The sequence below is a fragment of the Lolium perenne genome, chromosome 1 (genome assembly GCF_019359855.2).
Source record: "Lolium perenne isolate Kyuss_39 chromosome 1, Kyuss_2.0, whole genome shotgun sequence".
NCBI lineage: Eukaryota > Viridiplantae > Streptophyta > Magnoliopsida > Poales > Poaceae > Lolium > Lolium perenne.
Genome location: NC_067244.2, coordinates 80592624 through 80664712, shown reverse-complemented (window position 1 = coordinate 80664712; position 72089 = coordinate 80592624). Strand labels below are relative to the sequence as shown.

The following is a 72089-nucleotide window of genomic DNA, read 5'->3' as shown; positions in this document are numbered from 1 at the left end:
CGCCGTCGAAGATTCGCCGGTTCCCTCTCCCTCCGGCGGCCACTCCGGCAGCGAGAGGGTGGAAGAACCACGGATCTCGTCGTGTACATAGTGTAGGGTCGAGTAGGTCTCCAGCTGACGGCGTTGAGGAGTGGCGGCGCGGCCGGAGTGGAGTTTTGCGGCGGAGATCGGCTTCTCTGGTGGTGGGGCTCCGTGGAGCTTCGCTTCAGATCGTCTGCCCTCCCCGCGCCGGCAGGTCTGCAGAGCTGCTGTGCGTTGTGTTCCCTAGCCGGATTCCGAGGAGCAGCGGTTCCGATGATGTGTTGATCCTGAAGAAGCTGTTGATGTTGAGCAAGGCGACAGCGTCTAGTGGAGCTGGGTGGAGGCTCTTCGAGTTCGAGGTTGGACGACTTCCCGTCCGCAGAGGGACTGCTCCTGATCCAAGGCTTGTGGGGAGTAGCAGCGGCGGCGCGCCATCGGCACGTCCTCATCGTCCTCGGCGGCGTCGGGATCCAGAAGGACTTATGTGTTATTTCTCTTTGTTTCTGGATATTCTGTAAGAACCTTGCTTTAATATGCAGCTTTTTCTCGAAAAAAAAAACTGATCCTACACGGCTACACCTGCTTTGTATGTTGACGCCCTGTTTTTTTTTCTATGGCACTTCAGTTTAACCGGTCGAAGGGACTACTGTCATGCTTCACCTACATAATTACTGCCACTCTTCTGTATGGCAATGAATCATCCATTTGCTTGCTCCGTGTTAATGCATATGCAAATGCTGTCTCCTTTGTATGGTTGTGTTTCTTTCCTATCTTCTTAATTTTGTACTCTGTATTATGTTTTCTAAGTTATACTAACATGCAGTTATTCTCATCATCATTACCAAAGGGTACTTATAAATTTAATTGGTATCAGTTGCCAGTATGGTTGACAACTTATCAAACTGAACCCAAATTCGAAGAGCCCGCAGAGAAGTCAGACCACTGGATTAATCTGGGGAGGGATAGCTTACACATATTTGGATGGCAGCATTTCCAGTGATGGCCAAGGTTATTTTCTGTTTTGTTTTCTTTCTTGCTTCACACATTGGCTATTTAACACCTTAGAAGGTAACTTAATCCCTAGATACTTGAAAGTTTATTATCTAGAAAGAACACAGCCGGCAGTCAACTCAATTCTGAAAGCAATATTCCATATATGCATGTGTTCTTACCTCTTTGTGGCCATAAGAACATATGGAGATGCGATTCAAAGTTCATTTCCTACTTAATTAGCACGATGGGCTTTGCAATGGATCTCCAGTAAATCTCTCATAGATGCTGAAAGCCTTTTAATAACATGGGTTTGATATATACTACTTGTTAGAGTATGTAACCACTACGTGTACATGTACGGAGTAGTACTCCGACCATAAACTTATAAACCATGTATTGTCACGTAGGGGGCTTTTTTCTACCTATATAACACGCAGCCAATGGCCCAAAAGGGTACGCATCGTTCCACAAACATTAACACTACTGTTGCTACAACTTTGATGACCAGTTGCGTAAAATCACAAGTAGAATTTCTATAGGAGACTCAGGCAGAACCTAATATGGGATATGGTTGATTTTACAAAAAAGAAATAGGCCGTTGTTATATACTCTGAAGTAGACTGGCCGGTTGTACTGCTAATGGTTCGTATGCTCTATGGTTTCGTTGTTAACATGTGCTTTTGTATTGTAATTGCCGGTACCATTTTGTTCCTGCTGATAGAGCTACTGCCAATCGTCGGAGCATGTACACTTCGTTGAGTGTCGCGCACTGTCCCTTCTGTTTTATTTGTCTACATTGCTTGCTCAGTGTGTGTTGCATGTTTTGCTTACTGAGTTCGTGTCCGTCTGTTCTGCAGGCCAGCCAACTGTGAGTGTCCCCGGAATTCATTTTTTGATTAAATCTTAGGCCCCATTTGGTTCACCGGAATCTAAGGGTATGTACAATGGTAGGAAAGGCACGTCTTCTTTTAGAAGTCCATATCATCTAAAGAGGATGATAAATATAATCGGTATAATGCATTATCTTTTATTATCATCCCTTGTAATAAATGATAATTAATTATTTTAGTAGAAAATTATGTGACTAAGGGAAGCCAAGTCATACAATGGGGAAAATAGCCTTCTCTTATTTCATAATAGATCATCCCTTAGCTAAGAAAAGAAAACCTTCTCTATCTTCATTCTCTCTCCTCCAACTAATCAAAAATCTGACGTGGCAAACGTAAGGGAAGGCTGACATCACCCCATTGTACGTGCTCTAACAAAAACATCCGTAAAATATGGAGTCCTAATCTAACTACCGAATCAGTACTTGGTTCACCGGATTTTTAGCTGCTCCGTTTTCTTTCGGGCTGATTTTACGTAATGATTCACCCGTATATCTCACGGACCTCCCACGATCCGTAAAATCCGGCCGTTTTTGGCGTGCACAATGAAACGACGGAACCGGTATTTCAGGGCAGCGGAATTAAACGACGTTCTAAGTGCAGCCTTAGTGTATTTCTATTTGATTTCCTGAAATGTTGCATATACATGATGTGCATTCAGACAACTGATACTATTTGCTGTCATCAGATGGTTTGTCCCGTCCTTTCGGTATTTTGCTAAAATGTTAGTGTATTTCTATTTAGTTTCCTGAAGTGACGCATACACATATTGCACATTCACACAATTGATATTATTTCTCGCTTCTTTGTCTCCAGTGTGTATTTCAGCGGGACCAGCAGATGGTTTGTGCCATCCTTGCACTATTTCTTTTAGACCAAACACATCCTTTCACTATGATCTTTCCATAGGATATGTAATAGGATACAAAGCTATTGTGTAATGTGTAGCTTGCACTCAAATTTTCTGTCATCTTGATGCTTAGCCTGTAAGGTTAGATGTAGTAGATCTCGCTGGCCCTGTGAAACGTCCAAATGAGATGTACTCTGCAGTAAAGTCTTTTGTAGTAGTAGTGAATGCTCTGTGGGTTATGTAATTTGTGGTTGATTTTTCTAGAAAATGGTGGTAATTATATTCTTGATTTACGGTCACTTTTGCTGTTTCGTTTGTGGAACTATCATCTAGCCTACTGACTTTTTGTTCTTTCATAATTCTGCCAGCACAAACAGCCTCTCATTGCGCCGACATGTAAAGAAGAGCAGCACCAGGCAGAAAACTCCTTGGAGAAAACGAGCCTAAGCCCTCAGTTGCTTATGACAATGAAGCAGAGCCGGCTCCAACCATCTACCCTTTGTCCTTGACAAAGAATCTGTTAGGGCAATATGCTTGTTGTATTACCAGGAGGTCAAAGGCCACAATATATAGTACATGTACAAGTGCACATATGCAGAAAGCCCCCTAACATATGGGAAAACTACAATAGACAGATATATACATTTAACACCTCCCCTCAAACTCATGGTGGATCCACAACACTGAGTTTGGAGAGTAAGAAATCATGCTGCGCTCGAGTCTGTGCCTTCGTAAAGAAATCCGCCAACTGCAAATCTGAAAGCACATAATGAACCGCAACAACATCATCCTGTACCTGTGCACGTGTGTAAAAAGCATCAACACCGATATGCTTGGTCAGCTCATGCTTGACCGGATCACGTGCAATACTGATAGCACCTGTACTGTGAGACAAAAGTGGAGTGGGTGTCGTAACAGAGACCCCAAAATCTGCAAGCAACCACTGTAACCAAGTCACCTCAGCAATCAACAAAGCCATAGCCCGCAACTCAGCCTCAACACTCGAACGAGAAACTGCGACCTATTTCTTCGTCTTCCAAGCAACAAGCGAACCACCAAGAAAAACACAGTAAGCAGAAAGCGAACGACGATCCGTAGGATCACTCGCCCACGTAGCATCCGAATAGTACTGGAGCTGGAGAGAGCTGGAACGGGGAAAGAAAAGGCGATGAGTGATCGTGCCACGAAGATAACGAAGAACACGGAGGAGATGACTATAGTGAACAGTGGTAGGAGCTGAGACAAACTGACTCAGAATATGAACAGGATAGGAAATATCAGGACGAGTGACAGCAAGATAAACAAGACTCCCAACAAGATGACGATAACGGGTCGGATCAGGAAGAGGATCACCATCAGTAGGACGAAGCTTAACATTAAGCTCCATAGGAGTATCGACTGTGCGCTCATCCCCAAGAGCAGCACGAGCAAGAAGATCCTGAATGTACTTTTCCTGAGAGATAGAAAAGCCATCAGAAGTGGAGGAAACCTCAATGCCAAGAAAATAGCAAAGAGGACCAAGATCAGTCATAAGAAACTGATCACGAAGACGAGCCTTGACGAAGGCAATATACTCAGGATTATCACCAGTAATGATCATATCATCAACATAGAGAAGAAGAAGAGTACGTCCACGAGGAGAAGTGTGAACGAAAAGTGCTGGATCATGAAGACTAGGAGAGAAACCAGCAGCAGTCACCACAGAGGCGAAGCGCTCAAACCAGGCACGAGGGGCCTGTTTGAGACCATAGAGAGAACGTCGAAGACGACAAACCATCCCATCGGGAACAGAATACCCAGGAGGAGGCTGCATGTAAACCTCCTCACTCAACTCGCCATTAAGAAAAGCATTCTGAACATCAAGCTGGGAGACAGACCAGCGGCGAACAGAAGCAACAACAAGAAGGGTACGCACAGTAGTCATATGAGCCACAGGGGCAAAAGTCTCATCATAGTCATGGCCATGCTCCTGCTGAAAGCCACGAGCCACAAGACGCGCTTTATAGCGCTCAAGAGATCCATCAGAGCGAGTCTTAATTTTATAGACCCACTTACACGTGATAGGACGAACACCAGAAGGGGGAGAAACAAGATCCCAAGTGCCAGTGCGCTCAAGCGCAGCGATCTCCTCAGCCATGGCAAGCTGCCATTCAGGATGACGCTCGGCATCCCGATAAGAAGTCAGCTCGGAAACGACAGAAAGACCATACTGACTAGGAGAGTAACGAGCTGGAGCACAACGCTGACGGACAGGCCGGGAAGGGGGAAGGTCATCAGCGGAGGACAACTCATCAGAAGAAGAGGAAAAAGGGACAACATCAGAAGGATCCGAAGCCGGAGAACGAGGAGTACTAGGTGGACTAGACGGAGGAGAGGATGGCGTCGAAGGGGGCGCATCAGGACTAGGAGGGGGAGGAGACGGGATAACAGGGGGTGCATCCGGAAAAAGAAGGAAAGAGATATCATCCACCGGGTAAGTACCCGAGGTGGGACGAGGATAGAAGGGACGTGTCTCATCAAACGTGACATCACGAGATGCGCATCCGACGACCAACGGGGTCCCAACAGCGATAGCCCTTATGCTCATCACTGTATCCGAGAAAAACACACTCAACAGACTGAGCGGTCAGCTTGGTGCGATCGCGAGGAGGGAGCAGAACATAGCAAACGCAACCAAATAAACGAAGTGTCGAGTAATCTGGAGAGCAACCAGAAAGACGCTCGAGAGGAATGCCACCTTGAAGGGCAGCAGGAGGCTGAATGTTAATGAGGTAATTCGACGTAGCGACAGCCTCAGCCCAGAAATGCGGCGGAAGAGAGGAAGCAATCATCATAGCACGGGTAGTCTCAAGAATATGACGATGCTTACGCTCGGCGACACCATTTTGAGCATGGGCGCCGGGACACGAGAACTGGGCAAGGGTGCCCTGCTCAGCAAGAACACCACGCAGGTGCTGGGAGATATACTCTCCTGCAGAGTCAGCATGAAACACACGAATAGGCGTGGAATACTGAGTACGAACCATGGCTGCAAAACGCTGATAAATAGAAAGCACCTCACTGCGAGAGTGCATAAGAAACAACCAGGTGTATCGCGAAAAATCATCAATAAACAAAATATAGTATCGATGACCCCCTTTCGAAGGAAAGGGAGCCGGACCCCAAACATCCGAATGAACTAAATCAAAAGGTCGCTGAGATACAGACGCACTAGTAGGATAGGGAAGCTGAATCTGTTTGCCTAGCCTACAACCCTGACACGAATGCAACGACACGTCTCCTGAGACAGACCCCAGAAGACCACGACGAACTAATGACGATAAACAGGAGCCACAGAGGTGACCCAGCCGATGATGCCACTGCTGAAAAGATCCAGTGACAGAAGCAGCAACCGCAGGAGAACTGGCAGATGAAGTGGCAGCAGAAGGAATGCGAAGCCATTCTAACTCCCAGAGCCCCGGGGACTCAAGGCTGCGAGGGCCAGCTCCAACCAGGGCCTGTGTACGGCGGTCCTGAACAGCACAAGATTCAGCGTCAAGAATGACGCGACAACCAGAATCAGTAAGCTAACTAGCGGAAAACAGGTTCATCTTAAGACTAGTAACATGAGAAACATCAGGAACATAGAAAGAGGTAGTAGAAAGGGTGCCTCGACTGGAAACAGGGAGAGAGGTACCATCAGCCGTGATAACACGAACAGGCGAAACAAGAGAGCGAAGAGCAGAAAGAATAGAAGACGCAGAGGTCATATGAAAAGAAGCTCCAGAATCCAGATACCGCGGGGATGACATACCTGACTGTGTGGAAGGTGGTGGTCGCGCGGTGCCAGAAGAGCCCAGCACAGAACCAGCAGTACCCGTCGAGGAAGAGCCTGTACCAGCGAGCAGACCATGAAGACCACGGATAATGTCCTGATCCGATAGCGCAACAGCAGAAGATCCTGAAGAACCAGCCTGACGACGAGTAAGATGCGGCGGGCGTAAGCTGGGATCCCTCTGCCAGCAAGTAGAGATAGTGTGGCCAGGCCTGCCACAGTAGGTGCAAGGAGGTGACGTCGAACCACGAGGCTGCTGGGGCTGACGCTGACCCTGGAATGGAGGAGTAGGAAGTATCGGTTGTGCCGGAGGCTGCAACGAAGCCGGCGGCATAGGAGGTCCACGAGCAGATGACACGGGAGGGCCACGAGCAGCAAGAACAGAGGGAACCTCAAGAAGACCAGCACCACGAAGACGAGTCTCCTCAGCACGAAGCTCGGCAAGTACCTCAGAGAGCGGAACACGACCACGGGCAAGCAGCTGGGCCCGGCGCGGCTCAAACTCCTTACGGAGCCACGACAAGAACTCAAAAACGCGCTGAAACTCCAGATCCGTGCGCACAGTTAGACAGCAGGGACAGGTGGCACACACAGCTGTACGGAGAGAATCAAACTGACGCCAAATAGCAGCACTCTGAGTGTAGAACTCATCAATAGTAGAATCACCCTGCTGAAGGGCATGCTCCTGACGGACCACAGATAGGTAGAGAGTATCCCCAGACGGCTGATAGCGCTGACAAAGAAAAGCCTACTGAGCAGCAGCGGTGGGAAGACCCATAAACTCAGCAGCATACTGAGGCAGAACACTGGAGGTGAGAACAGCAGCACGAGCATCCTCATCTATCCACTGAGTGTACTCGGTCAGATCCAGCCGGTAAGTCGCAACGGCGGTAGAGTGGTCCTGGACCTTCCGGTCATAATCAGCCAAAGCAGTGTCATCAGCACTCTTGGCTGCATCCTTATCCGCCTGAGTAGCATCAGGGGCAAGGGCAACAGGTGGCGGTGCAACAGGCACCGTAGGAGCAACGGGGCGCGGCGGACAGGAGACCTCGCCAGAAAGCACACCCCAAAGACGAAGACCGCGCATGTGGACGCGCATGAAGGCAGCGAAATCAGGGTAATTCGCGCCATCAAAGATCACCGGGCAGCGAGGGATCGCAACATAGCCCGAGGAAGACATAGTTCTCTCTTTTTTTTGCCTTTTTTTCAGATCAAAATCAACTAGACGAGAAATAGGATCGGGAGCAGAGCGGCAGTACTGGAGGCGGCCGAGCGAGCCAAGCGGAGGCGGCCGAGCGGGATGGGCCAAGCGGAGGCAGCCGAACGGAGATCGATCGGGAGGAGGTGGGCGACGGAATCGCGAGCAGAGCGGGCCAAGCGGAGGCGGCCGAGCGGGATGGGCCAAGTGGAGGCAGCCGAACGGAGATCGATCGGGAGGAGGCAGGCGACGGAATCGGGAGCAGGGCGTCGGGCGACGGAATCGCGAGCAGAGCGGGCCAAGCGGAGATCGGTCGGGAGGAGGCGGGCGACGGAATAGGGAGCAGGGCGTCGGGCGGAAGTGGAGGGCCGGCGCGGGGCGCGTGGAGATCCGACGTGGGGCCAGCGCGGAATCGGGAGCAGAGAGGGCGGATCGATCGATGATGAGAAGCAGCGGGCGACGGAGAGAAAAGCAGACGAACGGCAAGACGGACAAGCGACGTCGGCCGGGAAATTTAGAGAACCAATTTCGGCTCTGATACCATGTTAGGGCAATATGCTTGTTGTATTACCGGGGGGGCAAATGCCACAATATATAGTACATGTACAGGTGCACATATGCAGAAAGCCCCCTAACATATGGAGAAACTACAATAGACAAATATATACATCTAATAGAATCATCCTGGTTAACTTCTCCAAAGGCAAAGATATCATCTTGCTTTCCTCCAACGAGGAGGACGGCAGCTTGTGCAAATATTTGCAATCCTGCATTACCATTAGCGAAAATAAACCGCCATACGGTTTACAAATGTAAGTAGCCAGAGAGACAACTTTTCATACCAGGTTATTTATACGGTGATTATAGCATGTTAAAAAGTAGAAGTAATAATTAATCGGTACCATTTCAGAGATAAATTAGTCTCTCTTCACAGCGGACCTGATGGTTCGAAAAGAAGGGGCTAATTCGGTACTCAATGGTAGAAAACAAACTCCATTGTTGATATGCAAGATAGAAAACAAAATCAAAACTGAGACAATAACAACAGAAGCAACTCAATGGTATGCAAAGAGAAGAAAGAGAGCAGTACCAGCAGAACACCGGACGAATCTCTCGCCTCCAAGCATCAAGATTAGCCAAAGCACAATGAATGAAAGAAACAACCAGAACAATAGTCAGAGAACTGACCAAAGAGGAGCGACCAACAGAGTCATCCGAATCATCAGCAGCCTAGAAAATGTCATTTAAGAACTTGAGACATGTACCGCAAGAAAGATTCTTATTGCTCAAGAAAAATTGGCAAGTACTAATTTGTACATGGCAAAAATGACACAATAATATTCACTTTGATGTGCATGCCGTTGTGCTACCAATGCCATCTTTGTCTTCTCGATCCAAAAGTAGAGCAGAGATAGAAAGATCTTACCCTACCCTGCTTAAATAACCAGCGGTAGGTAAAAATTAATAACAGCGCAGGAAAGAAACAAACATACTCACATGCTAATACTTGATGTACCAGGCTCACTTGATGCTGCAAGGAGAAACCACGTGGGTAAAAATTAATCAAGACTGCAGGAAAGAAATCAACATATTTACACAATTTATGTAGCAAGAGTTGTGCAATCCAGGAAGAACAATCAAATTTGAAGACACGGTAAAACATGCTCCTATGTAAGACCAAATATCTGAACTCGCAGCGATTTAATAATCCATAGGTCCCAGATTGTAAGCCCATCTGCTATCGTATCATTTTTTTATCAGATCTAATACAGAAACTAATTGCTCACGGATATCACTATTTAATGGATGTTTCTTTTTCTTAAACTATAGGAGTTGAGTATCCAAGGGAGATACTGGGATTAAAAAGAGAGGATACAATCAGGAAGTATGACCAAATATGAACATGAAGATATAGAGAATGGGATGCAAAGCGAATTACCATAACAACTCAACTACGTCAAGTGGAGAAGGGCACACCTGCATCTGCATGTACTACAACCGAACAGAACAGAAGAACTAAAGCGCATCACCGCCCCAATCTCCTCCTCCCGTGGATGAAAAGTTTGGAGGGCGGCGCTTCCATGGCGGCTGCAAGCGGAGAGTCGGCGGGTAGCCCATCGAAACACGTACAGGCCGCCATGCGGCGGAGAACGGCGCCAAGCTCCGCCAGTGCGTACTGCTGGAGAAGAGTCAAAATCGAAATAGGCTCCAAATCCCTAGAGGGTTAGGGAGTAAGAGAAGAGATAAGAAGGCGTTGCAGCCGGTCTCCGACGGTGGAATTAACAGGAGGTGGCCGCTCCATCTGTGAGCTCCCAGCTGCGCTGCCCATCAGCCCATCGCGGTCCTCTTCGTCACCCGCGGCCATTGTTGTGCAGCGGCGCAGTTTTGGGCGCTGGCACTGGCAGTTCCAGCGCACAGTACTGCGTGGGGCCGGAGTTCCCCGTGGTGTACGTTGCTGTTATCACCAGATTTTAACCGAATCAGAGGTGGGTCGTGATTGAGATGGGCTTAGAGAATATGCATGGAAATTATTCATGAATCGGCCTTGTATAGAGAGTTTGGGCTAAATTGCCTGTGTATCTGTAAATTATAGTAGGTTACGTGTCGGTTAGAATTAAGAGATATAGTTTAGCTCGTACACGGTTGGGATTATTCCCAAGTTAGAAAGTCTGCGGACATAAATATGTATCTAGGGTTATTGAGAAAGGAGGACGATCACGTTCACAACAAACCAATCTAGGCGCATCGCCACCCCTTGTTTCGAGGGTTTCTTCCGGGTAAGCGCTATACTGCCTAGATCGCATCTTGCGATCTAGGCAGTATCTTGTTTATTCATTGTTCATGTGTTGCTCGTACTGAAGCCTTTTTGATGGCGAGCAACACCGTTATCATGGATATGTTAGGGTTGGCGTTGGTACTTTCTTGATGTATTTGATTAGTCACGCTACTCTTGGATATCTAGCCGCCCTTGTACCTATCTTAGGTGCAAGGGTGGCACCTTGCTTAGTCCTTGTTTAGTAGATTCGATCCGTTACGATTGCTCCTTGTTCTTCAATGATTAGTTTGATATCTACATAGTTAGGCCTTGCAAACGGGTTGAATGATCCAGTAGCATGTAAGGTATAGTTTGCTAATCCTAGAGAGGATGTTCCGGGAATCAACTCCACGTTGGTTTTTAGGCCTTGTCTAGGGTTGGTTTATTATCATATTTCGTGTCTGCTAGGCTCAATTACGTGTAGGATGTTCCGGTTATGTGGTGAAAACCCTAAATCGTAGTAGATCGTTTTAACTTAATATTGATCAAGCAGGACCACCATGTTATCGTAGATCTCATACGAATCATGGGTGGATCGGCTCCTTGAGGCGATTCATAGGACAACCTGAGAGCCGATCGAGGCTCGTATTTAATGTTTACGTGTATGCCATGCAGGAAACTAGTCGAAGCAATCCATCACCTTCCTGACCAGGTATAGGTCAGGTGGCACGCCCTTGCACCAGCATCGGACGTGCGTGCCGGAGCATTGCGGGCCGTCGCCCGAGGGACCAGGGCCCACCAGCAGTCCTGGGAGCCTCCCGGCTCTACGTGTTGCCCGTCGCTACTCGCCGATGGGTTTTGGTGGTCAACACATTCTGGCACGCCCGGTGGGACCTTCTTCTACATCAGCTGCATCAACATCCGCATCAGAGATGGCGGAAGATCCAGTCACGTACGAAGATCTGACTGAGGAGTACAAGAAGAAGTATGACGAGATCAAAGCTCTCTTCGAAGCCGACCTCATCGGCTCTTTCCAGAGGACCCGCTCACACGTCATCAGGTGGAAAGGGTTCTCAGCTGAAGGCGCTCTCGATGGAGTGGATCTGTCTACTCCTTCAGAAAAACGCACCAGGTCTCTACGTCAGGAGGTTAATCACATGGTAGCTCATTCGCTACACCGCCATTCTGAGAGCCTGGTGAACGCTCTCGAGCGCGTCACGCTTCGCGTGGTCCAGGAAATCATGAAGCATCAGTACTCTTCGTCAGGACCTACCCTAGGGACTCACCAAGGAGAGATACCGTTCCAGACCAGACCACAGCTGCCATTCGCGCTAGCAGCACCAGAACTGCCGAGTTCACCGGCATACGTCGTCTACAAGATCGGTGGTGATCCTAGTGATTACCAGTTCTTGTATGAACCGCCTAAGGAGATCCCGCACGGATACATGTGCACATATGTGCCAGACTGCAATAACTGGGCGCGCACGAACCAGGTTGCAGCAGCAGGGGTTTCTGGAGCAGCAGCAGGGGTTTCTGGATCGGATCTCGAAAAGCAGGCGTGGCTAGCTAAATATGCCACTGCCACGAATCAGCAAAGCTCAACTCATGCAGCTAGTACCGTGGATCAGATCAGTGCAATCTTGAGAGACCAGTTCGGCATGGTGCCGAAGAGGGGGGCAATCAGCTATTCCAAGCCGTACCCCAACGAGTATGATTTGATCCCACTACCACCCAAGTATCGGCTCCCTGAATTCTCCAAGTTTAGTGGATCAGGAGGCTCTAGTTCGGTTGAGCATGTGAGCCGATATTTGGCGCAGTTGGGCATGATCTCAGCATCAGACCCATTACGTGTGAGGTTTTTCGCGCAATCTCTCACAGGATCGGCTTTCGGGTGGTACACCTCGTTGCCACCAGATTCAATCCGGACTTGGAAGCAGATGGAAGAGCAGTTCCACATGAAATATCACTCAGAAGCTTCCGAGGCTGGCATTGCCGATCTGGCACAAGTACGACAGAAGCGCGGAGAAACGGTATCGGAATACATTCAGCGCTTCAGGACCATCAGGAACCGATGCTATTCGGCTCGTATGAATGAAAAAGAAGCAGTCGATCTGGCAGTGGTGGGTCTCGCGTCGCCGATCAAGGATATGGCTTCCCAAGCAGAGTACACTTCACTGGCGCATATGGTTCAGAAGCTGTCATTATATGAACAGCGCCACCCAGAATTGTACCAGGACAAGTTCAAGCGCTCGGTAATCCTGGTTGAGACAGAAGAAGATGAAGACTCTGCAGGAGATCAGGAGGTAGCCGTGGCTGAATGGACTCGGGGGCAAACCCCGTGTCCTGCAAATGGGTTAAACCACAAGGTCCTGCAAAATGGTTTGACTTCGACGTAAGCAAAGCTGAGCAGATTTTCGACCTCTTACTCAAGGAGAAGCAGCTGAAGTTACCCGAAGGACATAAAATCCCTACGGCACAAGAGATGAACGGAAGGCCATACTGCAAGTGGCATAACTCGTTCACCCACACCACCAGCGACTGCAAAGTGTTGCGTCAGCAGATCCAAATGGCGATAGAACAAGGCCGTCTTATTTTCAGCCAGTACGCCATGAAAGTGGACACGCATCCTTTCCCTGCCGTTAACATGGTGGAGTGCGCTTACCCCGGGAGGTGCCAGCCAGGTTTCTCGTTCAGCATCAACATGGTAGGACCTGTGTACCACCCCGGTAAGGACAAAGACGAGAGCAGCCGCTCTCGTGGCAAGGAAAAAGAGGAGGTCGTCCCACGCGACCGGCCCCGACACGATGACAAGCGCTACATCACGGAGGAACAAGTGAGGAATGTGCGATACCAGTGACCTCTCTCCGAGCACCTCCTTAACAAATATGAGCGTCAGTACGACCAACGCCAGCGATACGACGACGACGAAAGAGATCGTCGGTCTAGTGTGGATAACAGGAAATATCGTCGGTATGATCGAGACGACGAAAGATATGAGCGCCGTGCCAAGGAAAAATCAAGAAAGCAGGACAACGTGGACAGACACTGGGATTGTCCTTTCTTCAAGCATTGCTGGGATTCAGGGATGAGCCGATTGCCTACAATCGGCAACTGCCCAGAGTGTAGACAGAAAAAGAGGGACACAGGAGACGTGTCAGTGTTCAAGCGTCTAGGGCCTCTCCCGTCTCGGAACAAGCAAGCTGAGTCCTCTCGGGTGGAAGATCTCGAGGAGTTAGAAGATGATGATGAAGAAGAAGAAGAAGAAGAAGAAGAAGAAGAAGAAGATAGATACCACCGCCCAAGGTGGTGCCCTGATGGACTCAGTCACTCTCAGAAGCGTAGGGTTCAGCGACTACGTAGCGTGGAGGAAGCCGAGAGACGATACCTGCACGCGTTAAGGAAAGCGCGGCCTGACCTGGCCGCGAAAATTCAGCAAACTCTGGATGAGGAGGGTCGTCCACAGAAGAAAGAGTGGCGCCCCAAACAAAAGAAAGCCGATGATAAGACATCGGCTGGCACGAACATGGTGTTCATTCTTCCATCGGAGTTTTGTGCTCCAGGAACAGAAGAGGCACCTATAGCACAGCTCGACTGCGGCCCACGGCCAGTTATCTTTGAGAAGCCACGAGAAAGGAGCTACAGGCATCTGAAGGCCCTGTACTTAAGAGGTTATATCAACGGGCAGCCTGTCAACAAGATGCTGGTCGACACGGGAGCGGCAGTCAATATAATGTCATACTCCATGCTACGTCGCTTGGGACGCTCTAGCGCAGATCTGATCAAAACCAACGTCACATTGAACGACTTCAACGGCCAAGCATCAGAGGCGCAAGGCGTTCTGAACGTGGATTTAACTGTATGCCGAAAGACCATCCCTACGTCATTCTTCATCGTCGACAGCAAAAGCACCTACGCTGTCCTGCTAGGGAGAGATTGGATCCACGCTAACTGCTGCATTCCATCCACGATGCACCAATGCTTGATACAGTGGGATGGAGATGAAGTGGAGATCGTCCATGCAGATGATTCAGCTGAAATTTCAAGGGCTGGCTTGAACATTTGGGAAGCGGAAGATCAAGAGCCGCTCTCTGGAGTCAGTTTGGACGGCTGTGAGTATATTGAAGTGACAAAAAATGGGGTGAGGCTGGTCTTATCCACCGGCCTGACAGTATAGCAAGAGCAAAGGCAATCGACATACGTGGCAAGGCCGATCCCTGCGATCGGCCCCAAAAAATAAAACGTGATGATCTCGTCTCAAGCATGCCACGTAGTCGTAATAAAGCACGAACAAGATGTAAACCTTCATTGAGCAATTCAATCAAAATGGGGGCCGATTCCGGCAATCGGCTCACACTATCCTCGCCATACGTTTTGCCTGTGTTTAACATCGATCTAGCAGGCGACGGAAAGCTAGGGTATGGGTTTACATCGGCTGATGAGCTAGAAGAGGTTGACATTGGTCCTGGGGATAAGCCACGACCAACTTTTATCAGCAAAAAGCTAGATCCACATCTCAGGAGCCAGATGATAGCTTTGTTAAAAGAATACCCAGATTGCTTTGCATGGGATTACACAGAGATGTCTGGGTTAGACAGGAGCATCATTGAGTATCGGCTCCCTCTCAAGAAAGGATTTCGGCCGTTCCAGCAACGTGCACGTCATATGAAGGCCGATATCCTAGAAGAAGTCAAGAAAGAGGTCGAGAAAATGTTGACCGCTGGGTTCATCAGGCCGTGCAGGTACGCTGAATGGATTTCCAATATAGTGCATGTGCAGAAAAAGGATGGTCGATGGCGCGTTGCCATAGATTTTCGAGATCTCAATAGAGCCACTCCAAAGGATGAATATCCCATGCCGGTAGCAGAGACATTGGTCAATGCAGCTGCTGGTCATAAGGTCTTAAGTTTCATGGATGGCAACGCCGGCTACAATCAGATTTTCATGGCTCCAGAAGATATACACAAGACTGCATTCAGAGTACCAGGTTCAGTGGGCTTGTTTGAATATGTAGTCATGACTTTTGGACTGAAGAATGCCGGTGCAACGTACCAAAGAGCCATGAATTACATCTTTCATGATCTGATCGGCAAATTGGTGGAAATTTACATCGATGACGTGGTGGTCAAGTCTGTCTCCATAGAAGGACACCTGGAGGATTTGCGACGCATCTTGAACCGAACCAGAAAATTCGGGCTAAGGATGAATCCAAATAAGTGTGCTTTTGGGGTGACGGCCGGTCAGTTTTTGGGTTTCTTGGTTCATGAACGTGGAATCGAGATCGGCCTGAAAAGCCAGGAGGCAGTGCGCACCATGCAACCACCTACCACAAAGAAGGAACTCCAATGCCTCATCGGCAAAATCAACTTCGTCCGAAGATTCATCTCCAATCTGTCAGGATGAATTGAGCCGTTTATGGGATTGGTGAAAATCAAATCTGATGACGAGTTTCACTGGGGGGCAGAGCAGCAGCAAGCGTTTGACGAGATTAAGGAGTATCTATCGACACCGCATGTGCTGGTTCCGCCTCAGCAAGACAAACCATTCTACATTTACTTATCGATAGCTGACACTTCCATCGCGTCAGTGGTGGTGCAACTTTATGATGGTCTGGAAAAGGTGGCTTTCTACCTCAGCAGAAGGATGTTGGATGCAGAGACGAGGTATCCTGAGATCGAGAAGTTGTGCCTCTGCTTGTTTTTCACCTGCACCAAGCTTCGTCACATCTTTCTGACGGCAGAAATTATCATCATATGCAAATCAGACGTCGTCAAACATATGTTGTCGGCACCTATTTTAAAAGGCCGACTTGGTAAATGGATGTTTGCATTATCGGAGTTTGATCTCCGGTATCAGCCTGCGAAAGCAGTCAAGGGACAAGCGTTGGCCGATCTCATTGCTGAACGAATCAATACTAATATAGCAGCACTATCTGTGCGTGCATGGGCTATGTTCTTCGATGGATCGGCTTGTGACGATGGTTGTGGCATCGGCATTCTACTCGTGTCGCCTCGGGGGGCAACATATTCCTTCTCCATCAGGTTATCTACCCCTTGCACCAACAATGTCGCTGAGTATGAGGCAATACGCAAGGGAATGGAGTTGCTTTTGGAAGCCGGGGTAGAAGCGGTGGAACTTTTTGGAGACTCTAAGTTGGTGATTTCCCAGCTCACGGAGGAATACAAGTGCGAGAGTGCGTCACTCTTCCCATTATGGATGGAATGCCGTGAGCTGATGGCACAATTTCGGTACATCAACTTCAATTGGGTCCCAAGATCCCAAAATACTGAGGCCAACGATCTCGCACAGATGGCGTCAGGCTACAAGGACATACCAGACGGTCGAAGTTCGTGTGCGCCTGGAACAGGATGACTGGAGAGCCGATATCTTCAATTACTTGAAGGATCCGGCTCGGGGGGCACCTAAACGGATAAGGTACAAGGCCATGAAATATGTCCTTATAGGAGATGACATGTTCTACAGGACGTTGGAAGGGTTACTGCTCAAATGCCTGGGACCAACCGAGTCTAATCGGCTCTTACACGAGGTGCATGAAGGCGCCTGTGGAACTCACCAATCGGCTCATAAGATGAAGTGGCTGATCAGGCGATCAGGGTTTTACTGGCCCACCATGCTTGAGGACTGCTTTAGGTACTATAAAGGGTGTCAAGCGTGTCAGATGTTTGGGAAAATTCAGATGGTGCCCGCATCAGCAATGAACCCCATCATCAAGCCTTGGCCATTTCGAGGTTGGGGCATGGATATGTTCGGCAAAATCCATCCTGCATCGAGCAAAGGCCACGAGTGGGATTTGGCCATTACAGATTACTTCACTAAATGGGTGGAGGTCGTCCCTATGAAGAAGGTAAAATCGGAAGATGTTATCAATTTTGTGAAAGAACATGTCATTCATAGATTCAGGATTCCTCAGACTATCACGACCGATGGAGGATCGGTCTTCGTTTCTAAAGAATTCAAAAAGTTCTGCGATGACATGGGGATTAAGCTGATCCGATCGTCTCCGTACTATGCTCAAGCAAACGGGCAAGCTGAAGCGTCCAACCAGAGCCTTATCAAGCTGATTAAGAGGAAAGTGGACGAGAACCCTAGACGTTGGCATGAGGTATTGTCGGAAGCTTTGTGGGCCTATCGCATGTCATGCCATGGAGCTATAAAAACTTCGCCATACCAGCTGGTCTATGGGCAGGAAGCCGTATTGCCTTGGGAAATTACGGCTGGATCGAGACGTGTTACGTTTCAGAATGATCTAACAGCTGAAGAATATGCAGCCCTGATGAGTGATACTATTGAGGATTCAACGGAACTCAGACTTTGGTCGTTGGAGAAGATTAAAGAGAACAAAGTCAAGGTAGCCCGCGCATACAACAAGAAGGTGAGACCAAAGGAGTTTCAGGTTGGTGATCTAGTATGGGAAGCTGTGTTGCCATTAGGGACTAAGGATAAAGAATATGGTAAATGGTCTCCTAATTGGCACGGTCCGTACAAAGTCGACCAGGTTTTGAAGGGTAATGCATACATGCTCGAGCAGCTGGACGGTGTTAAATTCCCAGTAGTTGTCAATGGTCAACATCTCAAGAAATATTTCCCAAGCATGTGGGATGACAGACAGTGAAATATGGGGGCCGATGCATAAAATCGGTCAGTAAAAAAAAATTATATACAAATCACAGCCGATGCACAGACATCGACTTTAGAAATATGGATATCTGTACAGCCGATGCATAGACATCGACTTCAGATTAAAAATCCGATGCACCGCCATCGACTCTAGAGGAGCAAGTTCAATTGAGCAGTTAACAGGTTATTTTCAAGACCAGAGACCGTGGCATTGGGATGATTCTCCCATTGGATTCGCCGAGGAGTTGAATCTGTGCGTTTGAGATCTAAGATTTGCGTGGACGCGAATTGGAACTGTTTGGACGGCAATTTGGGGGATCTGATTTTATTCTCTCAGACGAAGGTTGCAGATTACCGTGTCAATAGGCAACTGATTTAGCCTTAATCGCGTTTTATGGTAAAGGCCGATGCGCTGCCATCGGCTCTTTGCGCGTTGACTTACTTTGACCATCGGCAAAATTGATGAGAAAGCAAAATCGACATAGAAACATTTTTTTCATTAATAGAAGGGATTTCTTACAAAGAAAGAGCCGATTGCTCGAGGGAGGAAGAACAAAAGAAAGGTCTATTGACCAATCTACTACTACTACTACTACTAGTCCTATACTAGTACGTGCTACTCTATGGGCCGTCGCTGCCCTCGTCGTCGCCGTTGGAGCTGCCGTCGGCACTGCTGCCGGCGGGCTCCTCGTCGCTGCTCCCGTAGCCCTCAATGGGAGCCTCCTCCTCCTCCTCGTCGTCGTCGTCATCATCCGATCCGGCGCGGAAGCGCTTCGCCGGCGGGTAGTCCTCGAGGGAATCGTCGTCCTCTTCTTCTTCCTTCTCGTCGGAGGAAGTGAAGTCGTCCCAGGAGAATGAGTCGTCCTCGCTCTCCGCCTCCAGCTCCCCATCGGCGAGGAACTGAAGGTCGTCATCTCCGCTGGTCAAGGACTTGTCGTCCTCAGACCAGACGGAGGAGTCGTGGTCCTCCTGGTCCCACTCCTCTGGGGCGCGGCGGTTGTACTCCGCCATCCAAACCCACTCCGGGATGGGCTCGCGGGAGGAGGAAGATGAGGAAGAGGGGGACTGGAAAGAAATACCCGACGAGGCGGAGGAGGAGGAAGAGGAAGACATTGCTACAGAGGAAGGGGGTTTTTTGTGCCGATGGCTAGTACAGAGCAAGGGGATGAAGAGGCAAACTGTTCGGCGCGGTTAAATAAAGGGGATATAGTGGAGATTTAATGCCACAGCAGTTTCCGAGGAAGTGGTGCCAAAAAGAAAAAAAGAGGGGGTGGGAAGGAAAAACTGTCAAATCACGCGGAGAAGTTGAGAAGGCAAGGCATCATGATGGAGGATACTGCGACGGTTCTGCTCTGCCACGACATGACCCGACGAAGGAAAAACAGAGTGGTTTTGGAATTATCATTGCCAAAACCAGGGGGGCATGTGTTATCACCAGATTTTAACCGAATCAGAGGTGGGTTGTGATTGAGATGGGCTTAGAGAATATGCATGGAAATTATTCATGAATCGGCCTTGTATAGAGAGTTTGGGCTAAATTGCCCGTGTATCTGTAAATTATAGTAGGTTACGTGTCGGTTAGAATTAAGAGATAGAGTTTAGCTCGTACACGGTTGGGATTATTACCAAGTTAGAAAGTCTGCGGACTATAAATATGTATCTAGGGTTATTGAGAAAGGAGGACGATCACGTTCACAACAAACCAATCTAGGCGCATCGCCACCCCTTGTTTCGAGGGTTTCTTCCGGGTAAGCGCTATACTGCCTAGATCGCATCTTGCGATCTAGGCAGTATCTTGTTTATTCATTGTTCATGTGTTGCTCGTACTGAAGCCTTTTTGATGGCGAGCAACACCGTTATCATGGATATGTTAGGGTTGGCGTCGGTACTTTCTTGATGTATTTGATTAGTCACGCTACTCTTGGATATCTAGCCGCCCTTGTACCTATCTTAGGTGCAAGGGTGGCACCTTGCTTAGTCCTTGTTTAGTAGATTCGATCCATTACGATTGCTCCTTGTTCTTCAAGGATTAGTTTGATATCTACATAGTTAGGCCTTGCAAACGGGTTGAATGATCCAGTAGCATGTAAGGTATAGTTTGCTAATCCTAGAGAGGATGTTCCGGGAATCAACTCCACGTTGGTTTTTAGGCCTTGTCTAGGGTTGGTTTATTATCATCTTTCGTGTCTGCCAGGCTCAATTACGTGTAGGATGTTCCGGTTATGTGGTGAAAACCCTAAATCGTAGTAGATCGTTTTAACTTAATATTGATCAAGCAGGACCACCATGTTATCGTAGATCTCATACGAATCATGGGTGGATCGGCTCCTTGAGCCGATTCACAGGACAACCTGAGAGCCGATCGAGGCTCGTATTTAATGTTTACGTGTATGCCATGCAGGAAACTAGTCGAAGCAATCCATCACCTTCCTGACCAGGTATAGGTCAGGTGGCACGCCCTTGCACCAGCATCGGACGTGCGTGCCGGAGCATTGCGGGCCGTCGCCCGAGGGACCAGGGCCCACCAGCAGTCCTGGGAGCCTCCCGGCTCTACGTGTTGCCCATCGCTACTCGCCGGTGGGTTTTGGTGGTCAACAGTTGCGCACCAACGGCCGCTGTTGAGGCCGCCATGAGGAAGGACTTTGGTCAGCAATAAGCTTCCGATGAAGGCCGGCGGAGGTGGAGATTGAGGGTTCAATGGAGGGGCTAGTCTGCTCGTGGAGTGGTGGCCTACCTCGATGGAGTCGTGGGGAAAATGGGAGAGGAATCAGGAGAGAATACGTGTCTCAGCCTGGAAGGGACGCCTCGATCTCGCCAATCCATTCAAAACTTCACGATCGTTCGGTGGTGGGTCTTACAGCTGCTTTGACCACGCGAAGGAAACAATGCATAACTTCATACGGAAAACCGGGAAACGGGAAACTATAGGTACAGAAAAAAGAGGGGAGCCAGAGATAACCGGAAGTAGTTAAAAGAGGATACCGGAAAGAAGCCGGTCACCATGGTTTTTTCACGCAAAAAAAAGGAGAACCAAACCCCTGCGAGAAAGATATGCAGCAGCTGTTATCACCAGAATTTGACCAAGTCGGAGGTGGGCCACGATCAAGATAAGCTTGAAGGTTATATATGGAGAGAATACGAAGATCGGCCTTATATGCAAAGTTGGGCTAGATTGCCCATTTATCTGTAATTTATTAGATCGAATCTTAAGTTAGGAGTTAGAGTTTTACCCGTGCACGGTTAGGTGCACGCCTTAATTAGAAAGTCCCCTGGACTATAAATATGTATCTAGGGTTTATGGAAAACAACAACTCACGTTCAACCCAAAACAAACCAATCTCGGCGCATCGCCAACTCCTTCGTCTCGAGGGTTTCTATCAGGTAAGCGACATGCTGCCTAGATCGCATCTTGCGATCTAGGCAGCACAAGCTCCACGCTGTTCAGGCGTTGCTCGTACTGAAGCCTTTTTGATGGCGAGCAACGTAGTTATCATAGATGTGTTAGGGTTAGCATTGTTCTTCGTTTAAGCATGCTTACGTAGTGCAACCCTTGCATGTCTAGCCGCCCTCACACCTATCTCAGGTGTGGGGGCGGCACCCCGCTTGATCATTATTTAGTAGATCTGATCCGTTACGGTTGCTCCTTGTTCTACAAGGATTAGTTTAATATCTGCAATAGTTAGGCCTTACAAAGGGGGGGAGGATCCAGCGGCACGTAGGGTGGCGTTCGCAAGTCCTAAACAGGATGTTTCGAGGATCAACTTCATGTTGGTTTTTAGGCCTTGTTTAGGATCGGCTTATGATCACCGTGCGTGGCCGCGAGGCCCAACCTGGAGTAGGATGATCCGATTATGCGGTGAAAACCCTAAATCGTCGTAGATCTCATTAGCTTTATCTTGATCAAGCAGGACCACCATATATTCGTGCACCCCGTACGAATCATGGGTGGATCGGCTCTTTGAGCCGATTCACAGGATAACCTGAGAGCCGATCGAGGCTCGTACTTAATGTTTACGTGTATGCCATGCAGGAAACTAAGCGAGGCATCCCCATCACCTTCCTGACCAGGTATAGGTCAGGTGGCACGCCCTTGCACTTCGCATCGGACGTGTGACCAGAAGAGCATTGCGGGCCGTCGCTCGGAGGGGTCTTAGCCAGCCGCAGCTCTAGGCTCTTCCCGGCTCTACCTGTGTTGACCGTCGCTGCCCGCCGGTGGGTTTTGGCAGTCAACACATTCTGGCACGCCCGGTGGGACAATCGTCTACATCAACCACATCGCCATCTACATCTGAGATGGCGGACGGCACGCCAGTCACCTACGAGGAGCTGCCCGACGAGCTCAAGAAGAGGTATGACGAGGTCAAAGTCATCCTCGAAGCCGACCTCATCGGCTCATATCACAGAACCCGTTCACATGGCGTCAGGCGGAAGGGGTTCTCACCGGAAGGCGCACTTGATGGAGTGGACCTATCTGTCCCGTCGGAGGAACGCACCAGGGCCGTGCGCCAGGAGATTAGTGGCATGGTGACTCACTCGTTGCGTCTCCATTCTGAGAGCCTGGTGAATACTCTGGAGCATGTCGCCGTTCGGATGATCAAGGAGGTCATGAAGAATCAGCGCCCTCTATCAGAACCAGCTCTCGGGACCTACCGAGGAAAAGCGCCACTTCAGCCCTGTCTACCATCGTCATTCGCATCGGCGGCACTAGAAGTGACTAATCCACCGTCGCGCGCCGTTGACAGGGTTAACGATACTTACCCTGGGAGGTGCCAACCAGGATACCCGTTCAACATCAACATGATAGAACTAGGGCACCCCCCTGGTGGAGATAGAGGCAAGGGCAACTGCTCTCATAGCGAAGATAAGGAAGAGGCTGCTCCATGCGATCGGCCCCGACACCGCCAAAACATTTTGGTGATGATCAAGGTAGAAGCCGATGCTAGCAATCGGCCCATAGTATCTGTGTCACCTGCTCTCCCAGTATGTAGCGTCGACCTCACAGGTGACGGAAAGCTAGGGTACGGGTTTACATCAGCTGATGAGCTAGAAGAAGTCGACATCGGTCCTGGGGATAAGCCGCGACCGACTTTTATCAGCAAGAAGTTAGATCCACAGCTCAGGGGACAGATGATAGCCCTGTTGAAGGAATACCCGGATTGCTTTGCATGGGATTACACGGAGATGCCTGGGTTGGACAGGAGCATCATTGAGCATCGGCTCCCCCTTAAGAAAGGATTTCGGCCGTTCCAACAACGAGCACGTCAGATGAGGGCCGAAATCCTGGAAGAAGTCAAGAAAGAGATCGAGAAAATGTTGGCCACCGGATTCATCAGGCCATGCAGGTATGCTGAGTGGATCTCCAGTATCGTTCCGGTGGAGAAGAAGGATGGCCGATGGCGCGTGGCCATCGATTTCCGAGATCTTAACAGAGCCACCCCAAAGGACGAATATCCAATGCCCGTGGCAGAAACGTTGATAAACGCCGCTGCTGGCCACAAGGTGTTGAGCTTCATGGATGGCAACGCCGGTTATAACCAAATTTTCATGGCTCCGGAAGATATACACAAGACCGCATTCAGGGTACCAGGGGCAGTAGGCTTGTTCGAGTACGTGGTCATGACCTTTGGGTTGAAGAATGCTGGTGCAACGTACCAACGAGCCATGAATTATATATTTCATGATCTGATCGGCAAGTTGGTGGAGATCTATATCGACGACGTGGTGGTCAAATCGGTCTCCATGGAGGGGCACTTGGACGATCTACGGCGCGTCCTAGACCGAACTCGTAAATTCGGGCTGAGAATGAATCCGAAGAAGTGTGCCTTTGGCGTGACGGCTGGTCAATTCCTAGGTTTTCTGGTTCATGAACGGGGAATTGAGATCGGCCTGAAAAGTCAGGAGGCGGTGCGTACCATGCAGCCGCCAACCACGAAAAAGGAGCTCCAACGCCTCATCGGCAAGATCAATTTCGTCCGGCGGTTCATCTCTAATCTGTCAGGACAAATCGAGCCGTTCATCGCGCTGGTGAAGACTAAATCTGACGACGAGTTTCACCGGGGCGTAACAGAAACAGCGTTTGATGAAATTAAGCGATATCCGACGACGCCACTGTGCTAGTTCCGCCCCAAAGAAGACAGGCCATTCTACATCTACCCGTCGTATGCTGACACGTCCATTGCTTCGGTGGTGGTGCAACTCTACGATGGCGTTGAGAAAGTCGTTTTCTACCTCAGCGAAGGATGCGGGACGCGGAGACAAGATATCCCGAGGTCGAGAAACTTTGCCTCTCACTGTTCTTTACCCGCACCAAGCTTCCTCACCTCCGTCTGACAGCAGAACTCATCGTCACCGGTAAATCAGACGGTGTCAAGCCCATGTTGTCGGCCCTGTTTTGAAAGGCCGACTCGGTAAGTGGATGTTTGCACCGTCGTAATTTGATCTCCGGCACCACCGCGAAGGCAGTCAAGGGCCAAGCGTTGGCCGATCTTATCGCTGAATGGATCAATACCAATATAGCAACACTATCTATACGTGCATGGGCTATGTTCTTCGATGGATCGGTTTGTGACGATGGTTGTGGCATCGGCATTCTGCTCGTGTCGCCTCGGGGGGCAGAATACTCCTTCTCCATCAGATTATCTACCCCTTGCACCAACAACGTAGCAGAATATGAGGCAATACGTAAGGGAATGGAATTGCTATTGGAAGCTGGAGCGGAAGCTGTAGAGCTCTTTGGAGACTCAAAGTTGGTGATTAACCAGCTCACGGATGAATATAATTGCGAAAGTGAATCGCTTTTCCCATATTGGGTGGAATGCCGTGAGTTGATGACACAGTTTCGGTACATCAACTTTAATTGGGTCCCAAGATCCCAAAATACCGAGGCCAACAATCTAGCACAAATGGCGTCTGGCTACATAGATACAGCCGACGGACCAGAAGTTCAGATACAATTCCTGGAACAGGATGATTGGAGAGCCGAGATCTTCGATTATTTAAAAGATTCGGCTCGGGGGGCACCTAAACGGGTAAGATACAAAGCCATGAAGTATGTCCTTATAGGAGACGACATGTTCTACAGGACATTGGAAGGGTTGCTACTCAAGTGCCTGGGACCGACTGAGTCTAATCGGCTCTTACATGAGGTGCATGAAGGCGCCTGTGGAACGCATCAGTCGGCTCATAAGATGAAGTGGTTGATCAGGTGATCAGGGTTTTATTGGCCCACTATGCTTGAAGATTGCTTCAATTATTACAAGGGGTGCCAAGCGTGTCAGATGTTTGGAAAGATTCAGATGGTGCCAGCATCAGCGATGAACCCTATCATCAAGCCTTGGCCGTTTCGGGGTGGGGTATGGATATGATCGGCAAAATCCATCCGGCATCGAGCAAAAAACATGAATGGATTTTGGTTATCACAGATTACTTCACCAAGTGGGTGGAAGCCGTCCCTATGAAGAAGGTGAAATCAGAAGATGTGATCAAGTTTGTGAAAGAACACGTCATTCATAGATTCGGGATTCCCCAAACTATCACGACCGATGGAGGTTCGGTCTTTACTTCTAAAGAATTCAGGGAGTTCTGTGATGACATGGGGATTAAACTGATCCGATCATCCCCGTACTACGCTCAAGCTAACGGGCAGGCTGAGGCGTCCAATCAGAGTCTGATCAAGCTGATCAAGAGGAAAATTGACGAGAACCCTAGGGATTGGCATGAGAAGTTATCAGAAGCATTGTGGGCTTACCGCATGTCGTGCCATGGAGCTATAAAGACTTCGCCGTATCAGCTTGTCTATGGACAGGAAGCCGTATTGCCTTGGGAAATTACGGCTGGATCAAGACGTGTCACGTTTCAGAATGATCTGACAGCTGAGGAATATGCAGCTTTAATGAGTGACACTATTGAGGATGCAACAGAACTCAGGCTTTGGTCGTTGGAGAAGATTAAGGAGAACAAAGCCAGGGTGGCTCGTGCCTACAATAAAAAGGTTAGACCAAAGGAATTCCAAGTTGGTGATCTAGTATGGGAAGCTGTGTTGCCATTGGGAACCAGGGACAAGGCATATGGCAAATGGTCTCCTAATTGGCACGGTCCGTACAAAGTTGTCCAGGCCTTGAAGGGTAATGCATACATGTTGGAAGAGTTGAGCGGCGAAAAGTTCCCAGTGGCTGTCAATGGTCAACACCTCAAGAAATATTTCCCAAGCATGTGGGACGATGGACAGTAAGATGTGGGGGCCGATTTGAAAATCGGCCAGTAAAAAAAAAATCACAGCCGATGCGCAGACATCGACTTGAGAAAACGAATGAAGATAACAGTATGCAAATACAGCCGATGCACGGGCATCGACTTCAGAAATCAAAGCCGATACACTGATATCGACTTTAGCGGAATAAGCTCAGATTAGCAAGACCAGAAATCGTGATACGAGAGACGAATCTCCTAATGATTGCTGAGGGATTCGATCTAATGGTTTTGACGAAACTTAGGCCTGTTGAGGTGTTTATACAACAGCTTGGCCTCAGATAGCAATATGAGCCGATGTCCTGCTATCGGCTCCCTGCACGACAACTCCATTCGACAATCGGCAAGGGAGCGAAATTAATTAAGAGATTTTTCTGCATTAATAAGGGGATTTCTTACAAAGAAAGAGCCGATTTCTCAGGGAAGGAAGAACAAAAGAAGGGTCTATTGACCAATCTACTACTGCTAGGCCTACGCTAGTAGATCCTAATCTACGGGCCATCGCTTCCTTCGTCGTCATCCTCGGAACTCTCATCGGCACTGCTGCCGATGGGTTCCTCGTCACTGCTCCCATAACCCTCTACGGGAGCTTCATCTCCGTCTTCGTCGTCGCTGCTGTCGTCGTCCCACCACATGCGGAGGCGTTTCGCTGGTGGGTAGCCCTCGAGGGAGTCGTCGTCGTCGTCGTCGTCTTCCTCTTCCTCTTCTTCAGAGGTGGGGCAGCCGTCCCAGGGGAACTGGTCATCCTCGCTTTCCGACTCCAGTTCCCCGACGGCAAGGAACTGAAGATCTTCATCCCCGCTGGTCAGGGACTGGTCGTCTTCGGACCAGATGGAGGAGGCGTGGTCTTCCAGGTCCCATTCTTCTGGGGCGCGGATGTCCGGCGGCGTCTCGCGGGAGGAGGAGGACCCGTAGGAAGGCTCGGAGGAGGAGTCGTGGAAGACCGACGAGGAGGAGGAAGAAGAGGAAGACATGGCTGTGGGAGATTGGGGGTTTTTTGGTGCCGATGGCCAGAACATAGCAGGATGATGAAGTGGCGAACTGCTCAGAGCGGTTAAATAAAAGGGGGGCTATGGTGAAAAAATTCAATGCCACAGCAGTTTTCGAGGAGGCAGTGCCCAAAGACAACGGTCAAATCACGCGGAACAGTTGAGAAGACAGGGCATCATGACGAAAAATGCTGCAATGGTTCTGCTCTGCCACGACATGACCCGACGAAAGAAAAGCGTAATGATTTTGGAAATGTCATTTCCAAAACCAGGGGGGCATGTGTTATCACCAGAATTTGACCAAGTCGGAGGTGGGCCACGATCAAGATAAGCTTGAAGGTTATATATGGAGAGAATACGAAGATCGGCCTTATATGCAAAGTTGGGCTAGATTGCCCATTTATCTGTAATTTATTAGATCGAATCTTAAGTTAGGAGTTAGAGTTTTACCCGTGCACGGTTAGGTGCACGCCTTAATTAGAAAGTCCCCTGGACTATAAATATGTATCTAGGGTTTATGGAAAACAACAACTCACGTTCAACCCAAAACAAACCAATCTCGGCGCATCGCCAACTCCTTCGTCTCGAGGGTTTCTATCAGGTAAGCGACATGCTGCCTAGATCGCATCTTGCGATCTAGGCAGCACAAGCTCCACGCTGTTCAGGCGTTGCTCGTACTGAAGCCTTTTTTATGGCGAGCAACGTAGTTATCATAGATGTGTTAGGGTTAGCATTGTTCTTCGTTTAAGCATGCTTACGTAGTGCAACCCTTGCATGTCTAGCCGCCCTCACACCTATCTCAGGTGTGGGGGCGGCACCCCGCTTGATCATTATTTAGTAGATCTGATCCGTTACGGTTGCTCCTTGTTCTACAAGGATTAGTTTAATATCTGCAATAGTTAGGCCTTACAAAGGGGGGGAGGATCCAGCGGCACGTAGGGTGGCGTTCGCAAGTCCTAAACAGGATGTTCCGAGGATCAACTTCATGTTGGTTTTTAGGCCTTGTTTAGGATCGGCTTATGATCACCGTGCGTGGCCGCGAGGCCCAACCTGGAGTAGGATGATCCGATTATGCGGTGAAAACCCTAAATCGTCGTAGATCTCATTAGCTTTATCTTGATCAAGCAGGACCACCATATATTCGTGCACCCCGTACGAATCATGGGTGGATCGGCTCTTTGAGCCGATTCACAGGATAACCTGAGAGCCGATCGAGGCTCGTACTTAATGTTTACGTGTATGCCATGCAGGAAACTAAGCGAGGCATCCCCATCACCTTCCTGACCAGGTATAGGTCAGGTGGCACGCCCTTGCACTTCGCATCGGACGTGTGACCAGAAGAGCATTGCGGGCCGTCGCTCGGAGGGGTCTCAGCCAGCCGCAGCTCTAGGCTCTTCCCGGCTCTACCTGTGTTGACCGTCGCTGCCCGCCGGTGGATTTTGGCAGTCAACAGCAGCTGGTTTCCCACCTACAGTGAAAATCGGTGATGTGCCAATGTCCTATTGGATGAAAAACTACCATCTACAGTACTCAAAAGGCTGAAATTTTAGCAAGTGGGGTTGGCTTTTATATAGTTAATAATATGGCATGCACTTGGATTGGAAGAAAACATGGACTGTTGCATCATGTTTATCTCAGTCAACCTGAAGAACTATGTAAACAAATCTAAATATATATTAGCCTACTAATGTGCCTTACTAGAGTAACTACCTACCGGAAATGTTGCTCATCATTTGCAAACATCACACATCAACAAACACGCGCGGCCCACTCAAAGATGAATCCTATCATCTATGTGAATCTATTTTTCACCCTCGTGAATAGTATAAGAAAAACTCTATTCTACGACCGGCTAATGGATCTGCCGGTTCCGCTTAATTTTGTTGGCGGAAAAAATATTGTATGACATGATCATGTCCTGCTCCGCATACACGCACATGCCTCCACCTATCCCACCACTTGCCGATGCTTCCTAGTATATCACTTAAAGATGAATTGTATCCTCTATGTGAATCTATTTTCACCCTCATGAATAGTATAAGGAAAACTCTATTCTATAACCGGCTAATGGATCATCAGGTGGTCCCGCTTGATTCTGTTGGCGGAAAAATATTGTATGACGTGATCATGTCCTGCTCCGCATGCACACACATGCCTCCACCTATCCCACTACTTGCCTATTCAGCATCGCCACATGTACCTGAGGCGGCCGGTGTTGAATATATAAGCAAATTACCATATGATTTAATTTGAATAAACAACTGCTAAGTCATGACTACAGAAACTGCAAGTAAACTAAACATGAAGATCAAAAAAGTAGATAAACATATAGCATCTAGACAAGAAAAACCTATCGCGTCTTCCAAACAGCAGTACTAGAAATTATAGCAAGATCTGAAACAAGAAGGACAGAAGCACATACGGTCCAGCGTTAGCCGCAACAACAACAACAACAACAACAATGTCGGCGGCGGCAGCAACATCATCGTCGTTGTTGTCACCCAAGTTGAGGTTGCCTAAGAGGTCGTCGGACGACGTCGTGTTTCCAGCAGTCACGCGTAAGCCCTCCCAAAAAAACTTATTGCCCCTCACCCGTACAGGTCTACGAGAGGCAGGGCTTTGGAAGCCTATTGTCCCGTCGGTCGGTGCACGCCGAAGGACGGGATGGAGAAGACGAAGGTGGCGACACAATGATCTAGAAAGAGGCGGTCGCATATGGTGTCTCGTACAAGCTAGGGTTCGCGTCCGTGCTTATATAGTGCAATTCGAGAAGGGTGTGGGGTTATATAGCACAATGATCTAGAAAGAGGTGGTCTGATACGTCTCAAACGTATCTATAATTTCTTATGTTTCATGCTACTTTTATGATGATACTCACATGTTTTATACACACTTTATGTCATTATTATGCATTTTCCGGCACTAACCTATTGACGAGATGCCGAAGAGCCAGTTGTTGGTTTCTGCTGTTTTTGGTTTCAGAAATCCTACAAAGAAAATATTCTCGGAATTGGACGAAATCAACGCCCAGGGTCTTATTTTTTCACGGAGCTTCCAGAAGACCGAAGAGCATACGAAGTGGGGCCACGAGGCGCCGCCACCATAGGGCCGCGCGGCCAGGGAGGGGCCCGCGCCGCCCTATGGTGTGGGCCCCTCGTCAGCCCCCCCGACGCTGCCCTTCCGCCTATTTATTCCCTCCATCGCGAAAACCCTATTACCGAGAGCCACAATATGGAAAACCTTCCAGAGACGCAGCCGCCGCCAATCCCATCTCGGGGGATTCAGGAGATCGCCTCCGGCACCCTGCCGGAGAGGGGAATCATCTCCCGGAGGACTCTTCATCACCATGATCGCCTCCGGATTGATGTGTGAGTAGTTCATCCTTGGACTATGGGTCCATAGCAGTAGCTAGATGGTTGTCTTCTCCTCGTTGTGCTATCATGTTAGATCTTGTGAGCTGCCTATCATGATCAATATCATCTATTTGTAATGCTACATGTTGTGTTTGTTGGGATCCGATGAATATGGAATACTATGTCAAGTTGATTATCAATCTATCATATATATGTTGTTTATGATATTGCATGCTCTCCGTTGCTAGTAGAGGCTCTAGCCAAGTTGATACTTGTGACTCCAAGAGGGAGTATTTATGCTCGATAGTGGGTTCATGCCTCCATTGAATCTGGGACAGTGACAGAAAGTTCTAAGGTTGTGGATGTGCTGTTGCCACTAGGGATAAAACATCAATGCTTTGTCTAAAGATATTTGTGTTGATTACATTACGCACCATACTTAATGCAATTGTCTGTTGTTTGCAACTTAATACTAGAAGGGGTGCGGATGCTAACCCGAAGGTGGACTTTTTAGGCATAGATGCATGATGGATAGCGGTCTATGTAATTTGTCGTAATGCCCTAAGTAAATCTCATATTAGTCATCATGATATGTATGTGCATTGTTATGCCCTCTTTATTTGTCAATTTCCCAACTGTAATTTGTTCACCCAACATGCTATTTCTTATTGGAGAGACACCACTAGTGAACTGTGGACCCCGGTCCATTCTTTTACATCTGAATACAATCTACTGCAATCATTGTTCTCTACTATTCTTCGCAAACAAACATCATTTTCCACATCATACATTTAATCCTTTGTTTACAGCAAGCCGGTGAGATTCACAACCTCACTGTTAAGTTGAGGCAAAGTATTTTGATTGTGTTGTGCAGGTTCCACGTTGGCGCCGGAATCCCTGGTGTTGCGCCGCACTACACTCCTCCACCAACAATCTTCACGTGGCCTTCATCTCCTACTGGTTCGATAACCTTGATTTCTTACTGAGGGAAAACTTGCTGCTGTACGCATCACACCTTCCTCTTGGGGTTCCCAACGGACGTGTGCTTCACGCGTTATCATGGTCACATATGGTGTCTCATACAGCCACGATCCAGAAAAACCAGAATGAAATGGTTGCGTTAACGCGTCCGTTAATGACTCGTAATTAAGCACACGATTAATTTCCTGAACAACAAAAAGATAAGCTCGGCTAGGCGAGATTCCCGCGGCGCGTCGTGAAGTGCGTGCATGACGAGGCGAGCCGATGCATGGTCAGGCGGGCGACGGAGGAGGAGGAGTGCGCGAGGACTCTCTCTCTCTCTCTTCTCACTCACTTACAAGGACTAGAACAACACACCTTATATACCACTCCAACTCCTCTATCAACTAGCAATGTGGGACTTCAGTCCCACCCCTTGCCATACCCACATGGGCCAAGAGAATTTTAGAGTTTGTATTGGCATATGAGCTAAGGCCCAAAGCCAAATTCCAACAATCCCCCATAAAATATCATTGACACATTTAAATACCTTTATTCTAGAATATCGTTTTATATACCGGTTTTTGGTGGAGACTGTTAAGTTGAACTTCCACCAAGAACTTCATAATATACTACTTTGCAACTTCAATAGTGGAGTATGCCTTGAACTACAAGATTTCTGCGCACTAACTTCACACAAAGCCTAGACCAATACAGGGTTGCCGCGAGGCTTCCTCGCGGTGTGGAGCTTATACGTCATACTCCAGGAAAGGACTTTGCAGTTCTCTGTCTCTTGCTCCTTTTGGGAGCTTCATTGTCGTCCTCCACATGATTATCATAGTGTTCTATTGCAATGGTAGGCTCAGGAATTGTAACTAACTCCTGACTTGATGAATTAGACATTTCCTGATTTGATGAGCTAGACGTGCCTTTCATGGGAAAGATGTTCTCAAAGAAATTCGCATCATTCGACTCCATAATTTTACCAATATGCATGTAGGATACCTCAGATTTTATTATCAAAAATCTATAGCTAATACTATGAAATGCATATCCCAGAAAAACACAATCCAAGCTTTTTGGTCCAAGCTTTCACTTCTTGGGTATTGGCACATTCACTTTCGTCAAACAACCCTAGGACGTAAGTAGAAGAGTTTCAGCCTTTTTCTTTCTCATTCCTTAAATGGAGTAATTGTTTTGTTCTTTGTGGTAACACGGTTTAGGACATGACACGCGAGCATTATCGTCACCCCCACCATACCTTCGATAGACTCGATGTATCTAACATGGCGTTAACTAAATCAGTTAGAGTACGGTTCTTTTTTTCTGCCACCCTATTTGACTAAGGTGGGTAGGGAGACGTTCTCTCATGGATAATACCATGCTCCACACAAAATACATAAACTCGTTGGAAAAATACTCTCCGCCACGATCATATATAAGCCGTTTAATCTTTCGATCAAGTTGGTTTTCTGCTTCAGCTTTATAGATTTTGAAGAGATTAAAAGCTTCATCTTTAGATTTCAGAAGGTATACATAACAATATTGAGTGGAGTCATCAATTAAAGTCATGAAATATTTTTTTTCACCTTTTGTCAACTCGCCAATCATTTCACAAAGATCTGAATGTATGAGTTCGAGCGGTGACAAATCTCTTACCTCAGCAGTCTTGTGAGACTTGCGAATTGCGAGGTTGCTTAGCTTGCGCACACACTTGACACTTGAAACTCTTGACAGTACTAAATTTAGAAATTAAAATCATATTGGCTAGCCGCATCATGCACCCAAAATTAATATGACAAAGTCGTGATTGCCAAATATTAAACTCACTGTCATTGCAAATATTATTAATAATTTGAGTACATAAGTCTAACGAAGATAAGAACAAGCCTCTGCACTCATAATCCTTTCCAAAAAAATTGTCCATACTTAGAAATTATAACTTTATTGAACTCAAAAACAAACTTAAAACCATGTCGACATAAAAGCGATCTACTGACGAGATTCTTATTGATGGAGGGAACGTGCTGCACATTCTTCAGCTAGATTTCTTTCCCGAAGTTAACTTCAAATTTACCGTACCAACACCATGAACAGAAGCACGTAAGCCATTTTCCATCAGCACAAAGCAAGTCCTTGCGGCCTGATAAGAAAAAAACATGGAAACATCAGAACATACATGTGTATTGGCACCCGTATCAATCCACAAGTTAGGAGAGTTACATACTGAAAGGACAGTAGAAAAAATACCGCACCCAACGTCCTTCATCTCAGTATCACCACCAATAATAACATTTGCGGTCTTGCTGCCATTCCCACGCTTGTCATAGCGATTCAGGCAATTAGGAGCCCAATGATCGAGCTCACCAGAGATGTGGCAAGCCCCTTTCTTTCTATCAGTGTTCTTCTTAAAGTTGGTTGAGTGTGAAGCCTTGTTCTTTCCATCAAACTTGTCATTGTCTTCAGATTTGTTCTTGTTCTTGAATTTGTGGGATGGTAAGTTTTTCTTTTGTACCATATTGGCACTATAATCTCCCTCAAATCCTCAAGCAAGTGATGTCCTATGCTCTTGCATCTTCCACATGAAGAGACCCAATGAGATCCGAAACGTAAAACTCTTGTCTCTTTTGTTTCAGAGAAGTAGCAAAGTTCCTCCATGAAGAAGAAATCTTGGCAATAATGCCATCAACCACAAACTTGTCTGGTAAGGGACACTTAAACTGCTCAATTTTTTTGGCAAGTGACTGTATCTCACGAGCTTGCTCAACAACGGAGAGTTCACTAGTCATCTTATAATCATAGTATTGTTCCATGATATACACACCCAAAACCCCAAATTTAGCCTCGAGTGCATCCCACGAATCCGTACCATGAAGAGACCCAATTTGACTTTTTTTTTGCTTTTTATAATTTTCTTATAGTTCTTCTAATTTTATATTCCCGTAATTAAAAATCTTTAACTTTGGCGGTACTTTTCTGACACTACTAACTATTTAACACTATTTTTTCAAGATTGTTAAGTATACTTAGCTACCCAACAGTTCTGAGGGACATTACTCATCTAATAGTAATTATTCTCGGCGTTTACATTAGTCTTCCGCACCTCTACTTTAAAAATAACTGTTTTGTCGTTTGTCGACTCTTTTATCCATAAAAATACTAATGCATACTCTAAAATAAATTCTAATTTTTTTGGAACCCATATTACTCCTTTCTTCTACATTGACTTAGGAAAATAAATACTCCGATCTTTGCTGCCTCTTTTATCCAATGCAATTTCTACCGAAACTTCACACAAATATTCAGGACATGTGTATGTATTCATGGAATAATTGTGACAATTTTTAAAAATGCAGACGCACACCTTTTAAATATTTTAAAAACTGGAAACACTGATGGTCATGTGCACCAAATTTGCTTCCTTCTCGTAATCACAGTTAACCAAAGTTGCTAATTCTAAATAACCGAGAAATAACCATGGTACCCAACTTCTGAATTATGGCAGGTATTATTATTTTATTAATATTATGCCTTAGTAAGGTAAAATAATATCGTACATATTTACGTGCAAAACACATGCAGTTTTACTAGTAAGTAAAATCCGCACTAGGTTCTACACACTTCTACTATATTCTAGATAATATGGTCATTTAGTTATATGTGTTGTACTATTCTAGTATTAGTTGTGACTAGATTATTTGTAGTTCTTTTCCTAGCTTATGTAGTGCTCTACACTCTAGTTGTAAGTAGAGCTAAGTATTGAAGGTTCATGCAGCCGTTCAATTTCTACCTATGTAATGGGACTATGTACACATACCTATCAAATAAATGGACTAGATCTTGTGTGTTGAGAATTTTGAATTAAACTATTGACAGTCCTATCCCTAGAGTGATATCTAGCTTACGTCTCTAGAGCGATATCTAGCGCAACATGTTAAAGTGATTCGTTCAACAATTGTGTTGTCCACGTTGTAGCAACACAGTGAAGTTATTCCTCCACAACATTGTGCTGCTTCACAACACGACCTGCAGACGGAAATTAGGGTTTTTCTTAGCTTCGCCTCTCCTTCCCCCACGCACCACTCTTTGTACCGGCGATCTGGGGCGCAAGCTATTTAAATTGAAGTGGTGAACCACTTGATTACAATGATAATGATACTTAATAGCAGAAAAGTATTCAAACGAAATTCCATATGAAACTTTAGACTGAAGTGATGTTAGTAGCAACTACAAAATTTGGTCGAGACAGAAACTTCTTTACCAGACCTTACTGGCTCGAATCCATCCAGTGCATCATACATGCCTAAGATAAGGGAGCTATCCCGGGAGTATAAGGTTCCGCCAGCGCACCCGGGTTCTGAGTCTACCCAGCCTCAGAACAAAACTAAGGGGTATCTTCGCATTTAACCAAGTTTTGGCATTTGTGGTCTCCAGGCTACAACCAAAGACCCCAATGCATCAATGTCAAAAGTGTGCTACCATAATTCGTAGTTCAACCAAATACAAGCTTGCGTCTTTGCTTCTAAATGAAATACATCTGATCAACGATTGATTGTTCTTGTTCTCTCCAAATCACTAGCCCTAATTGAAGTAGTGCTTATCAGTTTCTTCTTCAAAGATAAGCACTATCACACACAAGCTGTAAAGAGGACAGACATACTAATGCACGGCATCTGAACTTCTATGGAAAACAAAAACAGACACCGAGACAGCAGTCACAAAGATCAATGAGGGAATTACCTTTATACTTGACTACAAATTACACTTGCTCCTTTTTTTCTTCCCGCAGAAAGTATTGTGTGACTTTACATGGTTTAGTGTGGGCCTATCTACTACGAAGATCCAGGGACAGGTGTAGGTGGAATCCTCAGCAGCTGTTGCAACAAACGAGCCGCAAGGCGCTGCGTGACGCCACCAGCAACACGAGAACCAAACACACGGGCCTCTGGCTCTTGTAGCACCTGAGATATCAATATCACTGTGAGTTGCAGAATTCTCAATAGCTGCTGAAGTACCTATAAAAGGAATGAAGATGTAGTGTACCTGTACAATTGGCTGCAAAAGACTAGGATCAAAGCTATCATTGGATCTCAAAAGACCCCATATTCTGAGAACCCTGCCTCGGAGCTCCATCATTTGTTCCCGCTCAACATCACTTAACTTAAAGGGCCCGGCTGGATTGCCACTGGAAATTAGAGGCTTCAAAAATTCTGGAGCTGCGTTGTACGAATCAATTAGTGTTCCGAAGGTGATGGCTTCTGTGACACGGACTGCTTCTTTCACAACTAACACTCTTAAACTCTCCCCATCTGGACCGAGTAGAAGTTTCAGAACCGGTTGTAGAGCATCCTTGGCTACGAACTCTCTATCTTGGCGCCCTTGAACAAGAAGATTTTCAAGTCTATTCCATCTGTAATAAAGCAAACAGTCAAGCAATACTATCGTGAAATGGTGGCTGCTGGTACTGAACATTCAAAAACAGCATAAGCTACTTCTAGCAGGACAAGTACTTGCCTGAATCTCCCGTCCTTGAATAGCAGCTCAATCAGAGCATCTCTGAGATATGGATTGGGATCAGTGAGTAGCCTTTTAGCAAAGTAAGGATATGACGCAGCGAGCACCTTAAAATTGGGATCAGCATAGAGTGCCAAACCTTCCAGTACAGTGAGTGACCGCAGTATCAATGCATAGTAGGCCGGTACTAGATTTGAATAGACAAGAACTGTATCAGTGTCTCAGCAAAATTAAGTGGTAACAAATTAATACCTACAAAAATTAATACTTACCATTGAATGGGTACTGATAAAGAACAGCCCCTAAGCCATCAACTATGGTTTTGAAGTTTAGCTCACTCACTGTCGAGTCCAAAGCATCATCAAAGAAATTCTTGAGGGCAGGCACGATTGGGGAAACATCCACTTCAGGTTTCAAAAAATCAAGTGCATAATAATCACGAGCCATCGCATCATAGTCCCGATTGACCATGTGAACAACATGTCCTATGATGGCTACTCTTGCATCCTCTGGGGTTTCACTCATCATGCCAAAATCAAGAAAAGCAAGTTTCCCTTCAGGTGTTGCCAGAATATTACCAGGATGCGGGTCAGCATGAAAGTATCCATACTCTAGGAGCTGCCTTAAGCTACACTGGATACCAATGTTTACCAAGTCCAGCACCTTCAAACCTTGGCCTTCTATGGCAGCTTGTTGATTTAGTTTTACGCCTTCAATCCATTCCATTGTCAGAACCTTTGCGCTTGTATAGTCCCAAAATATATCAGGCACCAATATGTCTTGCTTGTCAGCATATAACTTTTTAAACCTTCGTGCGTTTTGGCCTTCCTGCATCCCATTATTTTACTACGGTTAATAATCAGAACTCATACAATAACGAGAAAAGGTAGCATTCGATTCTGGTGATTCAGTAATCTAAATTGTCATTTTGCCTCTTCTATCCAAGTTACTCATTCTTTTCAGTATTTACAGGTATATTGGATATGTAGGCACACATAAATGTAACAAAAATAGGCAATACCTGGACATAATTAAGCTCTTGGAAAACTCTACAAGCAAATTCATCTATGAGAGCAACAGCGTCAGTGGTTATAATGTCAACATACTTATTAATTAGAAAACCAATTCCCCTCAGTAGGTAAAAATCACGCCCTATGGCATCCTCGATACTAGGTCTTTGCACCTTGACAGCCACCAGCTGCCCAGAGCTTTTCAAGCGCGCCTTGTAAACTTGACCTAAACTTGCTGCAGCAATCGGCGAAGGTGACATTGCTGAGTACATTGAATCAAGAGGAAGGCCAAGCTCCTTCTCGATACAGGCAAATGCATCTTCATCTGGGAATGTGGGAAGAGAATCCTGCAAGACAGTTACGTGTCAACCATTTGAAGAGACCTTATAAGTTATAACAGTGATAGAACTAATGCTGCCAGGTTATCAGGAAATATCCTTGAATGGTAACTCTAGGTGGTACCGGTGACTTCTTTTGAGTCAACAAACAATTTGGAAGTCGTTTAGGTGCTTCCAGACAATAAGGACCACGTTATGGAAGAAAGCTCGTATGAATGGCTACTGGATTGGAAAAATAGTTAACTATTTACAAAATAAGCAACTACAGCATGTATAGTGATGCTCCATTCCTGTTCCTGAAAAAGAATATGTCTATAATCCTACTCTTACAATCTTATAAATAACTTAAAAAGCGCAGGCAAGCAAGAATTGTTCAGTCCGTTCAGAACAATAAGCATTGTCATTGTGCATCACGAACACTTATAGGAGCAGCAAGAAAGAAGGTCCACCTGCAGCTCGGAGAGCTCCTCCAGATATTCGGTGGGGCAGAGGTCTGGACGCGTGGACAGTCCCTGCCCAATCTTGACGAACGTCGGGCCGAGCTTTGTCAATATGGTCCGCAGCTCCACCGCCCTGGCTCGCCTTTTGGCCGACGACTCCGACTCCCCCCTCTGCTGGTCCAGAAGCAGCGTCAGGCCGAATGCCCCCAGCTTGGACAGCACCTCGGCCGCTCTCAGGGCCACCTAATTACACACACAGCAGGCGATCCACAGCACACATGTCAGATTTGGAGAGCCTCAGATGCTAGCTTGGGGATAAAGATTGCATGGGGATTTATTAGTTCCGGGTGTGCCTGAAAAGGTTGGGAGCCGTAGCGGGAGGCGAGGAGCTCGGGGCTGTAGACGGTGGCGGCAACGGCTCGGGTCATGGCGCGGGACTCGGCCTGAAGGTCCTCCGCGCGGTCGCGGGCGGGAGAGAGTACGAGGGGAGGCGGGGAGAGCTGGATGGAGAGGTCGGGGGACGGGGGCGCGGCGGTGGAGGCGGCGCGGAGGAGGGACGGGCGGTGGCGGTGGCGATGGCGGCGCAGCGCGCGGTGCGGGCGGTAGGGAAGAGGAAAGGAGACGGCGGCGGCCGCCGAGGTTGAGGCCGCCATGGCCGGCGGGTGGGAGCGGGGGGAGGTGTGGGGAGGTGCGAGGTCGGGCTTTGGGCGCGTCAGGCACACCGGGCGTTTACTACATTTTGCTGGTGAGTGTGTAGTTTCGGGGAAGATTTGATCTGCGCCACACACTGCGCCGAGAGACGGTGGCGTCCACGACACCCCTAGCGTAGGAGACGTGAACGGCGCCGTGGAATGTTACTGGCTGCTTCCCCCTTTTTCTTTCTCCGGCAGCACATGAGAAAAGACCACGCAGTATATATTCTAAAACATTAAGATCACTCTTAGGCCTCGTTTGGAACTGGGGCATTCGCGGGGATTCGCGGGTATTATCCCGGCCCATCATCAAATCCCCACCTTTCCCCAGATGGCTGTTTGGTGCTAGTGTTTTGGGCCAAAAAATCCCCGCCTATCCCGGCTCCAACTCACTTTTTGCCTAAGAAAAAATCAACGACCCTACCCTCGCGTATTATCCCCGTCCCCGTCTCGTCCCCGTCCAAACCCTATCGAGATAGCTTACGCGACCGGCGGCGAGCGAAGTGGCGGCGAGCGGAGCAGCGACGAGCGGAGTGGGTGGCGGGAGGGGATGAATCCCGCCTAGCCGCTCCATATCAGCTGCCGTACTTGGAGTCCGACCGGCGCCGCCGTACGTGGAGTCCGACCGGCGCCGCCGTTCTTGGTGTCCGACCGGCGCCGCCGTTCTTGGAGTCCGACCGGCGCCGCCGTTCTTGGTGTCCGACCGGCGCCGCCGTTCTTGGAGTCTGACCGGCGCCTCCAAATCTCTCCCATGTCTCTAGTCCACCACCGTGCCCTGCCGCTGCCGCTGCCGCCGTGCCGCGCCTGAGCGTCGGCGCCGCCCGACGCCTCAATCCCTCCCCCGCCGACATCCCAGCCTCCCTCCTCGCGCCAAGTCGTCGCTGCCGACGCCGTTTCTGTCGGGACGCCAAGGCGTTCTTGCTCTCTCCGCCCCGTCCGCAGCCTCTGGCATCGGCTCTCCAGGTACAAGCCTGCTCTCATCCACCCATTCCTGAAACCCCACTCGCATTCACAATTTGCGCGCCTGCCTGCCGGCGCGCGCCCGGCACACACCACCTAGATCCGCCCCCGTGATACATCCCATTTTACCTGCATACTCCGTCAAACGATGGAAACCGTGGTAGCAGTACAGCGTCACGGACCAATCTCTGCAGAATTCGACCGAAAATTTGTTTCCCAGCCCTCTTCCCTTTGCTCTCCATTTCGGCTGTGATGTCTGATGAGTTGATCTCACAGCCGTTCCGGTTATGTTTTGTGATGTCTGATGAGTTGATCTCACAGCAGAAATTATGTTCTAGAATCCACAATGCAAGTTGCTACAGAAGCTAGTCAGATAAATTCTTAATTTGCAGACATTGTGCATTTTTATGGGATTTTGGTTTGCTATTTTTTGGTGAGTTCGTTTCCTATCCTTAAAGTTGGTACATTCCACAAAATATGGAATCAAGTTAGGATACCAGCCGTTGCAGCCATATTCCACAATATCATCAAACAACATAATGGTGATGAAGACTGGCTTGAAGACCAAAAGGATAACATAAACCCAGGAAATTTTGTGGATCTCCCTGACGGTGATGATGAGGTACAACAGGAAGATGTTGTACAGCTCCCGGGCAACCACGTGTTAGGCAACAATTTGAGGGATCAGATCGCTATGCAAATGTGGAATGACTACCAAGCAGGAAACAATGCAAATGTGGAATAGCTAGTTGTGTGTTTCTTAATCTTCTAGTCTTGTGTTGTAATGATACACTATTCATGTTCTAGTCTTATGTTGTAATGGTGCACTATTTGTGTTTAATTTCTTCTAATAATGAACTTGGTGATACGCTCTTTTGTTATAATATATTTTGTATTCAGTTTTGTGTATTCAATTTTTTATGCTTTACCTAAACTAGATATGGAAACAAAAGGGTCCAACACGGTTCAGTACAGCTCCAGCACAGTGGGTAAGAAAAGGAAATCTCCTAAGCAAGGGAAAAAGAAGTCTCCTAAGCAAAGAAAAAAGAAATCTCCACAAGGTAGTAAAAATATATTTCTACTGACCATTCATGGCTTCATTCATGGCTTACTGATAGATCATTTTGTGTATGTTTGTGCAGGTGCAAAGCCAAGAGCACAATGGAATATTTTGCTTGAGAAGTCACTTGTTGAGATACTCCATGAGCATGACACTCCGTATCATAGAGGCCAGAATGGTTGGAGCGGTGAATCCTGGTCAGCAATGGTGGATATGTTCCACCAAAGAAATCCACATGTGAGGTTTGACAAGTCCCAGGTTCATGACAAGGAGAAGGAACTCAAAAGGGATTATAGAATGCTGAAAGATGCCCTTGGGCAAAGTGGAGTTGGGTGGATCGAGAGCAAGTTCATGTTGGATGCTGAGCCTCATCTATGGGATAATCTGGCAATTGTAAGTTATTGTGCAATTGTTGTTCTAGTAGAATTCTACTTGCAATATTTTGGTCCAAGTTTAATGCTTCATTTATATATTGCAGTCATTTGGTCCAAGAATCTTGAGGTTTAAGAAAAAGCCCTTTCCTCTTTATGAGACACTTGCAAATCTCTACCATAGTAAGTTGCTTTTCTTCTCTCTTGCTTTTCCTTTGTCCTCTTGATATTTTGCGAACTAACATCATTCTCTTTTTGATGGATTTACAGAACACACTTCTGAGGGAAACTTCAACTTTACCTCTACCGCTGACCAAAAACCACACATGGATATCGAAACTGATTCTGATGATGATGAAGAAGATAAGGATGCTGATTTCGAGATCTTAGAGCAACCACATGTGGAGCATGTACAGGTCAATCAAAGGCAGGTTGGGTTGGAGCATGTAGTGGCTACTCAAACACAAGCTAGTGTGACAAATGTAGAGGCCAATCAAAGAAATGGTGCTGGTCCCTCAACAAACAAGCCAAGAAGACGCAAGAGCAGCCCCAAGATGAAACCTAAGAGTACCGGAGATGCATTAGTTGGAGTCATTGACAGGTTTGTCAACATCAAAGAGAAAGAAGTCAACAACGAAGCTGCTCAACAATTCACCATAAGCAAATGCATCGCTACCTTGAGAACCTTGCAAGGTTTTGATCCCGCTGAAAAACCAAAAGCCTTTGTGGTCTTCAAAAGTGTTGACAACCGCGAGATATTCCTCAGCTCCGTCGAGGATAATGATGGCAGTGCACTAGCTTGGCTTCGCGGTGAGATGGCCAAGTTACCATGAGGAGCCGCTGAACAAGACTTTTCAGGTATGGTGGATCTGCTTTGCTATGAATGTGATGTGGATATATGGTGTGATATTTGTCATCTAGGATTGTTTTATTTGTGCCATGATCTGTTACTATATGCTATTCACAGTATGGTTGAACCCTTCTATGCTTGTCAGCAATGTTGGCAGCAGGTGCTGCTAGATTAGGTAGCAAATGATCACCTTCTTGCTAGATTAGGTAGCAAATGGTTGAATCTGGATAAGTTTTTAAATTTACTGCCAAGATGTGAGGGGCGGAGTAGGTGAGCCTGATGGATTTTAAGGTTCCGATATGGTCATATGGGAGCACCTTTCGGTTTCAAACTTAAACGAGGTTGTCTTCTAAGCAACGAAATTTAGGACAAGAATTTCCGTTGGTACCACCATTCCTTGCAAATGAAGTACCGGTACCAATGTACCATATGGTTACATCTACTTGCAACGATTGTACCGAGTACATAGCAGATGGATGTACACTAGTATGTTCTGCAATGCTGCAACCAGTAGCTTGTTCATTATTTTAGCAACACATCTATCCACTATTTTAATTTTGCATGAACAAATTTTCATCTTCACGTAGTAGAAGTAGCTACCAGAATTCAGTTATTAGCCGCTCCCTGTAGCTTTGTGAATCCCTGTAGTCACTTTGTTATTAGTAGTCACTTTGTCCCAAACATGCAAGTCACTACCACTTCTACAATAGAATGATTATTTATTTCCTTTTTGTATGATCCCCTTCATACCTTTTCTTGTATTCTGCTAAGCCAATACCTAATCCAACTCCTGGGTGATATTGCAGGACCTAGGGACGTGGAGGCTCTCAAATTCTTTGTGTTGAATGAAGCTGAGAAAGCAGGAGATGCAACGATTCAAGATGAGCTGTAGTTGTAGTGTGTTGGTAGCAGGCACATGCTGATAGACAATGATATTGTGTTCAAGCAACTTTCGAGTACTGCTTGACCTATTTAATTTTTGTTTGATCAAGTTGGCTTGTACTGTCTTCTGGCGTTTGTTGCTAACTTAAGCCATTTCATCTGAGTTAGTGCATCGAGTGAACTTTAGTATTTGGATTTATAGTTTCATGTATTAAAAATTGAATCTTTGCTAGTGTATGTTGGTTTGCAATGTTTTATTCAGTTTTCCCTTGCGCACCAATCCCTTCCAGCCAAATGGCAGTTTTTAGAAGTAGGGATTAAGAATTAGTGAGGCTGGGGATTAGTGGGGATCGGGTGATGGGTGGGGATTCACCCCATCCCCAGCCAAATTATCCCCACTAATCCCCACTAATACCCCACTACCAAACAAGGCCTTAGTAGTTCAGTACCATCACCTCTTATGTTCTCGAGGTATATTTATGAGTCTCTAATTCTCAATTCTTTTTTTACAGGATAATTCTCAATTCTTTGCTCTTTCACAAACTACAAACTCTACTTTATATAGCTTTTTAAGCAGAAGTATAAGAATTACCAACGGGGACACAAGCATACCTAGAGGGGGTGTGATTGGTAATTGAGTAGGATAAAAAAAAATCGACTCTTTGCTCACTAGAGAACCAGAGGAGCGTAGGAGTGTGTTTTATCTTCTGAGCCTTGTTGTGTGTTAGACAAGCTACTTATGCACACAAGAAGTATTACCGACGGGCTTTGTTCACTAGAAAACACGTATCATGCATATTGACATGATGTGAATAATGCCCATTGGCCTTCAGTTATGTTTCTTCACTTTCTTGAGCAAATCTTGCTGAGAAAGGTTTTCGATGTCATCTTAAGAATGTTGTTTTTCAAGTTTGCCATCACTTTTCTTCTTTCTAGGAGCTTTGTATGGGCTCAGGTATGTTTAGTTTGCAGCTTTGGTAGATTCTTCCTTGTTCTTCAAGCTCCCACAAATTAAGCTTTGACAGATCAAGGCGTTCACACAAAAGAACAATATATTTCATACATCAAGGTATTAGATGCAGTGAATAATTCAAAATTTAAGTTTGACGGAAAACTCGAGTTTCTCGGTGGTACGTATCTTGATCTCTATGATATGGCTTGACCATATAACCTTTAGAAATGGACATCAACTGTAGGAATTGGAAAAGAGCGCTAAGAGGTTTTGGTATGTAACGACATGTTTTCATCCATGAAAAGCTATGACTCTATGAGCTCGCTAGTTCTAACGAAGATTGAGCTTGTTCGGTACCCCCTAATAGAGAAACCTCTTTAAAAAAGTTAGACTAAAAAACTAATCCCATTATTTTAAGGTTTTTACCTAATTTCAGTCGGAACTACAGGGCTTATGTAGTACACGCGGGAAAAACTTAATTCCTCCTTCTATAAATAACTTGTTATAGGTTTAGCCAAAGTTAAACTTTATATACTTCACCACAAATTAAAAATGTATTTCAACGTTTGTAATACCTCTGTCTATAAAAGGGTGTTGCAAGTTTGCCTAAATTTAGATGTTGACCCAGTACACCACTACATGTAGTGTATAAGTTGTTTGCATAACACTTACGAAACACCGTTTCGTAAATATTACACCGCTCAGAGTGGTAAAATAGAAACATCGCGGGTCCAAACCAATCTCTCTCTATAAACTTAAAGTTGCAAATCAAAAATCTACAAAGAATGTGAGATACTCCTCGGTCCAGTGAGGAGTCAAAGCAAATAAAAATTTCGAATCTAAGGTCTTCAAGCAACATGAAACACCTAAACCTGATGTCATATGACCTCAACAATGTATTTAGTAGGGTGATACTCTGCTTGACTTATCTACCATAGTCTAAGAGTTCTACGGTTTTGTTCCTAGTTCCTCCTCATCTATTCCATAAACTATATCATAGACTACCCCTTTATGCCTCCTGATATATCTGGTTCCGCATAGTAGACATTCTCCCACTCGGGCTCGTTGGTAGCCCCTTCGTCATTCCTATCGGATTCTAAAGAAAGGATATGAAGTAATAAATTGAGTGCACTAGAGTACTCAACAAGTTATATTGTGGTTGTATGATGTGATGTCGTGGATCAGAAGATCCTAGACTTGTGCATGTTTTTTAAAACGGTTTCGAAAAGGTAAGTTTTAGATTATGAAAAACTATGTCCGTCAATCCTCACGGGTTGTTAGAACTTCATGGAGTTCCTTTTCGTCGCTATCGTAGTTATTTACCCAACAATGGGGAGTATCATGACACGTTCTATATACTCTCAAGAGGTTCGCTGCTTTACCCACAAACGTCTTAAGTCTTGCTGCACAAGCAAAACTGTGTCCCCATTCACACAATCCAAAATGGTGTGAGACCCGACTAAAAGACAAGCCAGCCACTGCCATTCTTTACGACCTCGCATGCCACCCACTGTAACGAGTTTCGGTTGAGAAACCTACGCTCAATTACCCTCCCTTCTATGATACTATATTTGTCAGTTCACAACACAAAAGGGGATGTTACAGGCTTCCACCATGCTAAGTTCCCCCAGGAAACCAGCCCAACTAGATCTGAGAAATGAGAAAGGAAAAAGGTATAGCTGACTTTCCCGCCTCACTCTAGGATCTGTGGTCAACATTATCTATACGAAGCTATGGTGACCGACTATATTTGTTGTTTTAATGCTAATAGTTTTGCCAGTACAATGGAACCGCCACCATAGGGTTTCACTCTCAACCATGGTTCCATTGCCCACCCAATAGAGTACGGGACTTTTGGTCGATGACCCTCAATTTATAATTTAGAAAATAGTTTTTATTTTGAATGCAGATGATGGTTTTGGAAAAAGTTTTATAAACTTTATCAATGAGCTGCAAGATGAACTTGCCTGGTGATTGTGAATTACCACAATTCACATGATCTAAGTAGCCTTGGGCCTTGGGCTTTGAAATATCATTACTGTCCTATAAGAATAATATTTAAGATCCAAATGATGCTCTAATGCATTATGATATCTTTTACTAATTTGGTGTGTTGTTTCCCTCCATTTCAGTGAGGTTTTTAAGATTCTAAGTTAATATATTTTTCACTGCTTGCCTATTGCAAAGTGTTGAATTCTATCTGATACAAGCTTTTACTTTTATCATTGACGGTGATAAAATAGTGAATATTCTTTCTTACTATGTTTACACTCAATGTTAAAAGATTTATTAAATAATATTATACGTTTATTGAATTTTATATTTCAAATTTAATTTGAATTTCACTTTAGAATTTTCATATATCTGCTTAATATTTTTTATGAATTTCACTTTGGACTTTTCATATTTGTTTTACAAAGTTCTTAATGTCTTTCAAAGATCACTCAAAGTTGGTTTTCAAATTCTTAATTGATTTAAATTTGAATTTTAAAACCATTTAAATTGGTAATTAAATACCCCAAACAATTCTACAGACAAAAGTATTTCTAATAATCAAACACAATTCATATTTATGTTATACTCATCTTTTATATTTATGTAGATATTTTTATTTTTTTCGCTTTGTATTGGGATCTTATTGATTTTTAGGGTTTTCTGGTATTTATGAAATTACTAAAATGCCCCTGACATGTGGGTCTTGCCCTGTTAGAGAATTTTAGACAAAACAGGTCGAACTGGTCCAGTCAGACGACCGAACAAGCCGGTCACCACTCTCTCTCCTCCTCACTCTCTCCCTCTCACGACCCGATAGCAACCGTGTTGCCTAGGCCGGCTCTGGCCTACCTCAGCCGTTTTTGATCACCTTCGCCGCCACGCTTGCACTCGAACCGACGCCTCCATCCGCTCTACCTTCTAACCCTAACATTTCCACCCCTCTCGCTCGGAATCGTCCGCGCACATGCCTACCCTAATATATGGTTTTGCCGTCGTGGTTGTCGTGGATGCACCGTCGAGATCTAAGAGCTTGGTGGCCTTCCTGGATACCTCTATGGCTTCTACGCGATGGTGATGAGGTACGGGTGTAGGTTGATCTGCCTTAGTGGCGCTCCCTGTATCACCCCTACTAGTGATGTTCATGGTGCCACCATGGATCGAGCTACAACTACCCGATGGTGCTCTAAAACTATGGAAAGGCCTCTCTCATGTCTTCTCTCTACTACTCTCTCACTCTCTTTGAAACTCGTTCTAAGCTAGATTCTAGGGTTTGTGACTATCGACCATGGCTAAGCCAGATTTTTGGGTTCTAAAGTGTTTTGCTACTCGTTATAGTGTCCTAACATATTATAAGGAACTACGATATCGTCTGATCTAGTCCTAGGCTTGGTTTGCTTCCAAATGTTCATTGTTAATTGTATTTCTTCAGTTATGTCAGTCCACACTTAGGAGTAGTTGTGTTTATGTGGTTCTAGGGTTCTTATACGGTGATCCAATGTCTTAGGTGGTTTGTAGTTAGTTCTAGAATGATTAGCAACTCCAGTTAGCTAGTACTTCTTCCAACTTGGTCACAAACACTAGTTGTTTATTCAGCTTTGATAGTTAATTATCCTCTACGTGCTATTGAAGCTTAAGATTCCATTATATGGCTTTATTTAGGTTCTTAATCACTCAAGTTTTATTCTCTAGCACTCAATACTATTCTTATCAAAAAGGTTCTTCTAACACTCAATTTAATTAGTGTGTAGCTTAGTAGTGATTGTAAGATGTTTTCTTTTGTGTGGATTGAGTGTTCTTGAACTCAATCTTAATTTATTGCTTAGCAGTATAATTATTGTGATCTTGAAAGGACACGGATGCCGCCTAGAGGGGGGTGAATAGGCGATTTAATTTTTTTACGAATATGGCTTAACAAATGCGGAATAAAACTAGCGTTCAATTTGTCAAGTACAAAACCTATATAAGTATGGTTCACCTATGTGCACCAACAACTTATGCTAGGCAAGAAAATAAACTATGTCATAGCAAGATATATAACTTCAAGCACGAAGGCTATCGCAAAGTAAAGTGCATAAGTAAATAGCTCGGATATAGGAATAACCGAGGTGGCGCCGGAGACGACGATGTATCCCGAAGTTCACACTCTTTCTAGTGCTACTCTCCGTTGGAGCAGTATGGAGGACAAAGCACTCCAAACGCCACGAAAGCCTCACCGTATTATCCTCGAGAATTCCCACCAAGAGGGATGTCCTCGATCCACTATGGAACCTTAAGGGTGGTCACCGAACCCGCACAAAGCTTGGAGCTATCTCCACAACTTAAGTGGAGGCTCCCAAAAAATCGCCACAAAGGCCTTGCCCTTGAAGAATCTCCAAAACTTAATTGGAGTCCTCAAGAACACCACAAAGACCACTAAGCCGTCTAGGGTCCAAAGACTCCAGAGGAGCAAGCTCCGGGAACAAGCTCCTGAAGGTAATATCTCGCGAACTTTCACCTCCACGTATCACCACAGAGAAGTCAAACCGATGCAACAAATGCAATGACAAGAATACCACAAAGATACTCAAATGCTTCTCTCTCAAATTCCAACAAAGCTACAAAAGCTATTAGAGGAATAGGAGAGGATAAACAAATAGAAGAACACAAAATTCTCCTAGATATAGATTTGCTCACAAAGAGATTTGATTTGGTCAAAATATGGATCTAGATCTCAAATAGATGCAAGAATAATTGGATGGGGATAAAGATCTCAAGCTCAAATATCAACAACAATGGTGTCGGAGCTTGAGAGAGAGGAAGAAGAAGCACCAGAGAGAGAATGCTTTAAAAAAGGGGCAGAAAATCTGCCCGTTGGGCTCGGCCAGGATGGATCGAGCGACCTCCGTGAGGCGTGGGGCGGCACCGGTACCACCGGCAAGGGCCGGCAGGTACCACCGGTACTGGTACCGGTCATTGAGTGCGGGTTACTGTGAGAAAGTGAGGGCATCGGTAGTGGCAGCGGTAGCGACATCGGTGGCACCGGTCTAGGCCTAGCGGTGGCACTAATTCAGCTAGAGCGGTACCAATAGTGCGCACATGGGAGCCCAACTCGATTTTCTTTTCTTTTTAAAAACTACATAAGGTGCAAATTAGAAAATCCATATCTAGAGTTTGGAACTCCGAATAGAGTGAAACCAATTTTGTTGGAAAGAGAGCGACAAAATCTACCCCCAACAATACGAGAAAATATGGAAACAAGTGGGGGATGATTTTCTATGAATTTTAGACGTTCAACCCCTCAATACGAGAAACCGAGAAAATCACCAAACTTGGAAACCCACAAGTGATACATGCCAAATCCGTTTTCGATGAACTAGAGTTTGTCATGGAAATATCCACAAGCACTAAAACACCACATGGATAAGATCCAAATAACAACCAAGAAAGATGATGCAATGATGCAACAGTTTGAGCTCACTCCGAACGTTACGATCGAGTTACTCACTCGAGAGCGCTCTTGATATTACATCCACTATCCTATAGACCGGACTCCCAACTAAACCATGAGACCGGTAAGAAAGAAACTCTATCAAGAGCAAACCTTACCCTTGCACATTCCACTTGATCTCGATGACACCGATCTTGACCGCAACAAGATGAAATGTCTTTCTTGACTGTGCTTGCCTGATGAAAGTCTTGCGGATTGCTCCCCCATAATCCACTATGGGAGAGCTTCTTCTTCGGTGCATCTTCACATATCCATGATCATCATATGAATGGCAAGCTTCAAGCATATGATCTCTTCGAGTTGGTTCATCTTGAACTTTCACCTCATTTCTTCTTGTTTAAAATATGGAAAAAAGTGGGGGATGATTTTCTATGAATTTTAGACGTTCAACCCCTCAATACGAGAAACCGAGAAAATCACCAAACTTGGAAACCCACAAGTGATACATGCCAAATCCGTTTTCGATGAACTAGAGCTTGTCATGGAAATATCCACAAGCACTAAAATACCACATGAATAAGATCCAAATAACAACCAAGAAAGATGATGCAAGGATGCAACGGTTTAAGCTCACTTCGAATGATACGATCGAGTTACTCACTCGAGAGCGCTCTTGATAGTACATCCACTATCCTATAGACCGGTGTCCCAACTAAACCATGAGACCGGTAAGAAAGAAACTCTATCAAGAGCAAACCTTACCCTTGCACATTGATGGGTTCGTTGCATAGAAAACAAAAACAAATTCTACCGCAAAGACGAATAAATCCAAGATCTAATCTATGGAAAAGCCAAGATCTAATCTACCAAGATCGAAACAACGAGATGTATATGAGACTAACCCTCGAAGATTCCAAAGCCTACGAGATTAGATCTCGTTGTTGATGTAGTCGATCATCCAGTGCTGCAATCTGGCAGCACTTCCGTACTCGGTCGTGCGTACGGTGTCGATGAAGCCCGTCCTCTCCCCGTTCCAGCGGGCAGCGGAGGTGTGGTAGATCCCCTCGGAATCCCAGCAGCACGACGGCGTGGTGGTGGTGGAGGAGAAAAGCTGCAGGGCTTCGCCAAGCCGGAACAGCTCTATGGACGAGAGAAGGGGGCGGCCATAACTTGGTCTGGAAGGGGTGGTGCGCCCCTGCCCCTTCCCCTCTTTATATAGGGGGAGGTCGGTTGGGGTGGCCCCCCAAGCCCATCTAGGGCTTGGCCGGCGGCCAAAAGGGGGAGGGGGAGTTTTCTTCCCCCCCAAGTTGATCCCCCTAGGGTTTGGGGAAACCCTAAGGGGTTGGCCGGCTGGGCCTTGGGGGCATGTGCCCCTGGCCCATTAGGCTAGGGAGCATCCCCTCGGCCCATGCTAGGCCTCCTAGGGTTGTGGGACCACTGGTGGGACCCCCAGAACCTTTTAGAACCTTCCCGGTCTTTCACCGGAAAAATCCCGAACTTTTTCGAAACCTAGAAACCAACTTCCCTTATATGAATCTTATTCTCCGAACTATTTCGGACCTCCTCGTGATGTCTTGGATCCCATCCGAGACTCCGAACAAACTTCGGTCTCCATATCATATTCCGAATCTACTTATGCGACATCGAACCTTAAGCGCGTCACCCTACGGTTCTGTTATCACCAGATTTTAACCAAATCAAGTGGGCCGTGATTGAGGTGGGCTTAGCAAATATACATAGAAATTATTGGAGAAGGCCGATGCGCTGCCATGGTGATTGAGGTGGGTTTTGGTGGTCAACACATTCGTGAACTATGCAGACATGGTCGAGACTCCTCTCCGACCAATAACCAATAGCGGGATCTGGAGATCCATAATGGCTCCCACACATTCAACGATAACTTAGTGATCGATTGAACCATTTACATACGATACCGATTCCCTTTGTCACGCGATACTTTACTTGTCCGAGGTTCGATCATCGGCATCTCCATACCTTGTTAAACCTTGTTACCGACAAGTATTCTTTACTCGTACCGTGGTATGTCATCTCTTGTGATCCAGTCACATGCTTGCAAGCTAATCAGACGACATTCCACCGAGAGGGCCCAGAGTATATCTATCCGTCATCGGGATGGACAAATCCAACTGTTGATCCATATGCCTCAACTCATACTTTCCGAATACTTAATTCCATCTTTATAACCACTCATTTACGCAATGACGTTTAATGTAATCAAAGTACCCTTCCGGTGTAAGTGATTTACATGATCTCATGGTCGAAGGACTAGGTAACTATGTATCGAAAGTTTATAGCAAGTTGAACTTAATGACTTGATCTCATGCTACGTTTATTTGGGTGTATGTCCATTATATCATTCACCCAATGACATAACCTTGTTATTAACAACATCCAATGTTCATGATCATGAAACCATGATCATCTATTAATCAATAAGCTAGTTATACAAGAGGCTTACTAGGGACTCTTTATTGTTTACATAACACACATGTATCAATGTTTCGGTTAATACAATTATAGCATGGGATGTAAACATTTATCATGAACACTAAGATATAACAATAACTAATTTATTATTGCCTCTTGGGCATATCTCCAACAGTCTCCCACTTGCACTAGAGTCAATAATCTAGTTTACATTTGTAAAGATATAACACCTTGGCCTTCTGGTGCTTATCATGTTTTGCTCACGGGAGAGGTTTTAGTCAACGGATCTGACACGCTCAGAAACGTATGTATTTTGCAATTCATTTTCGTCTCAACGCATCACTCATTTTCCAAATGTGTCGGCATTAATTATATATGCTTAGTCCTCTGGTGGAACCTTAACTCCGCGGTCTAAAATAAGTCACTAATATTGTCACGCATAATATAGCTTCAAAGTTCTGACACTATCGGAACTACACCAAGTTCTCAAAGAACTCCTCGACTTAGCATCCTTTGTCATTGTCAAAACAATGACATACTCTGCCTTTGTTTGTAGAATCCGTCACAATATGTAGAACTCATCTAAGTCTAGCATAGACTTCTTCTAGCTCATTGTGCTACCTTTTAAACAACACTTAGCCTAATTGAGATTGAAATTTTATTTTTATATGAGACCAAACTAATATCGGTGCAACACCTTACAGTGATTTGTTTGTCATTAAATCATACAAAACTATATATATATCCTTGATTCTTCCAAAGTACTCAAGAATATTCTTACTGTTGTCGAATGATCATTACATGAATCATTCTGGTAAATGCTCGTAACACTTTAGAGCACATGACATCTAATTTTGTACATATTATTCGTGATCTAAAATCACTCATGTGTTTTTACTCATTGAGTATCAAATACACTCAAGTCTTGTTAAACCTTCACATGGAAAAGAACACAATCTTAACATTTGAGTATTGAACTATTTCAATATTCATTCTATGTACTTTGATTTAAACTTACTATGTGATTCAATCTATCTTCATAGATCTTGACGCTAAATATGTTTTAGTCAATATCCTTTCATTAAAGTTAATTCTCAATGAAACCTTTTATTCACATCAAGTACATAATTACATCATTTATAATCAATGATATGTTATCCACATATAATATTATAACTATGTCTCAGCGCTCCCACTTAATTTCTTGCAAATGCAAGCATCTTCATCGTTTCTGATGAAATCAAAAACTCTTTGACTATTTGATCCGGTGAAGATTCCAACTCCGCGATACTTACTTCATCCAATTCAAGTTTGTATACCTGTCTAGTATTCCACGGACCAGCAAAACTCTAGGTTGTATCTAGTATACATCCTTAATACACACTTCTAGAAGGTATGTATTTCTGCCATCCTACTAACATATTTCATAAAAGAAATATGTAGTGGCTACTACAATAATCTACATAGACTATAAGCATTGCTACGGAAGATCTAATCTTATCGTAGTCAACTATTTGAACTTTGTCGTAAACAACTTTTCGACAAGTCGAGCTTCTTCAAGGATATTGCATCCAAGTCCATCAATTTTATAGATCTTTTTACTTTCAAAAAAATATTCACCTATCTTGGATTTCATGGCACTTTGCCATTTTAACGGAGTCAGGGCCCATCATAACTTCTTTGTATGTAGTTAGTTTATTATTGTTCAAAATCAATCCTTTGTCCACAAATCATTTATTTGATCACAAATTAAACCATACCTACAAGGTTCAATGGGTACTTCGATCTCCATGACTATAACTCTTTTGTAGACATGGGAGCTATGATCGTTGTGGCCGCTTCCAAAACCATTTTCGATGCTGCGCTACTCTGATCATCATTCTCATAAACCTTATCAAGTTCCATTGTCCTCCCACTCAAATACTTCGCTAGAAACAATTTCTTGGAAACAAGTAAGAAACATAGACAAACACTTTTGTCTTTGTCTCCATAGTGGAAAGAATTCTCAATTAATTCTCTGGGATAACCAACAAAGACATTCATCCGATTTTGGTTGTAAACTTATTTACTTATGCTATGCATACCAAAATTTAAGAAAAGACTATTAGGGTTTATACCCATGCCATAACTCGTATGGTGCCATTTCAATGGATTATGATGACGCTATATTTAGTGTAAAAACGGTAGTATCTAAAACATAATCCACAAAAATATAGTGGCATCAATTTATTTTATCTCATCATTAATCCAACAGATTTGGATACGTCTCTCGGACACTCCATCATCTCTATGATACTCCAAGAAACGTGAGTTGTAGAACAATTTCATAACTCTCTTAGATGTTCGCTAAAACTCGTAATTCAAATATTTCCACCATGATCCAATCATAGATATTTGACTTTTCTATGACGATGATTTCCACATTATTTGAATCCATTCAAATGTTTCAAACTTCTTCCTTATCGAATAAATATATCCACATATATATACAATTCATTGTTGGAAATTTTCATGAAGTAGAAGAATCTCCCGCACACAACTATGCCCAGTGAACCACATACATCATCATGTATGTTTCCACTAAGTTAGTTGCCCGTTCAACTCTTGGCCTATAAACGGTATTTCAGTCATTCTCTTTGGAAGAGAGTTGCAACCGCCAGACGATTCAAAAATCAAATGACTCCAAAATTCCATTTGCATGGAGTTCCTTCATGCGTTCCTTTCTAATATGACCTAAATGGAGGTTCCACAAATAAGTGGAATTCACATCATTTGCCATATGGCATTTTAGCGTCAGTGTTATGCATGTGTGTTTCACCATAAAGACTTATAATAACTTATCCATCTTACATGGAATACTGTCAAAATTTGAACAACTCATTATTTTCATTTGACCAGAACAAAACAACAATTATAAAGTTCTTTATTATAAATCTGAAGGGCTAGGTAGAATGCCAACGATGAACACAATAACACTTTATTTTATTTCAGACGTGCATTCCTACCATATTCCTTGTCATCACTTAGGCCATTGTATTCTTGTATTGCGTTGTTTTGTATGACACCTCATACCAACCAATATGGTATAAATACCCAAGAATTTCATTGTGTGACAAAACAAGGAATACATTCATAACATGTATATCATCTATATACACCTGAGCTAGACTTTCTAGTCTTTTCTTTCTTTCTGCCAAAAAATCTTTTGTAGTTTCTCTTTTAGCTTTCCTCATTCTCAAAAAACACTTCACCTTCAATAACTTCTAGGTCCATTGGTCAATTACCAATAACCTTGAGTTTCTTACTTTGAAGTTGATCATCACATGACAAGTGTTCTAGATTTCACTATTAGTAACTTTTAATGTGATGAACAATTTCACTCATAATTTTATCCATCAAATAATGACAACTTTCCGAGACCATGTATGTACATGCTAGGCACGTAAAGTTTAACCTTAGTATTCGCATGTGCAGATCTGGCTTGCACCCGTTGTATGCACAGGTAGAATCTATAACACCCGATCATCACGTGATGCTTCGAAATGACGAGTCTTAGCAACGGTGCATACTAAGGACGATCACTTCATGGATATGTGAATATCGTTAGGGCATCTCCAGCGGCGCGACGCATTTTAATGTCCGCGAGCGTCCGTTTGCGTCGCGCTGCGGACGCAAAAATGACCATTTTTGTACGCGCGTCCGTTTGCATCTGGGGTCTGCTCCAGCGGGGCGACGCATTTAATTTTTTTCCTTTTTTCCCTCTTCTCCATTTAAACATAGTTTCAAATATAACATTTTGAAACATGATTTTACACAAACTAACACATAGTTTGGAACATGGTTTACACAAACTAACACATAGTTTGTGTAACACCCCAACTTTTGCAACCTTGATTAATTGTCCTTATTGCAAAAATTAGGGGGAAATTTTTTTTTTCTAAAAGACTAATTAGATGAATTGCCTTGATCTGTTTGTTGTGATGAATTGCCTTGATCTGTTGGTAGATGTATTGTCTTGATTGCTTGTTGAGTTTTGTCTTGAGCCACCTCAAAGAACAACACCTCTAGTGGTTAAACCAGCAACTCACCAAATAAAACACATGTGTGGCTTAGGAAGAATTGTTTTCCTTCTTACTAAATCAAGCTCTTCTTCTGATGATAACATGAGTGTGCCATCATGATCTTCCTCTTTGTGGTACAAGATAGCTCAATCATACTTAATTCAAAACTTGGGATCATCTACCCCTAGCTACATCCCTCTCTTATACCCACTGATACGTCTCCAACGTATCTATAATTTCCGATGTTCCATGCTTGTTTTATGACAATACCAACATGTTTTGTTCACACTTTATATCATTTTCATGCATTTTCCGGAACTAACCTATTAACAAGACGCCACAGTGCCAGTTCCTGTTTTCTGCTGTTTTTGGTTCCAGAAAGGCTGTTCGGGCAATATTCTCGGAATTGGACGAAATCAACGCCAAACCTCCTATTTTTCCTAAGCGTCCGTAACACCGAAGAAGAGTCGGAGAGGGGCCGGGGGCCACCACACCACATGGCGGCGCGGGCCAGGCCTAGGCCACGCCGGCCTAGGGTGTGGCGCCCTGTGTGCCCCCTGCGCCGCCTCTTCGCCTATAAAAGCCCTTTTCGACCTAAAAACGCAGCACCAATTGACGAAACTCCGTAAAGACTCCAGGGCGCCGCCGCCATCGCGAAACTCCACCCGGGGACAGAACTCTCTGTTCCGGCACCCTGCCGGACGGGGAATTGCCCCCGGAGCCATCTCCACCGCCGTCTTCACCGCCATCTTCACCGCCATCGCTGCTTCCATGATGAGGAGGGAGTAATTCACCCCCGAGGCTGAGGGCTCCGCTGTAGCTATGTGGTTCATCTCTCTCCCATGTACCTCAATACAATAATCTCATGAGCTGCTTTACATGATTGAGATTCATATGAGTTTGTATCACTACTATCTATGTGCTACTCTAGCAATGTTATTAAAGTAGTTTTATTCCTCCTGCACGTGTGTAAAGGTGACAGTGTGTGCACCGTGTTAGTACTTGGTTTATGCTATGATCATGATCTCTTGTAGATTGCGAAGTTAACTATTGCTATGATGATATTGATGTGATCTATTCCTCCTACATATGCATGAAGGTGACAGTGTGCATGCTATGCTAGTACTTGGTTTAGTCTGTTGATCTATCTTACACTAAAGGTTACTAAAATATGAGCATTATTGTGGAGCTTGTTAACTCCGGCATTGAGGGTTCGTGTAATCCTACGCAATGTGTTCATCATCCAACAAAAGTGTAGAGTATGCATTTATCTATTCTGTTATGTGATCAATGTTGAGAGTGTCCACTAGTGAAAGTGTAATCCCTAGGCCTTGTTCCTAAATACTGCTATCGCTGCTTGTTTTCGTTTTTTCATCACAAGCATTACTCGTCGCAATACTACCACCATCAACTATACACCCGCAAGCTATTTTCTGGAACCGTTGCTACTGCTCATATATATTCATACCACATGTGTTTCACTATCTCTTCGCCGAACTAGTGCACCTATTAGGTGTGTTGGGGACACAAGAGACTTCTTGCTTTGTGGTTGCAGGGTTGCTTGAGAGGGATATCTTTGACCTCTTCCTCCCTGAGTTCGATAAACCTTGGGTGATCCACTTAAGGGAAAACTTGCTGCTGTTCTACAAACCTCTGCTCTTGGAGGCCCAACACTGTCTACAGGAAAGGAGGGGGAAAGTAGACATCAAGCACTTTTCTGGCGCCGTTGCCGGGGAGGAAAGGTAAAAGGTACTCACACTCCGGATCTCGGCTACTAAGCTATTTTCCGCCATTGTAAGTACTCGAAGCTATTTCCTTTAGATCCTGCAATTGCAACTTTTTGTTTCTTGTTTACACTAGTTAGGCATAATGGAAAACAACAAAAAAATTGGTGAGCTTTTTAATCTTTTTCCTGATTTAGAATTGTTTGATGCGAAAATTAAAAAACCTATGGAACCTTATTTGCATGTTAGTAGCGATGTTATTAGTATGAATGCAATTACTGCTAATGCTATGGAGAAGTCTAAGCTTGGGGAAGCTAGTTTTTGTGATCTTTTTAGCTTCCCATCTTTAGGGGAGAAAATTTGTTCTGATAATGCTTTATCTCCCATATGCGATAACTCTAATAATGCTTCTGATATTTTAAATCCACCTGCTGAAAGTATTCCGTATAAAATACCCATGAAAATTATTGAACGTGTTATGGACAACCACTACAAAGGGGATGGAACTGTCCATCCTAGAGATCATTTACTGTTTTTGCACGAATTATGTGGGTTATTCAAGTGTGCAGGTATCTCTATGGATGAAGTGAGGAAGAAGCTATTCTCTGTTTACTGTCCTGCAAAGCAGCGCATTGGTATAAATTGTTGGAGAATAGGCATTCTCTTGGTTGGGAGGAAATTGCATCTCTCTTTTATTCTAAATTTTATCCTCCGCATGAAGTGCATATAGATAGGAATTATATTTATAACTTTTATCCTCGTGATGGAGAGAGTATTTCTCAAGCGTGGGGGAGATTGAAATCACTAATGCTCAAATGTCCCATTCATGAGCTCCCCCGTAATGTTATTGTTAACAATTTTTATGCGAGGCTTTCAGGACAACACAAGGACTATCTGGACGCGTGTTCGGAGGGATCTTTCACAAGCAAGGAGGTTGAAGCTAGGTGGGACCTCCTTGATCGGATTGAGGACAATGCTGAAGGATGGGAGAACAATGAAGGTAAAGAGTCAGGTATAAATTATGATTATGAATGCATTGAAGCTTTTATGGATACCGATAAATTTCGAAATATGAGTGCTACTTATGGTCTTGACTCTCAAGTTGCTGCAAATCTTTATAAAGCCTTTGCTTCTCATTTTGAATTGCCTAAAAATAATTTTGATAAGTATCATGAACCTTTTAAAGAGGCTTGCATGAAGAATGAAATTGTTGTTAATTATTGCAATAAGCATGCTCAAACTCCTAAGAATGCTATTTCCTATAAGCATGTTAAATTTTGTGGAATACATAGACCTTGTGGAATTAATCAAATCAAAGATGAATATTGTATCCATCATGCTAATGAAAAAACTAGAAAGTGGTTTAGGGCTCTAGATGATCTTGGTAAAAAAGTTTGTGCCCTCTATCCTTTTATTTGTGAAGCTTGCCATGAAGTGGGTCATTTTAATTTTCAATGCTCCTCCAATGATAATTTGAACCCAATGAGTGCTGCAAATTTGTATTGTGATGATGAAATTACTCCTAATCAGCATGATGAACTTACTTTATTTTTGGGGTGTGAAGAACTGTCGAGAAAAATCTATTTGTTACATATGAGTGATCTTGATATTGATGATGTCCTGCATGGGTGTTTTTCTTATTGCATTGATAATAGCCATACAAATACTTACATACAAAATATTTTAGAAGATGACACCTTGCCAAAATATGATAGGACCGCTGTGTGTTTTCAACTAATTAACGAAAAGGAGGGATCCTCCCAAGTTTCTTCTATTGTTTCTGAAAGTAAATCAGGTTATGCGGACAAGCCACCCACCAAGCCTCTTCTTCCTGAAGAAGGGAACGAGGAGAAGGAAGAGAAAAAGAAGAAGAAGGGAATGAAGAAGAAGAAGAAGAAGAAGGGGAATAAAAAGAAAGAGGTAACATCATATCCCCGCGTATATGAGATAACAATAGGTAACCGTAAGTATGTTGCTCCTAATGATTATTGTGATAATGAATCTGAATATGATGATCTTCCTATGCCCTTTACATACATTAGCAATCATGATTTGAATGAGCACACTACTTTTGATATTGCAAACCTCTGGGAAACTAATTCTGAAAATGATGATGATAATAATTGCCATAGTGTCAGTACTATCCATGTTTCCTCCCATAATGATATAGAAAGCTCTAAGCTTGGGGAAGAGGTGTTTGCAAATCCTTTAGCTACTGGTCATTATGTTCTTGATACATCTCCTTCTAATAACAATAATGGTGTGGACACAGATAAACCGATTGTGAAGGATAACTATTCTATTTCTTATGATGACACTATGCCTCCGATCTCTAATGATTATTATAAAGAATGCTATGATATAGGTTCTAACTATCCTTATGAAACTTGTCATAGTCATGATTGGATTACCAAAAACAATCCCCTTAATAGGCAACTTGTTTACCATGTTCAAATTCTTGATAATAATCTTGCTCCAATTACTATTAATGAGAATAACTCTTCTTATGCCAAATTTAATGATACTTCTATGCATATGAACCATGATAAGAATGTTTTAAGTGATGGGTATATTGTGGATTTCATCAATGATGCTACTGAAAGTTATTATGAGAGAGGGAAATATGGTTATATGCATCTTAATAATATTAAGTTTCCCCTCTTTATGTTGAGAATCTTGAAGTTACTCGTGTTTTATCCTCTTATGCTTGTCACTTTGTTCTTCATGAATTCATTTGTGTACAAGATTCCTCTTCATAGGAAGCATGTTAGACTTAAATTTGTTTTGAATTTGCCTCTTGAAGCTCTCTTTTGCTTCAAATACTATTTCCCGCGAATGGATTATTAAAACTGCTGAGCCCATCTTAATGGCTATAAAGAAAGAACTTCTTGGGAGATAACCCATGTGTTATTTTGCTACAGTACTTTGTTTTATATTTGTGTCTTGGAAGTTGTTTACTACTGTAGCAACCTCTCCTTATCTTAGTTTTGTGTTTTGTTGTGCCAAGTTAAGCCGTTGATAGAAAAGTAAGTGCTAGATTTGGATTACTGCGCAGTTCCAGATTTCTTTGCTGTCACGAATCTGGGTCCACCTCCCTGTAGGTAGCTCAGAAAATTAAGCCAATTTACGTGCATGATCCTCAGATATGTACGCAACTTTCATTCAATTTGAGCATTTTCATTTGAGCAAGTCTGGTGCCATTTTAAAATTCGTCAATACGAACTGTTCTGTTTTGACAGATTCTGCCTTTTATTTCGCATTGCCTCTTTTGCTATGTTGGATGAATTTCTTTGATCCACTAATGTCCAGTAGCATTATGCAATGTCCAGAAGTGTTAAGAATGATTGTGTCACCTCTGAATATGTTAATTTTTATTGTGCACTAACCCTCTAATGAGTTGTTTCGAGTTTGGTGTGGAGGAAGTTTTCAAGGGTCAAGAAAGGAGGATGATATACTATGATCAAGAAGAGTGAAAGCTCTAAGCTTGGGGATGCCCCGGTGGTTCATCCCTGCATATTTCAAGAAGACTCAAGCGTCTAAGCTTGGGGATGCCCAAGGCATCCCCTTCTTCATCGACGAATTATCAGGTTCCTTCTCTTGAAACTATATTTTTATTCGGTCACATCTTATGCACTTTACTTGGAGCGTCTGTATGTTTCTTGTTTTTGTTTTTGTTTGAATAAATGCTTGTGTGGGGGAGAGACACGCTCCGCTGGTTCGTATGAACACATGTGTTCTTAGCTCATAATATTCATGGCGAAGGTTGAAACTTCTTCGTTAATTATTATATGGTTGGAATTGGAAAATGCTACATGTAGTAATTGGTATGATGTCTTGAATAACTTGATACTTGGCAATTGTTGTGCTCTTGTTTAAGCTCTTGCATCATATACTTTGCACCCATTAGTGAAGAAATACATAGAGCTTGTTAAAATTTGGTTTGCATGAGTGGTTTCTCTAGAGTCTAGATATTTTCTAGTAAGATGTTTGAACAACAAGGAAGACGATGTATAGTTTTATAATGCTTGTAATATGTCTTCTATGTGAGTTTTGCTGTACTAGTTCATGCTTGTGTTTGCTTCAAACAACCTTGCTAGCCTAAACCTTGTATCGAGAGGGAATACTTCTCATGCATCCAAATCCTTGAGCCAAACAACACTATGCCATTTGTGTCCACCATACCTACCTACTACATGGTATTTTCCGCCATTCCAAAGTAAATTGCTTGAGTGCTACCTTTAAAATTCCATCATTCACCTTTGCAATATATAGCTCATGGGACAAATAGCTTAAAAACTATTGTGGTATTGAATATGTAATTATGCACTTTATCTCTTATTAAGTTGCTTGTTGTGCGATAACCATGTTCACCGGGGACGCCATCAACTATTCATTGTTGAATTTCATGTGAGTTGCTATGCATGTCCGTCTTGTCTCAAGTAAGAGAGATCTACCACCCTATGGTTAAGCATGCATATTGTTAGAGAAGAACATTGGGCCGCTAACTAAAGCCATGATCCATGGTGGAAGTTTCAGCTTTGGACATATATCCTCAATCTCATATGAGAAAATTATTAATTGTTGTTACATGCTTATGCATAAAAGAGGAGTCCATTATCTGTTGTCTATGTTGTCCCGGTATGGATGTCTAAGTTGAGAATAATCAATAGCGAGAAATCCAATGCGAGCTTTCTCCTTAGACCTTTGTACAAAGTGCATAGAGGTACCCCTTTGTGACACTTGGTTAAAACATGTGCATTGTGATGATCCGGTAGTCCAAGCTAATTAGGACAAGGTGCGGGCACTATTAGTATACTATGCATGAGGCTTGCAACTTGTAAGATATAATTTACATGATACATATGCTTTATTACTACCGTTGACAAAATTGTTTCATGTTTTCAAAATAAAAGCTCTAGCACAAATATAGCAATCGATGCTTTCCTCTTTGAAGGACCATTCTTTTACTTTTATTGTTGAGTCAGTTCACCTATCTTTCTCCACCTTAAGAAGCAAACATTTGTGTGAAGCGTGCATTGATTCTTATATACTTGCTTATTGCATTTGTTATATTGCTTTGCATTGACAACTATCCATGAGATATACATGTTACAAGTTGAAAGCAACCGCTGAAACTTAATCTTCCATTGTGTTGCTTCAATGTCTCTACTATGAATTTATTGCTTTATGAGTAACTCTTATGCAAGACTTATTGATGCTTGTCTCGAAAGTACTATTCATGAAAAGTCTTTGCTATATGATTCACTTGTTTACTCATTGCATTTACATTGTTTCGAATCGCTGCATTCATCTCATATGCTTTACAATGGTATGATTAAGATTATGTTGGTAGCATGTCACCTCAGAAATTATCTTTTATCATTTACCTACTCGAGGACGAGTAGGAACTAAGCTTGGGGATGCTGATACGTCTCCAACGTATCTATAATTTCCGATGTTCCATGCTTGTTTTATGACAATACCAACATGTTTTGTTCACACTTTATATCATTTTCATGCATTTTCCTAACTAACCTATTAACAAGACGCCACAAAGCAGTTCTGTTTTCTGCTGTTTTTGGTTCCGTAAAGGCTGTTCGGGCAATATTCTCGGAATTGGACGAAATCAACGCCAAACCTCCTATTTTTCCTAAGCGTCCGTAACACCGAAGAAGAGTCGGAGAGGGGCCAGGGGGCCACCACACCACATGGCGGCGCGGGCCGGGCCTAGGCCGCGCCGGCCTAGGGTGTGGCGCCCTGTGTGCCCCCTGCGCCGCCTCTTCGCCTATAAAAGGCCTTTCGACCTAAAAACGCAGTACCAATTGACGAAACTCCAGAAAGACTCCAGGGGCGCCGCCGCCATCGCGAAACTCCAATTCGGGGGACAGAACTCTCTGTTCCGGCACCCTGCCGGACGGGGAATTGCCCCCGGAGCCATCTCCACCGCCGTCTTCACCGCCATCTTCACCGCCATCGCTGCTTCCATGATGAGGAGGGAGTAATTCACCCCCGAGGCTGAGGGCTCCGCTGTAGCTATGTGGTTCATCTCTCTCCCATGTACCTCAATACAATAATCTCATGAGCTGCTTTACATGATTGAGATTCATATGAGTTTGTATCACTACTATCTATGTGCTACTCTAGCAATGTTATTAAAGTAGTTTTATTCCTCCTGCACGTGTGTAAAGGTGACAGTGTGTGCACCGTGTTAGTACTTGGTTTATGCTATGATCATGATCTCTTGTAGATTGCGAAGTTAACTATTGCTATGATGATATTGATGTGATCTATTCCTCCTACATATGCATGAAGGTGACAGTGTGCATGCTATGCTAGTACTTGGTTTAGTCTGTTGATCTATCTTACACTAAAGGTTACTAAAATATGAGCATTATTGTGGAGCTTGTTAACTCCGGCATTGAGGGTTCGTGTAATCCTACGCAATGTGTTCATCATCCAACAAAAGTGTAGAGTATGCATTTATCTATTCTGTTATGTGATCAATGTTGAGAGTGTCCACTAGTGAAAGTGTAATCCCTAGGCCTTGTTCCTAAATACTGCTATCGCTGCTTGTTTACTGTTTTACTGTGTTACTACTGCTGCAATACTACCACCATCAACTATACACCCGCAAGCTATTTTCTGGAACCGTTGCTACTGCTCATATATATTCATACCACCTGTGTTTCACTATCTCTTCGCCGAACTAGTGCACCTATTAGGTGTGTTGGGGACACAAGAGACTTCTTGCTTTGTGGTTGCAGGGTTGCTTGAGAGGGATATCTTTGACCTCTTCCTCCCTGAGTTCGATAAACCTTGGGTGATCCACTTAAGGGAAAACTTGCTGCTGTTCTACAAACCTCTGCTCTTGGAGGCCCAACACTGTCTACAGGAAAGGAGGGGGAAAGTAGACATCACCCACTCATTCTTGTTGGTTTTGAGGCCATGTCGACCATCTGTGTGACAGGCTTAAAATGTCCAGACTTTGGCAATTGATCTCTAAGCACCCACAACTGTTATTGTTGACTTCAATTCATGGATCTCATCTATGCAACACCCTCTTCAACCTCCACATCTTGCATGTCTCAGTCTATCCTTGCAGCTCATATATTCAACTTGATCTTGTACCCTATTCAATGATTCAACACTAGATCACTTCCTTCAATTTTACCTCTTGTTTTTATTCAAGTTTAATCTTCACAAAACCAAGAGTGGGAATGGTGGGTACATTTTGTAGCCATCATCTACCCTTGAGAACACTTCTCCCTAAATTAGTTTTCTCTCTCAAAAATCCTATTGTTTTTCCTTCTGTAGTTTTGATCACAAAACTACTTCTAATTCTACAAAATATTTTCAAGATATTTCTTCAAGGAAAACAAAGAACTGAAATGGGTTTTGTTTTTCATCCTAGTTCTACCAAGCACTGATTTCTAAAACATTACTCTCTATTTTGCTTTGTTTTTAACAAAAGGCTTGTTTATGGTACCTATACCATTTCTTGTTTACTTTAAATTTGAGAAAAACTCTACTTTACTTGAGAAAGTAAGTAGAATATTGTGAACTCCTATGTTCCAACTAGTTTTCTCTCAACATCTTCAAAATTCCATTTCACTTGAGTTCATTCCCAATTGTCCTTAGACAATTGAGGTGTTTCAAATACTTTTCAATTGAGTTCTATTTCAAATGACAACTCTTGCACATCTTGTGTATCTCTCTGATCTACCACATTGAATCCCCTCCATTCTCCAATTCTTGATCAAATGGATGACCATTTGATACTTTCCAATCAATCCCAATTGACCTCTTATTTGAAGAGCAACTTATATTTCATCATACATACCTCACTCCTCCATTTCTTTCCATCATCACCTTGACCTCATGAATTGATGATTTATGTCAATATATTCATCCTTGTGAGTATATGGTTACATCACTCCCCATCTCTCTTAGCCTTGCTCTACCATTATCTAAACCATCATCACCACCATCATCTCTTGGCCAAATTGACAATTTGATTAAAGTACTTTATTTCTCAACATGGGCACCAATGTTTATTGTCACCTCTTTCCCAAATTTGAATACATCCCCAAGCCACTTTTGGCTAATCATCCCCTACACTCAACTTTGGCCGACATGCATGAAATGGTATTGCACTTTGCTTGTCCTCTTGTAATATCAAGAAGTAGCCGGCCATGCCAAGCTCTTGGCATGCATGAGCTGAAATTTCTTCATCTCCACTTTCTTCTCTTACAAGCCTTGCCTCCCACCTAACCCAATCACTAAATGAGCAGCCTCCCAACCAGCCCAATCAATGAGGAGGCAGCCAACCATCCTCCCTCTATAAAAGGAGCTTGGCTGGCCACCCCCTCCTCCTTTGCTTCTCATTTTTGACTCTCCACTCCTTCCACCACTTACTCACACTCCTCTCCTACCTCTCCCCCACGAAATCCTGCTCCACCTAGCTACCATGGCCGGCCATGGCCATGGGAAGCCTCCAAGATGAAGCTCTCCCCCTCCCTCAAGCTCCTCCTCCCCATGAGAGCATTCCTCTCACTCTCTTCTCCCCCCCAACCCTAGCTGGTTTCCTCTCCTCCTTTTCTTCCTCCATTGCTAAGATTGGATCTTGATGCAGGTGCATGTTGGTCCAAGCATGGAGAAGGTTGAGCAATCCTCAGATCTGAAGTTCTTGAGCAAAGTTCGTCCAAATCCCTGCAGTAATTTATGTATCTTGCTGTTTCAGATTCTGGTACGAATTTGTAAAATCCGCCAAATCTTGTGTGCAGATCCAAATCAAGTGATTCAAAGTTCCTCAGATAGGTATTGAAAAGATATACAACTTGGCGTTGGTCTCATCCTCAAATTCGTTACGGATTTTGCATGGTAAATAAAGTTCTGCAAACATGCAGAATCACTGTTTGTTAGATTTCTTCCGTTTTACAAAACATTTTTGAGTAAACTCAACTGTGGGTGAAAGCCCTCTCCAGTACCTTCATTTTGGCGTTGGTTTCACTTCAAATGACCTCCTGAAATTGAAATGGTTCACAGATCAAGATCTGGTCAGATCTGACTTTGTCGAATTAAACCATGAGCTTGGGAACGAATTTTTGAATGAAACCAATTGGGTAAGAACCACCTATTCAATACCTTTCAGATGCAGCTGACCTCATATTTTTATGATTTGCGTATGATTTTTGATGAATTAAACTTGTTCTGTGTGTTCTGCAGATATGGCTGTTAGCTTTTAAATCATCAAAAATCCATTTTTGAACCTAATTGTGTGATTCCAATTCTGTAGGATTACTGAATGTTTTCTTAATCATCTCAAACAAGATTCAAACCTTTATCTGTCATGCAACTCCATAGTTAAAGCAAATGGTGAAAATATGCAGTAAACTTGTAAATCCAATTGTGAGAGTTTCAGAAACAATTTGAACCCAAATCCAATTGTGTGTGAATCTTTGTTTAAATATATTTCGAATGCCAGTGGCCTCATATTTTTAGGATTTTTCTACGATTTATGGCTTACAGATCTTGTTTTCTGTATAGTCAGATTCAAAGAAATTCCTAAAATTGTAGGTTTAATATTTTTGGGTGATTCCAATTGGGTTAGTCTTGCATTAGTACTGGCTATATATGAAAAATATTATTAGTCTCTGTTAATACATATTTATTGCTGTTAGTAATGTTTATGTGTGACATGCATTGTTGAAGTAAAACTTTTCGGTTTATTTAAAACCCTTGACCAACTCTTTTTAGTAGAGATGGGCAACCTTTGTTTTATGCTTGCAAAACAAAAACCTCTGCAATTTAACTTTAGCTCTTTTGTTTTGCTTAAGTCTTCAAATGGTGGGGCATATTATTTGCTCCTATTCTTGTGTAGTGTTATGTAAGCTTCTTAAAATAGGGAGAATGATTGCCTGCTTTTCCAAAAATGTTTCAAATTATAATGTGAATGTTTTTGTTGCCAAACTAATGCACTTGTCATCTTTATGATGTTATCTACCAGGGGATATTTGGTTTATACCATGGTGATAACCGAGAGAGGCAATTGCTAAGTTGTGATGCACTCATACCTTTACTAGGTAATTAAATAGGGTTTTCTAAATTAAAACGCTTAAAAATTGTTTTGTGGTGTCTATAGGTCTTTAGTATGTTATACCTTGGCTGCATGGTTAGTTGTTGATTGTTGAATGTTGTCTTGTTGATGCAATGTGATTGATCGTGTTCCTTTTATATTTTCCGGCGATAGATGCGAACAATTCAGGAGAAGAAGAAGAAGTGGAATCGGATGAGAAGATTATTTATATTGTTGGAATTCTTATATTGATGGAGTTGAAGAAGTACAGGGACAAATAAGCCAAGGCAAGCCATCTTTTGACCTCTGATTCGGTGTCTAGTTGGATGTCATTTGTTGATGTCCAAAGCACCTTGGTTCTATGTGTGTTGTTCTCCTTATTATTGTCATATATGTATGGTTGCTAGTGGAGTACTCCCTAGTGGTGATACTCCACTATTGTCTTTGTGATTATGGGATGCATGGTATCATGGCCGTGCTATTCCTCTTGGTTATCTTGTATGCTCGACTTGAGCATGTTCCATCTCAAGATAATGACTTACACTACACCCACCACTTTTGTAGTATAGAGGTATCAATGTCATGATCTTGGTGTATTCTCAACTTGAGAGGAGTATGCCGTGTACCCATTGGAGAGTATGTTGGATAGTGATAATCCACTATCTAAGTTGTATATTTAGCACCACAAATCTGAAAGTATAATCCTCCTTGTGTGGTCATAGTACATGCTTACCTTAAGCAAGTATGATCCACTCCATTACTCCTTTTCACACCATCTATGGCGTGATGACTCTCATCTCGGCCGTAGTGCAATAGTAGTTCAACTCATGAAACCTTAGGTTGGGAACCCCTCAAGGCTTACCTTGTTGTAAATGTTTTATGAAAACCTTGGGTGAGTTGGACTTACCCAAGTGTGTGTTTATGAAAGGAAAGGATCTTGGCAAAGATGGTTGGAAAGAAAATCTTGTTTTCGAAAACTTTGGCGTCTAAGTATTCACCCGTGACAATTAACCCGCGCAACCACATTACCCTGGAGTGGGACGGGGCTTAGCTCGTAGTTTGTTCTTCTTAACATGGGACACCGCACAACTATATAAGGGTAAGGTTACCCCTGAATCCGGATTGTCGTTGGTGGAGACAATAGTATAACGGGAGGCCTTCGGGGCTGACCCGTCCAGAAGACACTATGGGTCTCCTGGCTTGGCGGTGGAGCCATGCTCAAAGTGAGGTGAGCTGCCACGGTGCCGGGGAGGTACATACTCCATAGGGTAGGATCCCGTGCTAAGACGAATAGGCGAAAGGCTATGTCCGAGTTTTTGTCATGGCATAGTTGATATGCGGGGATGATGCCCACATGATGAACTCGCGGATCTTGTGAGGAAAGTGTGCAAACTCTGCAGAGTCAAATCTATTCGAATAGCCGTGTCCGCGGTCATGGACGGTTGGAATGGCTGTTGCTTAGCCTGATGAGTTTTGTTTTACAAAATTGTTTGACAAAGGAAAGGAAAGAACTTGTTTTGAAGTACCGGAAGGGTACGGGAAAGGATGTGTCGACCATATGGAGATGGTCGGGAAGGATAAATAAAATTGGGTTACCCCATCCTAGTGTTTTATGTTGTGGAACTCGTTTGAAGTATCTTCTTCAACAAAGATATAGAGATGTCATATGATCTTCTTAGTGTCCCCTTCAACTGTGATGTTGGGATGCTACATCCACAAGAGAAACTATTAATCTTTCATATGCTATATCCACAAGAGAAACTACTTCTCTTCTTCATGCTATTTTCACTGGAGAAATTAGCTCTTCCCTCTTGTCATCTTAGATTAGCATTTGTTATCTTGCACTCTTGCAAAGTACCTTCTTGATGGTTTGCGAGTACAATTCCAAATGTACTCACGGCTTTGTCCCTGGCTATTTACTTGGCCAGACTTGGAGGAACACGATGGATGAAGAAGGAGTTGATGACGTCTATGCGAGCTAGGAACGTCTTCCCGCCGCCTGTTTGTAGGGTTATGGCAGATGACTTGGGTACTGCGCTGCTGAAGTGATGATGCTACTCTGATGTTTAGTTAGGCCCTTCGAGGCTATTATGTAAGTATCGGTCATGTGACCATGTTGTAATTTTCTTATTCCGCTTTGTAATGGATGGTGTAATTTGATATCAGTTCGGTTATGTGTTCACGACACACTGATCATGGGATCGTGAACTGTATACATAACAGGGAATTTCGGACAGCTAGTCCGGGGTCCCCACAGAGCTGGTATCAGAGCCATGCTGACTGTAGGAGACCTTAGTTAGCATGGACGTTAGTTAGGAAACAAGTACTTGGAAAAAAAAACTATTTACAAAACTTAGCTTCTACTCCTCTTATTTCCTCAAAACTTCTAAACTTTTATCTCTCTGCTTTATAAAAAAGGTTTGAAAATTCTTGCTCTATTGTCTCATCCACTTCAAACCTACATGTTGGACGATGTCCCCGACTCAGACCCGGAGACTCGAAGTCAAAGATGGATCAACCTTTTATGAAGTCTCACGTATCTCCAACGACAACTATTCAAGATTGGAGGCCGACTTAGTGTGCACATATAGGGATGATAACGTCATGCCTTTAGTTGTCACCAAAGCCTGTCAGGGAGCTGACCATGTTCCTCCGTGGACCTGCACTTTTTGCAGTCGTCAGGGGTCAACTCCTCAGTTTCTTGACTAGTAATTTTTAGGCCAGCCACGAGAAGATATCGACTTCGGGAGCACCTCAACAGCTACCTCTTCGAAGACCTCATGTTTCCGGGATGTCAAGACTAGAAGTTCTACACAGTTTTCTCACCCGCCTCAACATCAACGACTCAACACCCGGCCCCTTCACCACCAACTGCTACAAGGATCCAAGTTGAAGCTGATGCTGACGATATGAAGACGTCAACATATGCGACCAGCCCCAAACCTATAGAATGGATAGGACAAAATCAACCGCTTAGATTGAGCTACCCCCGCTCATTAGGAATTTCTGGGTACTTAGAGTACCATGTCTGGTTTGATGATTGCTTGTAGTTCCCTAGCGTGCTGCCTTGAGTGTTTGTATCTGTTTGTTGTGTGCATGTATGTCTTGCTATTTAGACGTTCCCGCCCTTTTTAATTGTTTGGAAATTGTAAAACAGAAATTAAAAATGGAAATCTGCTAGTGTACTGTTTTGCTAATAAAAATAGGTTGGTAGCTCCGATTGATGTGATTCCAACTGCACTAGAACCAGTATGAAATTATATTTCTGATGCCACTGACCTTGTATTTTTAGGATTTTTGTGCGGTTTTTAATAAATAAAACTTGATCACTGTTTCTGGTTAGTATTTTGAGTCTCAAAAATTGAAAAATAAATATTTTTGAATGATTCCAATTGTGTTGATCTTGTTTTGTTACTGTGCATCTAGGAAAAATACCAGTAGCCTCTGTTAGTGGTATTTTGACTCTGGTTATGGTTGTATGGGTGTCACATGCCATGATAGGATTAAAGTTTGCCTCGCCGATGTATTGCTAACTGTTAGTTAGTTGGGTAGATTAACGAAAGACTCTAACTCTAAACCTGTTAGCAG

General features: G+C 44.3%; 2 protein-coding genes and 1 long non-coding RNA gene across 4 annotated transcripts; 2 read left to right on the top strand and 1 right to left on the bottom strand.

Moving 5' to 3' along the window:
- Window positions 1–36422: 36422 nt before the first annotated feature.
- On the bottom strand, window positions 36423–39744 carry LOC127294472 (protein ACTIVITY OF BC1 COMPLEX KINASE 3, chloroplastic). The gene is made up of 7 exons (XM_051324291.1): window positions 39358–39744; window positions 39014–39247; window positions 38238–38573; window positions 37489–38044; window positions 37217–37403; window positions 36746–37112; window positions 36423–36663 (listed from the first exon to the last, which is right to left on the bottom strand). Exons 1-7 carry the CDS (start codon window positions 39655–39657, stop codon window positions 36535–36537), a joined length of 2109 nt encoding a protein of 702 aa, XP_051180251.1. The 5' UTR covers window positions 39658–39744; the 3' UTR covers window positions 36423–36534.
- A 374-nt stretch (window positions 39745–40118) lies between these two features.
- Window positions 40119–44080, top strand: LOC127294457 (uncharacterized). 2 transcript variants are annotated; one of them, XM_051324284.2, is made up of 6 exons: window positions 40119–40659; window positions 41595–41717; window positions 41799–42109; window positions 42195–42270; window positions 42358–42945; window positions 43744–44080. In XM_051324284.2, exons 2-5 carry the CDS (start codon window positions 41597–41599, stop codon window positions 42918–42920), a joined length of 1071 nt encoding a protein of 356 aa, XP_051180244.1. In that variant the 5' UTR covers window positions 40119–40659; window positions 41595–41596; the 3' UTR covers window positions 42921–42945; window positions 43744–44080. The 2 variants fall into 2 exon arrangements, with proteins under 2 accessions (XP_051180244.1, XP_051180238.1); XM_051324278.2 differs by having other exon boundaries at window positions 40119–41717.
- A 22747-nt stretch (window positions 44081–66827) lies between these two features.
- Window positions 66828–67582, top strand: LOC139830485 (uncharacterized). Its single transcript, XR_011742623.1, has 3 exons — window positions 66828–67121; window positions 67210–67306; window positions 67472–67582. It is a non-coding gene; the product is annotated as an uncharacterized lncRNA (long non-coding RNA).
- Window positions 67583–72089: the final 4507 nt, after the last annotated feature.

Bases quoted from the DNA above. Each gene is read 5' to 3' on its own strand.
- LOC127294457 (XM_051324278.2), top strand. From the start codon at position 41,510: ATGAACTTGGTGATACGCTCTTTTGTTATAATATATTTTGTATTCAGT. The intron at 42,110-42,194 runs GTAAGTTATTGT...TATATATTGCAG, and splicing joins TATGGGATAATCTGGCAATT to TCATTTGGTCCAAGAATCTT. The intron at 42,271-42,357 runs GTAAGTTGCTTT...ATGGATTTACAG, and splicing joins ACTTGCAAATCTCTACCATA to AACACACTTCTGAGGGAAAC.
- LOC127294472 (XM_051324291.1), bottom strand. From the start codon at position 39,657: ATGGCGGCCTCAACCTCGGCGGCCGCCGCCGTCTCCTTTCCTCTTCCC. The intron at 37,404-37,488 runs GTAAGTATTAAT...ATTCAAATCTAG, and splicing joins TTATCAGTACCCATTCAATG to TACCGGCCTACTATGCATTG. The intron at 36,664-36,745 runs GTACACTACATC...TTGATATCTCAG, and splicing joins TTTTGCAGCCAATTGTACAG to GTGCTACAAGAGCCAGAGGC.